Genomic DNA, 72,089 nt, shown 5'->3' on the forward strand with positions numbered 1-72,089 from the left:
TTCCCCCTAAAATTCTGCTTTGGAATTGTTACTGGGGCCTGTCTTGACTGCTACTACTACTGAAATGGAACTAATACTGTGCTCCCCCTATACTGCTGCTAGTGATATGTTACTGGGGCCTGTCTAGACTGCAACTACTACTGAAATGGAACTAATACTGTGCTCCCCCTATACTGCTGCTAGTGATATGTTACTGGGGCCTGTCCCGACTGCTACTACTACTCAAATGGAACTAATACTCTGCTCCCCCTATACTGCTGCTAGTTATATGTTACTGGGGCCTGTCTAGACTGCAACTACTACTGAAGTGGAACTAATACTGTGCTCCCCCTATACTGCTGCTAGTGATATGTTACTGGGGCCTGTCTAGACTGCAACTACTACAGAAATGGAACTAATACTGTGCTCCCCCTATACTGCTGCTAGTGATATGTTACTGGGGCCTGTCTAGACTGCTACTACTACTGAAATGGAACTAATACTGTGCTCCCCCTATACTGCTGCTTCAGAATTGTTACCGGGGCCTGTCTTGACTGCTACTATTACTGAAATGGGTGGTTGGGCAGCATGTTACCCAGGAGAAGTGGCAGCGGAGTGTCATGCAGGCAGTGATTGTGCTTTGTTGGAGGTAGTGTGGTGCTTAGCTAAGGTATGCCTTGCTAATGAGGGTTTTTCAGAAGTAAAAATTGTTGGGGGGGGGCCACTCTTGCCACTATTGTGGCTTAATAGTGGGACCTGGGAACTTGAGATGCAGCCCAACATGTAGCCCCTCGCCTGTCCTATCCGTTTCTGTGTCGTTCCCATCACTTTCTTGAATTTCCCAGATTTTCACAAATGAAAACCTTAGCCGAGCATAGGTCCCATACAAAAATGCTCGGGTCGCCCATTGACTTCAATGGGGTTCGTTACTCGAAATGAACCCTCGAGCATCACGGGAAGTTCGACTCGAGTAACGAGCACCCGAGCATTTTGGTGCTCGCTCATCTCTAGTAACAACTTCTTTTTGCACTCTCTCCCCATCCTGCTGTAATAATCTTCCTTTATGCCCCATACATTAATAAATCCCAATGTGACCCCTATTTGATAATAAATCTCACTTTCTGCTCTCAAAAGTAACAATCTCCCTCTGTGCCTCCACAAAGTAATAATGTCCCTCAACAAAATAACTGTATAAAAGCATGAATACCATCATTGTTAACGTATGTGGAGGGGAGAACCAACACCATGGACTTCTCTTATAGGTTACAAAACCCAGCACCATGATAAAGGACCTATTTAATCATTTCTGTGGGGCCACATCACAAAATGCAGTTGTCCTATACCTGAGATCACACTGTCACAAGTCTTGGGTTGGGACTGCATTGCAATTTTGAGAGATCACAGTGTCACGCTAGCTACATTGTAACTAATGACAGTCAGTGAATGTGGTCATAGAGAAATCCTGCAGGTTTGGACTTCTACCAACTGTTGTGTGGCAGGTCCCAATGTGACCACATTCACTTTTATTACTTGCGATATAGCATAGCCAATGTTGTCTTATAGCCCTAGTCTTACTGCATAGTAAAGCTTTCCACAAGAATATGGTATATTTCATATACAGTGAAGCATGAAGACTTGTGTGCTGTCAGTGACACATCTAGGACAGGGACATCAGGCATCATACTGTTGTATGCTAATGCTAATAATTTAATCCTGCATATTTATCAAGGCCACAGACAATAGAAGATTAGGAGAAAGTAATCAACTCACATGATGCTCTTGGCAGGACGGCACATTACTGGATGCCATTAGTATTACTAATATACCCTTGTTACTGTTCACTTCCATTTAATCTGTGGAGCAGAAGGATGGCAGCATTAGAGTTACAAGTATTATGAACTGCTGATAGTAAATTTATGTCGCTGCTTGCCGGACTCTGTGCAGCAGTGATGCAAATGTATGCTCTGCATTGTGCCGGCGATTGTCTTTCCCTGAACGGCTGAAATACCCAAAACAGACTTGTGGTTCAGGTGCCAACACTGGGACTTGATTAGTTCTTGTCTGGAAGGCGCAATAAGACTGACAGACCCTCAGCGAATCTGCAAGGAAAGTTTGTTGCAGTAATAAACTTTCCCGGTATTTAAGTGCTGTAAAAGCCTCTCTTTCCCCCTACTTTCCTGTCAGGGTGAGAATGGTGAAAACAAAAGCTGAGAGTATTGAAGCAGAACATAAACCCCACATTAAATCCTTACCTGTCTTCCATTAATATATTTGTATTTTGTTTAGTATATGTGGTTTTATAGTGTAGGGTTAGTTTTCTCAATGTATCTAGGAAAAAATTACATTTACAAGGGTATATTCACATGTATCCCCCTCATCACAGCCCCTATATATGTATTCTCCCTTCCGCATCACAGCTCCAATTTACTGTCCTCTCCCCTCTCATCATATCCCCCATATACTGTCCTTTTATTCACATTGTAGACTCATATACTGCCTTCTCCCCTCCTCCTCAGTCTCCATATACTGTCCTCTCCCCCTCATCACATACCCAGCATACTGTCCTCTCCCTCCTCATCACAGCCTCCATATACTTTCCTCTCTCCTCTAATCACATGTCCCATATACTGTCCTATCCCAGTCACATAGCCCCCATATATTGTCCTCTGTTCCTAATTGCATCCTCATATGCTGTCCTCTCTCTTCCTCATCCCATCCCTCATATGTTGTCCACTCTTTTCTCATCACCATCCTCATATACTGCTGTCTCTCTATAATTACATCTGTTATATATATATATATACATACAACATGGCAGGGTTAAAGAGGATTAATACATGTTTTTGGAGCTTGTGCCCCTAATTTTTGAAGGCTCTAGCAACGTATCTCACTGCTACTGCAGCATTGAATTGCCAATACCCAGTGATGCACCTTAAAGTTCCAGGTGGATCAAGATTGGCAGCTACTATTTGGGGGACCCAAGGAAAACTCCCCTTACAAGCAGCACAAGCCTCTGGGAGTTTTATAAATTGTTTGCAAATTTGTGAAGGTTTGGGGTGTCAAGCAGTAGGCCTACACTTGACTAGTGATCCTGAATATTTAATTCCCAGACAGGTCTAGATTTTACCTGTATTGCATTCTTCTGTGAAGCTTGTACTGAATAAAGTTAAGTGAAGATAGTTTAAAATTAAATTCTCTTCAAGATTCTTCATGTGCTAACCACCTATCCCAGGAGATGGCGATCCCATGAGTGAAATTAACCCCAAAGGTCACAATGTGATTTGTAATTCTGAAACCAATTAGCAACATCTTAGCATTGTGGAATAGGAGTGTCATAAAATCATAATTATAAGATCATACACCAAGACTGATAGCGCATTTCGTGACAAATGTGGCTGATACTGAAACTTATTGCAACTCACTGTCATTCAAGTGAATGACACCGAGCTGCAGTACCAGGCACAACCACTAAAGAATGTACCAAGCTGGTAAAAATCGAAGAGGCTGTAGCACCCAAGTGATGATCAGTGGGGGTGCCGGGAATCGGACAATCAATATTAAAGTCCCAGAACACCTTAAAGAGTGTTAGTTAGCCTCGTTCACACGTGCTACAAAATCTCGCTACAAAATCATCGCTATGTTTTGTAGCCTGAAAGAACCCATTGGAAACTGTGGGCTTCACATACGTGCGTTTTGTAGCGGTGGTTTTGTAGCGAGATTTTGTAGCCCGTGTGAACAAGGCCTTAACCCTTTCCAATCCAATTTGTATCCCGGTTGTCCTATGGGGCTTACCCTTTTTCTGCCATTATACAACGGCGCTATCAGCTGGCTAAAGCCAGTACTGCATGAGGTGACACGCTGGATAGGCTCTGACAGCAGAGAGGCTGGCAATATGGCAGTATGCTGACGGAAGGTGGTTGCCCACCTTCCGTCAGCATACTGTGTTTTATGGCGTTGGTGGTATAGTGGGGAGCATAGCTGCCTTCCAAGCAGTTGACCCGGGTTTGATTCCCAGCCAACGCATTGTTTCTCTTACAGGATATAAATCCTAGTTTAATTGTTAATCCGGGTATACAGGCAGGTAGGAACTATTAGGGGTTGATCCAGGGAACAGTCTGATTGCCATTAGGGAGTCAAGAAGGAATTTTTTCCCCAAAAGGGCTAATCGGCTTCTGCTCTTGGGGTTTTTTGCTTTCCTCTGGATCAACAAAACAGGAGGCTAGACAGGCTGGACTAGATGGACATTGTCTTCATTCAGCCTTACGAACTATGTTACTATGTTACTATGTAATATACAGTAAGAGAACCCCGCTGGACGTCTTCCAACATCGGAGCTGTACAGCCTTAAATCATAATGTCTTCATAGGTCAGACAGTGGATTGGAAAGGGTTAATTGTACATAACTATCACCATTGAATGCAGATTTGTTGAGAGAAGGCGTTCCTTGGCAGCTGTTGCTGTTCTGTCCACATTCAGGAATTAGATTTTATTAGAATTTAGATTTATTGCATAAATTCAAGGAATGGAAAAGTGTGTAAGGAAGTAACACTCTCCCATTGTACATGCAGAAGTACTGTATGCCCTGTTGGAGATGAAAGTGCCAGACAGTACCATATTTGGGTGGTCTCACAGGGGTCTGTGGGAAGGGGTTCCGCCTCCAAGAAGGACTGCTAGGAAATTCTAGCTTGGCCCTGGTGTCATTGTAGCACGGGAGAGGACGTTTTTCTGGCGTGGAACAGCAGAGAGAGGAGCTGCAACACAGTTCTGTGAGAGAAGCAGTAATTTAGTCACCTTGTGAAGCCTGATACCGCGTGTTTCTGAGGACAGTTTCTTCAGAACTGGGTGCCTGCTGGAGCAGCAGTAATATGCTGGGTCGGCAACACCCTGAGACTATTGCTTTTTTCCCAATTACTATGTCTATGCAATGCTAACTGAAGAGAGACAGTCACAGATGTACCACGGATCCTTCAGTGATGTAGCCACAGGGAGATATGTGGTATTACAACTCATAGAGTTGGACACTGCTTTTGGCGATCGAGAGGCTGCTACTCTTCCTTGGAGTAACGCAGACACCCGGAGACATGTAAGTGTGGATGGGCCTCATTAAAACCCAAATGTGTGTGCACCACCAGGAAGACTTTGAAAACAAGGCAGGCCGGCATGTCACAATATTCATTCTCGAGAAAAAATTAAAAATACTGAAGTGTGACTGGAGACGAACCACGAACTTATAGACTTATTCTGGTAGCATCCACTCGCCAGTTGTGGACCACTCCTTGGTTAATATGTAAGTGACATTCGGATAGTGTGCAGTGAACCGTCATTTATAACTGGGATAATATCACCTGTTCTATGGTTAAACTGTATCATGGAACTTTGTGATTGACGAAAACAGTTAGATTAGTCCAGTAACGTTATAGCTATTCTTGCTGTTAGTTAGAGTCAACTAGGTTGTCTAATGTTTCCCTAGTAACGTTTTGCAAGTGACAAGACCTTCCAATGCTACTTCATTCTCCAAGTTCATTTGTTATATTAAAAATAAATATTTTTGTAAGCCTGGTGGCCACATCATACCCTGGTTCTGGAGTTGCTTGCCCCTACCATGACAAGTGCAACGATGATTTCTCATTCTTTGAGTATTACATGGCTCTTTCCTATCAGCAAAATCACTTTTGTCTTACCATTGACTTACTGATGGTTTCGTTAGCAACTTCATAGCAGAGTCTTGCAGTTTATTCAGTGGTACAGAAGAGGACAACTGAAGAAGAGAGAGAATTAAAACAGAACCGGCCACATCTCCACAGCGCTATAAACTAAGTTATGGTGCTGTTTATGGAGGTGACAGTAAGCCGGATTAAGTATTTTTTATACTCACCTGCTCCCTGGTTCCTGCGGTGCCCTCCGCTGAAGATCATGCTTGGCACTGAAAATCTGACTCTTTTCACAGTGCCATGCGTTGGCTCTCCTATGGACATGTATAGGAGAGATTGCACATGGGACAGTGAGTATGATTTTCCATTCCATGTGCAATCTTCAGCGGGTGGATCGCTGGAGCAGATGCATCACCGGCTCCCTGTCATTTCCTTTAACAGCTTCATAACTTAGTTTATGGTGCTGTGGAGGCATGACAGGTTCCCTTTAAAATCCCTGTTAGGACATTTTCATAGTTTAACTTTTCCAATATAATATGACTCAGTAGCAACAGAACTGGAGATTCCAGACATGATTGTTCTTAAGTTGTTCCAACTCGTCTTGTAGAATATATTTCCACTCCATGTGATCCTTGCAGGGTTTGTCTAATGTTCAGCAGCTACCGTCATTTCACTCCTATTAATGCTCGTTATGGTGTGACTGCTCCGAAGCCAAACATTTGCTAATACTAACTCATAAATGAAAGAGTAGAGGTTAAAGGGGTTGTCCCGCGCCGAAACGGGTTTTTTTTTTTTTCAACCCCCCCCCCGTTCGGCGCGAGACAACCCCGATGCAGGGACGTACAGACAGCTTACCGGAGCGCTTACCTTGATCCCCGCGCTCCGGTGACTTCTATACTTACCTGTGAAGATGGCCGCCGGGAACCTCTTGCTCCGTGGACCGCAGCTCTTCTGTGCGGTCCACTGCCGATTCCAGCCTCCTGATTGGCTGGAATCGGCACGTGACGGGGCGGAGCTACACGGAGCCGCTCTCTGGCACGAGCGGCTCCATAGAAGACAGCAAGAAGACCCGGACTGCGCAAGCGCGGCTAATTTGGCCATCGGAGGCCAAAAATTAGTCGGCACCATGGAGACGAGGACGCTAACAACGGAGCAGGTAAGTAAAAAACTTTTTATAACTTCTGTATGGCTCATAATTAATGCACAATGTATATTACAAAGTGCATTATTATGGCCATACAGAAGTGTATAACCCCACTTGCTGCCTCGGGACAACCCCTTTAAGGGATACCTAAAGGGCATAGATTCCACTCGCTGCAGCTGTAGAATATGAAGGACATCTTCAGAGATATTCTGCTATGATGGAGGGTCAGACTGACGTACCAGGTTCCCTGGGCTGGGATACATGATATCATTCATCTTAATGCATAGATGTTTGGGTGTGTTCACAACCATGTGTTTTGCTATCTCATGTTTCCATCTGGCTCACTGAAAAGGGCATCCAGATGGAAACCTGGACAGTAACATAAGCTTCCAACCAACGAGATCTCTGTCTGAGCAAGGTTCTCTTATCTTTCAACATTTGTGCCCGCAAGAATGACCTTGGTCAACTATGCTAATCTCTTCAGCACAAAAGACAGAAAAGAATGGAGCCTTTCTCAAACAGAGGCCTTATTGGTCATTGTTTGAGCAACAGAAGTACAGACTCAAATTCTATTGCAAAATATGTCATAGTATAGGGTGTTGTCAGTAAGACTGACCCAGCTCTATATCTCCATACTGGTGTCCTATATTGGAATAACAGTAGCGTACTTGAATAGGAAGGCATTAATGCACTTTACAATAGTATGGTGGACGGACCTCTGGTGGCCCTGAAACATGGCGTTCAATATTGTGCTCGGACCCCTGTAAGAGAGTAAAACCCAATTGCAAAATTGAAGAGTAGAAGAAATCCACTTTCCGCATCTCTATAAAGGCCCATTTACATGGAGCAATGATAGCTAAAGAAATCGATTAAAGGCGATCATTTTAGCAATAATCGTTGCGTCTAAATGTGCGCCCATCGTGCGCTTTTCGGGCACTGCTAGCTGATCATCAAATTCAGTCCAACCTAAAAATCGTTGTTTAGCCTTATCAGCAGTTCTCCACGGGGAGTGCTGATAGCATTGTTTCCCATTGAAGAATAAAGGATCTGAACACAGATAATAGCCCTCCGGCTATTAACTGCATTCAGGGAAGGCTTCATTTGCACACTTAATTGCTCTTAAGTAGCTGAGTAGCTGCTTAATAGTTTCTGCAAAATGATCGCTCAAAGTTGTCACTCAAACTGTCCTTTGAGCAATCTTTTACCGATCATCTTTTACCGTGTAAATGGGCCTTATGACTGAAGTAAAGAAAGTGTACTCAAAGTGCCAGTGTGAAATGCACTCATGTAGCACATCCATGCCTTCCTATTCAAGTACGCTATTGTTATTCCAATATAGGACACCAGTATTGAGATATAGCGCTGGATCGGTCTACAGTTCCCTACAGTTTTTTATGTGTTTGGATGAACAGTGTTATAAGATATCATAATTTGCACTGAATTAGTTGGTGACAGCGAGGTGCGGTTTTTAACTGTTCATTCAGGTTCCATTTGGATGACGCTTTTGCCAATCCAAACAGAAACCTCTAATGCCCCTTTTACGTGGACTAAGAATCTCAACGATTTTTGTTTGCCCAAGCGAACCAGCTAGTGGCTTTAAAACCAGCTTGTTGGCGTTCGGGCAGCCGGTTTGTTAACTCGGGGAGCCCGTTCGGCTTATGCACTAATGCTTCAGTGCTTGGCATTCCTATGTGAAACACAGAACGATCAGTGTTTAAGCTGCACGATAAGTGCACGAGCCGGCACCGATTCTCATTCATTGTTCAGTCGTTGCCTCGCATATCAACTGAATGATTATCCTGCAGTTTTGCTCGTTTGAATGATACTTATTCAGTGTAAATGCAGCAATAGTAAAAAAAATGAGGTGTAAAGACACTGCTAACTCTTTCAAAGTGAACAGACACAATAATGTGCAAGAGAATAAAAGATTAAATGGGATGTAATGTCTGGAAATGTTCAATTGAACTTTTTTTTCCCCTCGTCATCCTGACAGCATACACATGGAGGTTGTCTGCTGAACACCTGTTGGGACAGGAAATACAAAAAGGCAACTTCCACCACCGGCTCACCAGTGTCTTCCTGTCCCTACAGGACAGACCAAGCGGGCCTCCAGGTGTATGCTGGAGGTGAATGAAGAAAGAAGACTCCCATGCAGCCTGTCCGCCCGTGGGGGGACGACCCTCTGTTCGGGCTGGCAGGGCTTGCGCGGGTGAGACCCTACGAGGGGACCCTCACCCGCAGGATCTACCCAGCACTGTTCCCCCAGTGGGAAAATCCTCCCCCGGTACGCTGCCCAGTGGGGTTGTCGTACCGGTAGGAAGCAGCCCCGGTACCTGCAGGCTCGGACGCCGGTGTCTCCAGGGATCCACGTCTAGAGAGGTATGCCAGCAGCGCTCGGGGCGGTACGTTCGGTGCGAGCGCGGCGCCATGTGTGTCTCCTAGGCGGCGGGTCCGGTCGGCGGTGTGCTGGTCGGCGTGCGTCCCCACGGGTGTGCTGGTCGGCGGCGTCCCAGTGTATGCGGCGTATCCCCCGGGTCCGGCGCGGCGGCGTGATGTCAGCGCCGCCGCGTCACGGGGGGCGGGGCCTCACTTAAAGGGGACGTGTCGGCGCCAAATTTGAAAATTTAAAAGGACTGGATTCCTCTGCATCTCTCCTGTCTGCACCTTACTGAAGATGTCAGCCAGCCAGAGAGGACACTGAAAGCAGCCTGCTGGTGAGTAGACTGCTTTGGGAGTACCGGGGAGGGAGGATTGAGACATCAGGATCTGGTGCTGGAAGTCCTTTTTGCTGTCTCCGTCTCTTAGGACAGAGATGCACAAAAGGTTAGAGAGGCCAAAAAGCAAGTGCGTAAATGTCCAGTTTGCTTGTGGCGGCTAGAAGAGGGCCACACCAAGCCACTATGCGCGGACTGTACGGAGAAGGTGATCCGCGAAGAGGGCTCCTCGGGCATGTCGGACATCCGATCCATGATCCGCGAGGAGATTGAAGCCTCGCTCTCATCTCTTTCTCTGCCGCCCCCCACGAAAAGGGTAAGGCGGGCACGAATGGAAGAGTCAGACTCTGAGGAGGTCCTAGAAGATTCTCCTTCAGAATCCATGCCGCCCATGGAGGATGCAAGGAAGTATTTCTTTTCATCGGCGGACTTGGGTCAGCTGTTAACTGCAGTCCGGCGCACCATGCAGGTGGAGGAAGAGGTGCCGCAGGAGCCATCCTTTCAGGATAGCCTGTTCCGGGGACTCCTACCACAGCCAAAACCGTCATTCCCAGTTAATGACATTTTAAAACAGCTGATCCTGACAGAGTGGAAACAGGCAGATCAGAAATTCTTCCTGTCCAAGGAATTCAAGGATCGGATGGTCTTCACACCAGAAGATATCGAGTTCCTAGAAACCGTCCCTAAGGTGGATCTGGCGGTCGCCAGGGTCTCAAAAAAAAGCAGCCCTCCCCTTTGAGGACATTTCCCAACTGCGGGATCCACTAGATACCAGAGTGGATTCTGCGATGGAAAAGGCCTGGGAGACCGCGGCCCTGACCGTCAAAACCAACATCACGGCCACATCTGTGGCGAGATCTATGTCAGTCTGGTTAGACCAACTCCAGACGCTGATTTCTCAGAGGGGCTCTAGGGAGGACATCTCCAGCTGCCTTCCCCTCCTCCAGCAGGCAACCGGCTTCCTGGCAGACGCCTCTATGGAGTCAGTGAGGTTCGGGGCCCGTTCAGCAGCCCTCTCGAACACAGCCAGGAGGGCTGTCTGGGTTAAGGCCTGGACAGGAGATAACGCCTCCAAGAATAGACTCTGTTCCCTGCCCTTCCAAGGACACAGAATCTTCGGGCCTTCTTTGGATACTCTCCTAGAGAAGGCATCGGATAAGAGCCAGGGACTACCATCGGAGAAATCGTTTAAGCGGCCTTCCTCCTCCTACCCTCCTCCCTTTGTTCCCTCTAGAGCATACAAGGGGAAAGGAAAAACCGGATGCTGGTCCTATCCCAAAGGCGGAAAGGGTGAGAATCCGCCTTCCCGGATCCTACAAGTAGGGGGTAGACTGAAGGAGTTCGCCCTTAGAGGGAACGAGGTGACCTCCAATCCCTGGGCCTTACGCCTAGTCTCGGATGGCTACAAAATTGAATTTTCCTCCCCTCCTTCCCGGAGGTTCGTGGTCACCCCCTGCCAGTCACCTGCGTCTGCTCAGGCCCTCCAGTTGGGGGTGCAAGAGCTGTTGTCCCTAGGGACCATCACTCGGGTTCCCGCAGAAGAACTATTCAAGGGTTGCTAATCCCCCTTGTTCCTAATCAAAAAACCCAACGGATCCTATAGAACTATAATTAATCTGAAATTCCTGAATAAATCTATCGCGTATCAAAGATTTAAAATGGAATCGGTGCGGTCAGCAATCCCCTTAATTGCGCCGGATAGTGTCATGGCCACCGTGGACTTAAAGGACCCATATTGCCATGTCCCTATACACATAGATTCCCAGCGGTTTCTGTGGTTTGCCCTGGTTATAGATGGCTCTGTCTCTCACTTTCAATTTACGTGCCTGCCGTTCGAGATTTCCTCCGCACCCCGGGTGTTCTCCAAACTGGTGTTAGAGATGGTGGTGGCACTAAGGACTGACAAGGTGTTGATTGTCCCATACCTCGACGATTTCCTGATTATAGCAGGATCGGCTTCAGAACTCCAGTTCCAGGTCAACCTCACACTCTGTCTGTTCGAGTCGTTAGGCTGGATCATCAACTCCTATAAATCCAGTCTTCTGCCCGAGCAGAGAGAAAAAAAAAATAAAATAAAATAAAATAAAAATTTCTGGGAGTGATTCTGGACTCACACCATCAGTGCTCATCCCTTCCCCTAGAAAGGCAAAAAACGATCCAGGATGAGTGTTGGGCACTTTCTCTAACCACTGAAGTCTCCCTTAGGAGAGGCATGAGGGTCCTCGGCCTCATGACATCTTGCATCGGGGTAGTCCCTTGGGCCCAGTTACATTGTAGAACCCTCCAAGACTTTATCCTAAACAACTGGGATAAATCCCCCGCCTCCCTGGATCGGAAAGTCGTCCTTACCTACAAGATAAAATCCTCCTTGGAATGGTGGATGTCTATCTCCAACCTCGCTAGAGCCACGGCTTGGTACCCCGCATCCCCAGTATCCATCGTTACTGACGCAAGTGCAACTGGTTGGGGGGCCCACTTAGGCCGTCATTACGTCCAAAGGGGCTGGAACCGGGAGGAAGCTGCTCAATCCTCCAACTACAAAGAACTTTGCGCTGTCTTGAAGGCCATTCGGGGCCTCGAGACAGAGATCAGGGGTAGACACATTAAGATCTTTTCAGATAACATAACAACTGTGTCCCTCATCCGCCACCAGGGATCCACGCGGAACCCCCGACTCCAAGACCTGGTGGCGAAAGTTCTCGGGTGGATAGAGCAGCGGACACCTTCCGTCACAGCGTACCACGTAAGGGGCCCAGAGAACTCCATGGCGGACCATCTCTGCCGCAGGAAGATAGACCCCGGGGAGTGGACTCTACATCCACATGCGTTCCAGCTAATTTTAGAGAGATGGGGGACACCCAAGGTGGACTTGTTCGCCTCTCAGGAGAACACCAAGTGTCCCCGGTTTTTCTCCAGGGGAGCAGACGGGGGCTCCCTGGGAATAGATGCACTATCCCAGGCCTGGGATTGGGACCTTGCATACGCCTTCCCACCTATCCCCCTGATTCCTCGGGTCCTAAGGAAAATTCAGGAGTCCCCAGGCTCCGTTATCCTGGTGGCCCCATTCTGGCCCAAGAGACCCTGGTTCCCACTCCTGGCCGCTCTCTCGACACAGGAGCCTCTACATCTGCCGCAGAGAGACGACCTCCTTCAGCAGGGTCCCCTGATAGGCCCAAAGGTCCGACAGTTCAGACTGGCGGCCTGGAAGTTGAGCGGGTAAAATACCTGAGCCAGGGCCTATCAGGGAGGGTGACCACTACGTTATGTGAGAGCCTCAAAAAATCCACCAGAAAAATATACTCCAGGGTGTGGGATACCTTCTCTAGGTGGTTGGGGCATAGTATACATGACCTCCAACAGCCCGACATTAACAAAATATTGGAGTTCCTACAGGATGGTTAGGACATGGGGCTAAGACCTGGTACCCTTAAGGTCCAGGTGGCCGCCCTTGGGGCCTTCTTCGACTTCCCCTTAGGCGATCATAGGCTAATTAAGAAATATCTGAAAGGGAAAGTCAGACTCCATCCCTTTATAAGAGAAACCATGCCCCCATGGGCCCTGAACCTTGTTTTGCAGGCCCTCTGCGCACACCCCTTTGAGCCCCTGGAAGATCTATCAGTAAAGATCCTCTCCTACAAAGTTGCCTTTTTAGTGGCCATCACATCCGCCAGACGGATCAGGGAGATCCAATCCCTCTCGATTAGGACCCCATACATGACCACCTTCCCAGATAAAATCGAGTTCAGGCCTGACCCCTTCTTTCAACCAAAAGTTCTCACAGACTTTCACAAAGAACAGCGTATAGTACTTCCCTCCTTCTGCCAGGAACCCCGTAATACCACGGAACAGAGGTTCCATAATTTAGATGTTAGACGAGCAGTCCTGAAGTATTTGGAGGTCACACATTCCTTCAGGAAGTCTAACAACCTCTTCATTCAAATTCAGGGTCCACGCAGAGGAGGGGCCGCTACTAAGGACTCCTTAGCGCGTTGGGTCAGGAGGGCCATAGAAGAGGCGTACAGATCCCAGAGGATCCCACTCCCGGGCGACGTTAGAGCCCATTCCACTAGGGCGGTCGCCTGTTCCTGGGCGGAGAGAGCCCAGGCGACAACCGACCAGATCGGCAGAGCCGCCACGTGGTCGAGCACACATACTTTCGTTAAACACTATCGCCTGGATTTGGGGGCCAACCGTGATATGGCCTTTGGGCGGAAGGTGCTACAGGCAGTGGTCCCTCCCTAAAGCCCTTGGTCGTTGGCATTCCTCCATGTGTATGCTGTCAGGATGACGAGGGGAAGATAGGAATTAGGTCCTACCTGTTAATTCCTTTTCTTGAAGTCATCCTGACAGCATAGGGGCTTTTCCCTCCCCTTCGGTTATTTTTTACGTGAAGTAACGTATTGTACTATGATTTCTATATTAAAAATGATTGGTTAAGCAAAGCCGGGTCACTGTAGTTATTTGGTACACACTGGTGAGCCGGTGGTGGGAGTTGCCTTTTTGTATTTCCGCTTCCTGTCCCAACAGGTGTTCAGCAGACAACCTCCATGTGTATGCTGTCAGGATGACTTCAAGAAAAGGAATTAACAGGTAGGACCTAATTCCTATCTTTTAATATAACTCCTTCCCATTCTGGCAGAGGAGTATGTAGCGCAACAGGACGTACAGTTACGCCCTGGGGATAGCGCGAGAACAGAAGAGATCCAGCGCTATCTGGCAGTGAGAGCCGGCTTTCACCTATAGCTGGCCTCCCACTGCAGCAGCGGGGGTGCATCATGGCAGAGACACCCACTGTTAACCCCTTACACACCGCGATATATGTAGATCGTGGCATGTAAAAGGTTCACAGAGAGATAGTGCTTCCTTTGTGACGTCATCGGACTCTCGCAATGTAATCACAGAGAGCCTGATGAGTTACCAAGACAACAGGACGCCAGCCACAGGTGTCCTGCATTGCCATTGCCTATGATCGCTAATACAAGCGATAAGCCATTGCAGGACAGAAGTCCTGCAATGCCTTATCATAGGGATCATAGATGCCATAGTACAAGTCCCCCACAGGGACATAAAAATTGTAAAAAAAAAAACGTAAAAATAATATTAAAAAAAAGAAAAATTTAAAAAAACTTAAAAAAAACTTTTTTTCAGCTTTTTCCCTTATTAGCATAACATTTTTTTTTACCTAAAATCCCACATATTTGGTATCGTCATGTCCATAATGATACGTACAATAAACTGAGCGTGCTTTTCACCACGCAGAAAAACAAGCCCTTATGCGGCCGTGTCGTCAAAAAAATAAAAAAGTTCTGGCTTTTGAAAAATAGAGATGAAAATCCGCCAAAAATCCTTGCATAATTAAGCCGAAAATAGGCCATGTCCTTAAGGGGTTAAAGATATATTTAAAAAACCTTAGTGTTTTTTTTGTCATTTCAGTTTTGGATGTCATTTTATTAACAAGCTCCTGACTGCGCATGGGCAATAAATGTCCTGTTGACCCATATCTGGTAGTAAAGGGAAGTAAAACATCTTGTCAACTGTGGTTAAACAATCTTGAAATATTGCAGTTTTTATATTGCTTAGTGAGAATCATAAAAATGTGACATTTCCTGTCCTTCTCATTCATCTTCTCATTATCTTATCTCATGAGCCTTTATCTTGTACGCAGTTAACAATGGTTGAGCTGCAGTTATACACATAGCCACATAAACTGCCCCTAAGTGCATTGGCCAAGTGCATATATCTGACGCTCGCTGGTACAGCAGATGCGGTTTGATATTGGATTGGGTCTTTTGTAATAATTGGAAAGCAAGTACAATTGAAGGGCTTGACTTTTCATTAATTCACAAAGTAACCCGAGATTACTAAAGAATGATTAAAGGTTTTTTATAAGTCTAATACAGAGAACAATGGACGCTTTCATGTTGCTTATCAGAGCTGCATCCCGGCACTACTTCTATCAGTGCATCATATCATTTACCTATTGATAGAGCACATGGATGGTATCACACTAAAGGTCCTGACAACCAAACATGTCTCAAAGTTTGTCATGTAGAATGGAACTAAAGTTTTTTTCCCCACATGTCAAGTTACTGATTTGGTTAAATAAGTATACCCTGTTTCCCTGAAAATAAGACATACCCTGAAAATAAGACATAGCATGATTTTCCAGAATTTGTGAGGATGCAAAAAGATTTTTCAGGCTTTTTGAGGATGCTTGAAATATAAGCCCTACTCCAAAATTAAGCCCTGCTAACAGTTAATTAAAATAGTCAATTTAAATAGTGTCCAGGCAGCTATACATGTAAAAAAGTTAAACCTTTTTGAACAAAAATTAATATGACACTGTCTTATTTTCAGGAAACACGGTAGTTGGAAGGTAAGAATACTTTACCCGATATATTGACCAATGCGATTTCACAGAAAATAGTCCTTGTGATTAAATATCAATGCATTAACTGCTTGATGGAGTAAAGTCATAATACTCATTTGGGGCACGTGCCTAATGCTTCTTCTGGTCTATTAGTAGCAGTAATGGCTTCTGTCGTACCTGACCATTAAGATGCTTTGGCTATTTAAAGGAGACAGTGATTTCTGTAAGCGGATTTCAGTGGCTTTCTATGCAGCCTTCGTCCTGGATGAAGGTGACAACCACCCAGTGTCTGTATAATCCACAGTGGTTTATTATAAACCGTTCCATACAACGTGCGAAACAAAATGCAGTATATATATATATCATGAGAGATGTTCACTGAGGATACAAGAACACAGTTCAATACATTGCTTTCAACATAAAATAACAACACAGAGGCAAACGCCTGTATCAATATCCACTCTGACACTGTACAATCTGCAGGCAAGCGTGTTAACTGCACTGCAATCATGCTGCATGAGTGCTGAGATATGACAGGTACAAGATGGCTGATCAGGCAATCAGAAAGGTTCACCTACAAGATGCTGTCCATACCCTGCAGGTGATGGGATCACCTCTGATAGTTAGATGAACAGGGATGTTTCTGTCATCCCAATGCTAAAATATTCTTCAAAAATACATTTGCTTTGCTGTTGGATAGTGTTGAGCGAACCGAATCAGTAGAACCCTGTTTTGGGTGGAATTTGCCAAAAGGTTAGTTCAGCACAAACCTAAATCGAGAAGTTCTACCCAAAACAGGGTTCTACTGGTTCAGTTCGTTGAACACTAGTCCGGAACACTGGAGTATAACACTGTCTATGAGCCCTAAAACCTCTCTATAACACTATTAGAGATGAGCGAGCGTACTCGGTAAGGACAAATACTCGAGCGAGTATTGTCCTTACTAAGTAGCTGCCTGCTCGCCCGCAAAGATTCGGGTGCCGGCGGGGGGCAGGGAGCGGCGGGGAGGGGGGAGTGGGAGGAGGATCTCTCTCTCCCTCCCCCCTGCTCCCTCCTGCTCCCTCCCGCAACACAGTGCTAACCCCGCCGGAACCTGAATCTTTGCGGGCGAGCAGGCAGGTACTCGCTCGAGTATCTGTTCTTACCGTGTACGCTCGCTCATCTCTAAACACTATATACAGACTGTTATGGCTCTTAGATAGTGTTGTACATCAGTTATAGAAGTTTTGGTGAACTTTTGGTTTGGTTAGAATTAATTCAGGCCAAACCAAACTTTTCAAAGTCTGCTCATCACTACTGTTAGAACAACAGATCTTATGCCGGTGTGATGTTGGCAGTGTTGAGCTCATATTCTGGATACATACTGTATATGAATTATGCAACATGTTATAAGCCTATATAGATACTGCATAGATAAGCAGCATGCTACCTGCACTACTTGTGTAATTCATATCTATACCGACTTTGGGACAAATGTATTAAAAGTAGCAATGGCAAGCGTTACTTGTATATACTGTAGCAGTAAAGTACCCTGTAAGCAACTTTTTTTGTAGACGAACTGCATGGCTCAGAATTAACAGTAAACATTAGTGTTGCTTTTTTTGTTTCCTTTTATTTACAAAGCTTTAAGCCTTTTATTGGAATGCATTAATAAAGCTGGTACTTTTTTAATTAAATTTTCTGCTAATTTAATGACATACCTCCAGACTTTCACTTTGATGTCAAATCTGTTTTTTCATATTGGTACATTAAAAAATAATATGAGATTGTTTTCAGTAAGAGAAACAAAGAAATATTGTAGATATGCTACCTTTCAATGGCTAAGAAAAAGAAATGATGTTGCAGCAAGCTTTCAAGACCACTTAGGTTTTTTTTCATCAGGCTTCTGAAGCCTGATGAAGAAATCTAAGTGGTTTTGAAAGCTTACTGTAACATTGTGTATTTTTGTTAGCCATTAAAAGGTATCCTATCCACAAAATTTCTTTGCTTCTCTTACTGAGAACAGACACAGTTTGTTCTACTCGCTAAAGTGGTATCAAACTTTTTTCTTTTTATTAAAAACAATTAGGCAGGAATTTGCAGCCAGGGGCAGAATGGAGTAACCTAAAGAAACCACTTGTAAATATCAATCTCATAGAAACGGAGAATTAGGATATGAACCAGTATGTCCTTTATATTTATTATTAATGGTGATCAAAAATATATTTTTTATGAGAGATTTAAAACACCATAACCTAAAGTAATTTCCTGCTTTACTCTTACCCTATTAATGTGTACTATTAGCCTACGTTGAGCTAATAGAAGGGTATTCCCTAATTGGGGCCTTGAGCTATTAGCGAGAGCCAAGTAATACAGACCCCTCTACTCTGGATGATTACATATAGCCACAGAAAATATTGGATAACCACTGAGTACTGGAGGAGTGCTGCAATACTTATAGAAAAGCTCCTCTAGAGAAAAAACTAATGACTGAAACTCCTAGAGGCATATGAACGTCAGCTATCGGCTGGTGTGACTGGATGACTCTAAAAAAGCGGTAGTCGTTCCATTTCTAAAAGGTGCATTGAATCAAACCAAATATATGAGACGAATATTTGTTTGGCTGTGTATTCACCTTAAATAAAGTCAAAGATGTTAAGATAAGACATATGTACAAATACAAATAATCTGTTGGCATCCTGCAGTCGGTTTCTTAAGCTTCCGATACACTTGGTACCCCCCGGTTTTTTTTTACCATTTACCTATACAAAGTCAATTAGGAAGATCAACTGTTGACAACCAAGAGATAAGTGGAGCATTAGAGCATTGTAGTCAACATACTTGACAATAAGTATGTCTAAGTGTGGCCTTATACAGCCTCATCAATCTTGGGTGGATTTCTTGACAAGCTCCTGGTCTCTTGTAAATATAAAACTTTTGTTTTTTGCCAAATATTCCCTAATCAGCACAAATGTTTATGATGAATTTATAGGTGGTCAATCGGTCATACTTTTTTTTCCTGGCTTCACTTCTGTGTCCATCAGTTAAATGGTCTTTCCCAGGTACCATTGCAGTCCATCATGTTGCGGAGATTTGATAACAGTCCTTTATTGTTTTTCTCAATGATTGCAACTCATGACAACCAATGAAGGAACGTATATAGTAATGTTAAAGAAACTCAATGTATAATAGTGGCATCGATGTCTACTAATGAACTGATCAATAGATGTTTAGACATTAATGAAATGATCATGCAATAAAAAAGGGACTGAGGTGGTTAAAACAAAAACTAAAAAAAAAACTAAACAAAAAATTAGTGAAGGCAGTTTGTTTTTGACAAGTAGTAAAATAAGTTCGTACAGTATTACTAACATGGTGGTATCCAAGCAAGGCTGACAGACCGCTTCTTTTGTAAAAATATACAGCTGTGATGTGTGACGTGTACACTAATATAGGACACAGCATATATTGGAAGGGGGTCCCATAACATTCCAATGGTACAGGGAATCAGAAGAAAATATATTGGTACAGACAGTGAAGCAGGACATCTGTATTGATTTCATCTATATATATACAGAATGCTGTTCCACTACTTAGCATTCATTTCCACATCATTCAACCACAAAGTATACAAAAAGCATGATGGAGAGGATGAGACTTGGACTAAAGAGCAGATTTAACCCAGAGCCATAGTAGTATTCAGGTCCCCTTTTGTATTCGCTGACACACAACTGCCGGATGACGGTGCTCTTAACTCTGACTTCTGTTTGGTCTATATCAGAGACATTCTTCCCCTCATTTGGTTTAATCACATATTCGGTCATGGACATGTTGTAGCAATCAGTGACAAATCTGTCTTCCGACACATGCGAATTATCTTGGTACATCGGTCGATAAACCCGACTGGGCATTTGGTTTTGGTAGCTGTTGTAATAACGAGAGTCCATATCATTGCCAAAGTTGTACCTCATGTTACTAACTGCATTGCCTAACATGAAACCTCCAACTCCTCCCGCAATGGCGGCACCAGCCACATATTTCATGTTGGTCTTGCTTTTAGGAGGCTTGAACTGCTTATTGTAGTTGCTTCCTCCTGGATTATAATTATTTCCCCAGCCGCCGCCATGATTCCAGTTGCTTCCAGGGTTGGCTGGGTAATGGGGTTGCCAATTGCCTCCGGTGTTGCCTGTGTGGCTGGGGTTCCAACCGCCTCCAGTATTGCCTGGATAACTTGGATTTCGGTTACCTCCAGAATTCCAGCCACCACCTTTACTTTTCCCTCCTTTCTTAGAGGCTACCGACAATGCGAGAAAGAAGGAGATTAACGCTACTTGAATCCAGAAAGCTTTTGCCATCTTGGTCAACCTGCAATAAGAGGAATAAATGTTAGGAAATATTTTCTTATTTCAATGTAATTCTTATTTCATATAATGTTAAATATGAAACTCAGTCTTAGCTATAGCACACAAGTTATTACATTGTGATATAACTGCTGCAACCTGACTGACATAATAAAGTAATATGTAGTAAATCTCAAAGCAGTTTTACAAATTGGAAGGTAGAGAAGCCAGTGGCAAGTAAGACTGTAAGGGGGATATTTGTTAATATCCACCTTTTGAAGCCACAATACTCATACTCTAAGAGATAGTCCGACTATCTGATTTGCATGATAGCCTTCAAACTCTCCTCTGGCAGATGATATTGAGGGAGTGAAGGATTGGGCATGTTGAATTTTACATGCCCAATCCTTTTGGTCTCACAAAATAAGTCTCTGCCAGATGAGTCTGGTTGCGACTTACTTTCCTTTCCCGACTGAAAATATACCCAGTCTCAATTCATTTGTCTCCTTTTCCCGCTGAAAATACATGCATACTCAATGTATAGGGGACTTGGGAGGAATAGCTGTCAGCCAAAAGAGCATTTGGCTGACAGCAACTGAAGGTCAATAGACACTTTAAAAGGGTATTCTGTAGAGATGAGCGAGCATACTCGTCCGAGCTTGATGCTCGTTCGAGTATTAGGGTGTTTGAGATGCTCGTTACTCGAGATGAGCACCACGCGGTACTCGAGTCAATTCCATTTCCTTCCCTGCATGTTTAGCGCCATTTTCTGGCCAATAGACATGCAGGGAAGGCATTACAACTTCCTCCTGTGACGTTCCAGCCCTATCCCACGCCCCTGCAGTGAGTGGCTGGCGAGATCAAGTGACCGCCGAGTATATAAAGCAGTCCCGCCCACTGCTCGCCTCAGACACACGCTGGCAGAGATTAAGGAAGGTGCTGTTGTTCATTCAGGCGTAGTGTTAGCATCTTCAAGAACCCCAACGGTCCTTTTTAGGGTCACATCTGACCGTGTGCATTACTGTTGTGGCTGCTGGGAGCAGTTTTGCACCCCAAATTTTTTTTTTCATCTCAGGCTCTGCAGGCTATTACAGATATAGCGTTCTCAGTCTGCAGTCAATTATACAGAGTATAGGGGCAGTACTGGTGAGGCAGGGACAGTGCTAGTGTAGAATCCTGTCAACAAAAACCCCAACGGTCCTTCTTAGGGCTACATCTGACCGTGTGAATTACTGTTGTGGCTGCTGGGAGCAGTTTTGCACCAAAAAGTTTTGTTTTCATCTCGGGCTGTGCAGGCTATTACAGCTATAGCGTTCTCAGTCTGCAGTCAATTATACAGAGTATAGGGGCAGTACTGGTGAGGCAGGAACAGTGGTAGTGGTAGTTTTTCAAAAAAATTCCAAAAAAGCTCCTTGGTTGGGCTACCCCTGACTGTCTGAAATTTTCTGTGTATCTGGTGGGAGTTGTAGTGAATCACTATTGCATGGCTAGGCCTGTTTGCAGCCTTCTGTTTTCTTTGTTTCTGCCTGGAGTTAGCGTTAAAATACCGCTGTCAGCCTTCAACTGTACGCAAATAATTCCATAATTATTTACACTGCTCTGTGTCTGCCGTCAACTTGACGCAGAGCGTGCGGCGACAGCCACTGATAGAGGGAAAGTCATATTCACGCTATATAGCCTGTATTCTTTTTCAAAAAAATTACAATAAAAGCTCCTTGGTTGGACTACCCCTGACCGTCTGAAATTTACTGTGTGTCTGGTGGGAGTTGTAGTGAATCACTATTGCGCCACTAGGTCTGTTTGCAGCCTTCTGTATTCTTTGTTTCTGCCTGGAGTTAGCGTTACAATACCGCTGTCAGCCTCCAACTGTACGCCAATAATTCCATAATTATTTACACCGCTCTGTGCCTGCCGTCAACTTCACGCACAGCGTACGGCCACAGCCACTGATAGAGGGAAAGTCATACACAGGCTATTTAGCCTGTATTCTTTTACAAAAAAAAAAAAAGCTCCTTCTTAGGGCTACCGCTGACCGTCTAAATTTTACAGGCTTCTGCTGGGAGTTGTAGTGCATCAATTTTGCACAGCTAGGCCTGTTTGCAGCCTTCCGTATATTTTTTTTCTCCCTGCAGTTTGGTTTAGAATACCGCTCTCAGCGACAAAGTGTACGCAAACAATTCCATAATTATTTACACCGGGGCTGTGTCTGCAGTGAATTTGATGCACAGCGTACGGCCACAGCGACTGATAGAGGGAAAGTGATATACACACTATATAGCCTGTATTATTTTACAAAAAAAACAAAAAAGCTCCTTCTTAGGGCTACCGCCGACCGTCTACATTTTACAGGGCTCTGCTCGGAGTTGTAGTGCATCACAATTGCACAGCTAGGCCTGTTTGCAGCCCTCAGTATAATTTTTTTTCTCCCTGTAGTTTGGTTTACAATACCACTCTCAGTGACAAAGCGTACGCAAACAATTCCATAATTATTTACACCAGTCTGTGTCCGCAGTGAATTATATAGGGAATGTGATATACACACTATACAGCCTGTATTGCTTTTTTTTAAAAAAACAAAAAACAAAAAGCTCCTTGGTTGGGCTACCTTTGACTGTTTAAATTTTACTGGGTGTCTGGTGGGAGTTTTAGTCCATCACTATTGCACAGTTAGGCCTGTTTGCGGCCTTCCTAACTATTTTTTTCTGCCTGGAGTTTGCCTTACTATACCGCTCACAGCGAGAAAGTGTACGCACATAATTCCAAGATTATTTACACCGGCCTGTGTCTGCAGTGAATTTGACGTTCAGCGTACGGCCAACACAGGTACTTATAGAGGGAAAGTGATATACACAGTATATAGCCTGTCTTCTTTTTTTAAAAAAAAACCCAAAAAGTTCCTTCGTTGGGCTACCTCTGACCGTCTGCATTTTACTGGGTGCCTGGTGGAAGTTTTGGTGCATCACTATAGCACTGCTAGGCCTGTTTGCGGCCTTCCTTCCATTTTTTTCTGCCTGGAGTTAGCGTTACAATTCCGCTCTCTGCGTGAAAGTGTACACATATAATTCCGTAATTATTTACAGCGGTCTGTGTCTGCTCTATTCGTAATCCACCATGCTAAGGGGTACGGGTAGGGGTCGAGGACGTGGACGCGGACGCGGGCGAGGACACGGAGTTCCAAGTGAGGGTGTGGGCACAGGCCGAGTTCCGGGTCCATGTGAATCCCAGCCGGCTGCTGCGGGATTAGGAGAGAGGCAAGTTTCTGGGGTACCCAGCTTCATATCACAATTTATGGGTCCACGTGGTAGACCTTTATTGCAAACCGAGCAGTGTGAGCAGGTCCTGTCGTGGATGGCAGAAAATGCATCCAGCAATGTATCGGGCACCCAGTCTTCTACGCAGTCCACTGCTGAAACTCTGAATCCTCTGGCTACTGCTACTCTTTCCTCACAGCCTATACTGCAGCTACAAAAATGGTACTGGGGTCTGCCTATACTGTTGCAACAAAAATGGTACTGGGGTCTGCATATGCTCCTGCTACATAAATGTTACAGGGGTCTGTTGATACTGCTGCTACAGAAATGTTACAGGGGGCTGCCTATACTGCTGCTACAGAAATTTTACAGGGGTCTGCATATACTGCTGCTATAGAAATGTTACTGGGGTCTGCCAATACTTCTGCTACAGAAATGGTACTGGGGTCTGCCTATACTGCAGCTACAAAAATGTTACAGGGGTCTGCCTATACTGCTGCTACAGAAATGTTCCTGGGGTCTGTTTATACCTGTGCTACAGGAATGTTACAGGGGTCTGTCTATACTATGGGTGCACTAAGTCTTCCCATAGCGGTGTTTTACCTATGTGGCACAAATAATACAGTGACTGACTAGGCCAGAATTGCTTGCCGAGGCCAAGTTGCTTGGCAGGTCGAAACTCTCCCATGGTTGGGGACTCCAATTTCTTCCTGTGTAATACCATCTTTGTGCACTTACAGCATAGGCTAGGCCAAGGAACTCAAAGACTGACCCTTCCAGTGTTGAGCTATCTATGTTGCGACACATGGATTTCCCGTTGCTATGTAACTCAGGGCACCTTGGGTCACAAAGGTAGAGGCTTGGAACCGAGCCTGACCCTGGGCCCGCTAACGTGCTTCCCACACAGACTATAGCAGGTCCTGATCATGGTGTGTTGGGCTTGTAATGCCACCTCCTCCTCCTGCTTGGGGTCAGGGGATCCGCACTGGGCATCATGTATTTTCTCCCATGTTACCTCAGTTATCTGAGACACTGGTTTGGGCCAAAGAAGAGGAGCATTACTGCATTGATGAGATCTTCACAGCTGTACTAGCATCGGAGTCCGCTCTATGCCCACAATTGCTGAGGGTGTGTGCAGAGGCCTATGTCCTCGGCACAGTGAAAGTCAGCCATGTTTGGGCACTATCATTACTTCATGTTTATTACTGTCTTTGGGTTCCTTTGGCTCGCCTATGCTGTGGGTGCACAAAGACTTCCCATAGCGGTGATTTACCTGTCCGGCACAAAGTCACTGACTGACTTGGGTAGGGTGCATAGTGCAGATGGCTTTCCCCTTGCGGTGTTGATAGAGCTATCCGACACCTAGATGGAATGAATACTGTGTGGGCACATGGACTTCCCATTGCTATGTCAGTCGCGGCACCTTGGGTCTCACAAGGTTTTGCTGGGACCGAGCCTAGCCAAGGGCCCGCTCACATCCTTCCCACACAGACTACAGCGTGCCCTGGTCATGGGTTCTTGGCCTTGTAAGGCCACCTCCTCCTCCTGCTTGGGGTCAGGGGATCAGCAATGCACATCATGTATTTTCTCTCGTGTTACCACAGTTATCTGAGAAACTTGTTTGGGCCAAAGGAGAGGAGTGTAACTGCATTAATGTTACAGGGGTCTGCCTATACTTCAGCTGCAGAAATGTTACAGGGGTCTGCCTATACTGCTGCTACATAAATGTTACGGGGTCTGCCTATACTGTTACTACAGAAATGTTACTGGGGTCTGTCTATACTGTTACTACTGAAATGTTACTAATACTGGGCTCTGCCTATACTGCTGCTACTGAAATGTTACAGGGGTCTGCCTATACTTCTGCTACAGAAATGTTACATAGGTCTGCCTATACTGCTGCTACAGAAATGTTACAGGGGTCTGCCTATACTGCTGCTACATAAATGTTACTGGGGTCTGCCTATACTGTTACTACAGAAATGTTACTGGGGTCTGCCTATACTGTTACTACTGAAATGTTACTAATACTGGGCTCTGCCTATACTGCTGCTACGGAAATGTTACAGGGGTCAGCCTATACTGCTGCTACACAAATGTTACAGGGGTCTGCCTATACTGCTGCTACACAAATGTACTGGGGTCTGCCTATACTGTTACTACAGAAATGTTACTGGGGTCTGTCTATACTGTTACTACTGAAATGTTACTAATACTGGGCTCTACCTATACTGCTGCTACTGAAATGTTACAGGGGTCTGCCTATACTTCTACTACAGAAATGTTACATAGGTCTGCCTATACTGCTGCTACAGAAATGTTACAGGGGTCTGCCAATACTGCTGCTACATAAATGTTACTGGGGTCTGCGCATACTTCTGCTACTAAAATGTTACTGACTGGGGCATGGAGTGTAGGCCGAGGCCACCATGTATTTTCTCTCACGTTACCACAGCTATCCAGGGCACTGCAATGGAATTTCTTTATGTACCCTCTGTGGGTTCCTGGGAGCCACCCATGCTGTGGGTGCACACAGACTTCTCATAACGGAGTTGTACCTGCCTGGCACTTTAAAAAAAACCCAGACTGACTAGGGCATGGAGTGTGGGCCGAAGCCAACATGTATTTTCTCTCACGTTACCTCAGCTATCCGGGGCACTACAATGGGATTTCTTTATGTACCGTCTGTGGGTTCCTGGGAGCCACCCATGCTGTGGGAGCACACAGACTTCCCATAGCGGAGTTGTACCTGCCTGGCACTATGAATAAAACCCAGACTGACTAGGGCATGGAGTGTGGGCCGAAGCCAACATGTATTTTCTCTTACGTTACCTCAGCTATCTGGGGCACTGCAATGGGATTTCTTTATGTACCGTCTGTGGGTTCCTGGGAGCCACCCATGCTGTGGGAGCACACAGACTTCCCATAGCGGAGTTGTACCTGCCTGGCACTTTTACAAAAACCCATACTGACTAGGGCATGGAGTGTGGGCCGCAGCCAACATGTATTTTCTCTCATGTTACCACAGCTATCCAGGGCAATGCAATGGGATTTCTTTATGTACCGTCTGTGGGTTCCTGGGAGCCACCCATGCTGTGGGTGCACACAGACTTCCCATAGCGGTGTTTTACCTGTCTGTCCCCAAAACACTGACAGACTTGGGTAGGGTGCAGAGTGCAGATGGTTTACCCCTTGCGTTGTCGATGAGGTATCCAACACCCAAACAGAATGAGTAGTGTGTGGACGCATGGATTCCCCATTGCTATGTCACTCGCAGCACCTTGGGCCACACAAGGTGTTTGCTGGGACAGAGGCTGACCCAGGGCCCGCTCACATACTTCCTACACCGAGTATTACTGCATTGTGGATATGTGTAGAAGTGCTGGACTGGCAGCTGAGTCCCCTTTATGCCCACGTTTGCAGCTCCTGACGGAGGTGGCACAGGATTGGAATGAAGATAGAACGTCAATCTATTATCAATTCTCAACAGCATTGTGGGCTATCGCCCACACTTTCAAATATGGTCGCTGCCTGGCCCTGCCAACCCTCTGCAGTGTGTGCCTCCGGTTCCTCCTCATGGCAGACGCACTTATAAAAAGACATAAGGGTGGTGTGGCTATGAAGCCAGCGTGTGGCATGAGGGCAGCTGAAGGCTGCGCAGGGACACTTTTGTGTGCGCTGCGGATGCAGGGTCGTGCGGGGGGGTTGGGCAGCATGTAACCCAGGAGAAGAGGCAGCGGTGTGTTCCGCAGGCAGTGATTGTGCTTGGTTGGAGGTAGTGTGGTGCTTAGCTAAGGTGTGCCTTGCTAATGAGGGTTTGTCCGAAGTAAAAATTGTTAGGGGGGGGGCACTCTTGCCGCTATTGTGCCTTAATAGTGAGACCTGGGAACCTGAGATGCAGCCCTACATCTTGCCCCTCGCCTGCCCTATCCGTTTCTTTGTCATTTCCATCACTTTCGTTGGTTTTCCAGATTTTCACAAATGAAAACCTTAGCGGAGCACGGGTCATATACAAAAATGCTCGAGTCGCCCATTGACTTCAATGGGGTTCGTTACTCGAAATGAACTCTCGAGCATCGCGGAAAGTTCGACTCGAGCAACGAGCATCCAAGCATTTTGGCGCTTGCTCATCTCTAGTATTCTGAGACTTTACTGATGACCTTTTCTAAGAATAGGTTATTAGTAGTTGGTCAACTGGGGCCCGATGCTCAGGGTCCCTCAGGATGTCCGGTCTTGACTGCAATGAGGAGCCAGAAGCATTATAGGAGGCAGCGCTTCCATTGGTTTCAAAGGGATGGTGTCAGGTCCGGCGGCTCTTGGGGTCTCGGTGCCTACACTACCAGGCCTAGTACCCGGGCTGTGGGGGTGCAGCGCAGGGGAGCCCCAGTCCTTGTGATCTCTCCTGGCTGCCATGATTCAGTACGTCGGCTCCAGGCATGCACTCCTGTGTGCAGGGGTGTGCACCTAGTTAGTCGGGTTTCTGGGGATGCGGCAGGTGCCGTCCTACACCGTGCTCCCATTGTCATGACTTCTAGGTGCGCCTGCCTTAGCAGGCGCCGATGACTGTTTTGGCTCCTGCTGCTGACTTTGCCTTTGCCTGACCCCTTGTACCTCGTTCTTCTCTGTTGCCGACCCGGATTGCCTGACCTGCCTATGTGTTTGTTTGTTTCTTGTATTGTCTGTGCATCTGACTCTGCCCCGCATCCCTAGGGAGTCTAGTAACTGTTGCCCAGTTGTCGCCCTAGAGCCTAGCCTGGGGGGAAGGGGGGGGGGGGCAAGTAGGTAGGGACAGAGGCTGCGGGAAGTTCAGGGACTCCCAGTTACCCCACCCTCATAGTTCCTTGACAGATGGAAGCCAGCTATTAAACATGCGGTGCTCACTAGTGATTGCAACATCTGGCCCACTGTAGGATATGCCAGGCCCAGGAACGTCCTCCAGAACAACCCCAGAGGCTCCGGGTGTAGTCCTATTATTGGAGAACCTAGAAAACCATCATTGAAAGTTACTGCTCTCTATGTACAGATGTAGCACTCATTAACATGACAAGTGCATCGTGATATCTTGATTTACAGCATTGTAGTACATTGTAGGCAAGTTTTCATAACACGTTAAATGTCTAGTTAATGCTGTTTGCTACATCTGTACTTGCCCATCATTATCCATGCTCATCCTCCATAAATGCATTGAAACTCAGTCATCTGAGCAGGAAACTTTTGGGCTCAGAGCCTTTCTGCGTTCTATGAGTGGTTATGGATTAGTGCATTCATAGGAAAGAATTGAAAATGCCTCTGTTGTTGAACATTATCTAGTATACCAACTGCATGTGTGTACTGTACGCTAGTTACGTGAAGTCTGGCCATTCCTGGGCTCTGTACTAAAGTCGATGACATCAAGGGACTGTGCTGGAAAGAACTTACAACTAACCTTACCTCATTGTGGAGCGTAACCTGTACCCGGGAAATCAATCCCCAAATTCTAGAGATCTAAAAAAAGGGGAGTAGTTACCTGCTGCAGTGACCCATGGAGCTGGGGTGGTGAAGTTTCATTAGAGGAGCAATGCTCGAGTGAAATAAGCTGCTACAGTATGTGGTAGTGGGTGGCAGCTGCTAGGACCCATAGTTCCATTGGCTGTCTATGACTGGATGCAAACCCGAGCATGACCAGACTGTATGGTTGAGGTTCCCAGCCTTGGAAAATAGGGAAATTCCTGTATTGTTTAACTTGTTGTAAACCTCCAGGGTTATTTCAATAAAGCAAGCTTCAGCCAAAAAAATTAGTCCTGCTTCTGCTATATAAAAACACTTTTTTGCCTAAGGCTGTAAACTGTTCAATGTCAACATCCCTGATGGTCCCTGATGATCCTGGTGTCTAGTGGTTACTCAACTCTCCCAGCTCAGGAAACTGAACATTCATCAAATTCAGGTTTCTCTTCTTTCCTTGAACTTAACTTAGAGCTCCGAGCAGAAGGAGATGGAGGGACTATGTAGGCGATATAGAACAGCTGCAGAGCTCCCTTTATGATTGGGCAAATATTCTGCTGGATCACTAATGGGGGAGCTCAGTGAGTCTGCGCAGGTTTTCTCTGAGCGGGGTTAGGGTGGTTTCACATCTGTATCAGAAATTACACTTTCCTGCACTGTTCGGGAAGAAGAAAAGGTGAATCCTCGTGGCCGAACGGCTCCGTCTATGGATGGTACTGAACAACGCCAGACGGACCCTAATGACTATAATAGGGTCCACCCGATCTCCGCCCAGCTACCTGGCTTTTAGATGGAAGAAAGTGCTGCATGCAGCACTCTTTCTTCCGGTATTTTCAGCCGGATCTGTGATGGAACCTCTGGCCGAAGATTCCGAAGGAAGATGCGAAACCAGCCTTAGGCCGATCGCACATGGCTGGATTTCAATTAAAGAATCTGCGATCGTCACCCGCGAGGACGATCCTCGTTATTCAGCACACATTAAAAAAATAGAACATATGCTTGTCCGTTCAGATGAGCGAATAGCGATTGCGATTTCTGCAAGTGGATTTTAAATCGCAGCATGTTCTATTTCTGTGCGGAATCCGCATAGATGGCTTCCACTGAAGTCAATGTAAGTCGTATGACCCGCAGCCCATTCATCGCTAGGTGATGACGTGGGAAAAACAAGCATTTCAAAAAACAAAAAAAAACTGTACTGCGCTTGACCAACGGTGAGCATCTGCGGTCATCCGCAATACAGAAGAAGCCGGTAGATGGGGTCACCGGTCGGGTTCACAGCCAGAATCCACATGTGGGTTCCCGCAGCGTAATCCAGATCGTTCGTGTGAGCCTGGCTTTAGTCTGATAGCTTTGTGGCTGTGCTGCCAAGTACTGTAGCAGAAGGAAATACTGTAGCAGAAGGAAATAGACATTGTTGCATTTGCTATGTAAATCTTGGATGGAATATAAACAAATATATCCCTTCTATCCTCCGAGGCTGCGAGAGAAGTATGGTCCAAATTGTAACATCTGCAAAAAACTATTTGACAAAGAGAAGCGTCAAATGAAATGATCCCAAGAACATAGAGAACTGTTGGTTTGCAGAGAACATTTTGGAGCTGAGGCATCATTTCATTCCAGCCAGCATCTTGTGATGCAGAAGAAGCAGGGCTATGAATAAAAGGCAGGAAGCCAGATCCCATCCTCACCAACACATTGAATGCAGGGCCGTGGGATGCGAGGAACAAACTGCAATAATAAACTTTCTTAGCCTAGAACAAACAGTCCGATGAGGATACAAAAAATACTTCCTCCTCCCACACATGCTGGGGTATTAAAGGGATTTGCCCCTTATAGTAAGTGATCGCATATCACTAAGATATTTACTGATTGATGGGGGTCCGACTGCCAGGACCCCTACCGATCCTCAGAATAGAGCAGCTCATGGCACAGAGAGTCCTGGCACTGAGCAGAACAAAAGCTGAAGGGACCAAGGATGCATTGTTTTCCTTATCGTCAGGGGTCCCTGAAGTCAAACCCTACTAGTCATAAAGTTACAGCTCATCCTAATGCCATGTTACAACATTATTACATGGGAATACCCAGAGGTGCAGCATTAGGGTCCTGGACCCCAATGCAGAATCAATTTGTGGGCCCCTCACCGCCCATATGTGTTTTATAATAAGGGTATCTTCTTTTGTGGCAGAGATGCCCGCTGCAGCTGCTATCTCTTCACCTTCTATAGCGACACCCCTTAAAATACTCTTTTAAAGTATTTAAATGGGTTAATTCATATGCAAGTATTTTCCTGCGCATTTCAGTTGCGCAAAAAGCCCCAAAATGCAGCATGCTCTATTTATCTGCACGTTGACGCACCAAAAGTCCCGATAGCAGTCAACGGGGATGATCAAATGCATGCAAAACACTGCGTAACTGCGTAGGAAGTAGTACACATCTGCAACTCATTAGACTAATTAACCATATCACTTTTTTTGCTTTGCACATCATATGCCGATGTGCAAGCAAAGAAAGCATAGTTCGTTCCGCAAAAGCACTGCGCTCATGTGCATGTAAATTCACATACGCCCGCGAGACGGTGGCCTAAGGATCTTATTTTCCTGTCTTTTTATGGCCACCTGCAGACGACCGGGTTGGATCACGCTGCGAGAATTCACGCAGTGGGATGCGGACCCGGGCCCCTACAGAAGCTTGCGGCTCACCTGCTACCGGCGTTTTTCATCTCCTGCTATGCGCCGGCGCATGCGCAGAGTGGAGCCGGCCCGTCACTCTGTGAGACCCGCACAGAAATAGAGCATGCCGCCATTTGTTTTCTGTGTGCTTTCACGTGGACAAATCATGGCTGTGTGCATAGGATTGCGTTTTGTAATGCAATCCTATGCAGGCGGGCACGGGCGGAAATTCTGCGGGAAATCCCGCTGCAGAATTTCCACCTGTGTGCAGAAGGCCTAAATCATATAAAATCCCATCAGTTGGAAAAAAGTAAACACTACTCAGGAGCACGAGGCAGCCAGACGTATTATTAGAATGTGTCCTGGCTAACTTTAGCTGTAAAGTCACACATCCCATGACACGTCCCACTCCCTGCCCAGTTCCTCGGTCACAGCACTTCTCTGTTTTTCTCATTTCTAAGTAGAAACATCTTACACTTTGCCCAGACTGCCATAAAACGTCACCGCAGAAGACAGAGGAACTCGTGGGGGTTTCTGGCTAATCAGTTCTGGGACACATTGTCTTTATTTGTCTAGCTAAGAGTCAGGGAATATCCCGTCATCCCTCCTAGGGGGAAAGCACTCGTACTTGTTGCACTCGATCACCCCTTCCAGACGGCCCCTTGTAAGGAGGGGGGGGGCAGTGGACTTCATATTCCTGGTCCTATGTAAAATTCTTTTTACAATATCTTGTTTTAAGAGACATTTATTTCTGCTATATGTTAATGTTTTGTATACGTCATTTTCTATTGCGCTCCCCCACACTGTATTTGCAGCCAGGGGCGTAACTATAGAGGATGCAGGCAGAGGCGTAACTTGAAGCTCCCGGGCCCCGATGCAAAACTTGTAACAGGGCCCCGAACTATAATGCTTTACTCATAGTACTGGGTTCCCTATATGGAGAAGAGAGGCCTTATGGGCCCCCTAAGGCTCCTGGGCCCGGGTGCAACCTCATCTCCTGCATCCTCTATAGTTACGCCCCTGGATGCAGGGGATGCGGTTGTACCCGAGCCCAGGAGCCTTAGGGGGCCCATAAGGCCTCTCTTCTCCATATAGGGAACCCAGTACTATAAGTAAAGCATTATAGTTGGGGGGCCCTGTTACAGGTTTTGCATTGGGGCCCAGGAGCTTCAAGTTAAGCCTCTGTTTGCAGCTATTGGCGCTGCGATGTTGGCGGTTGGTTGGCCGCTGTGTGGCACATTTACTATACCCTGTGAGAGTTGCTGGCTATTTATAAAACCTTTTATGACAATTTCTGGCATGTGGGGATTTACGCAAAAATTTGCAACATTTCAGCCTTTTGGGCCAGCCTCGCCACTTTTGTTAAAAATGGGTAGGGCTTGTCAGAAGGGGGCATGGCCTTCTAGGACCGACAGTTGTATAATTTATGCCAGATCTGATGTATATTTCTAGATAGGAGCACAGATGTGCCTAATACATGAATACATGAAGAGTAGAGATGAGTGAGCCTACTCGGCCACGCCCCTTTTTCGCCCGAGCGCCGCGATTTTCGAGTACTTCCGTACTCTGATGCAAAGATTCGGGGGGCGCCGTGGGTGAGTGCGGGGTTGCAGCGGGGAGTGGGGGGCAGAGGGAGAGAGGGCTCCCCCCTGTTCCCCGCTGCTACCCCCCGCTCCGCCACGCCTCCCCCACCCTCCGGCGCCCCCGAATCTTTTCACCCAAGTACAGAAGTACTCGAAAATCGCGGTGCTCGATCGAGTAATTACTCAAAACGAGTAGGTTCGCTCATCTGTAATGAAGAGGCAGGCGCTGGGGAAAACATATTAACTAGAGATGAGCGAACCTACTCGTTTCTAGTAATTACTCGATCGAGCAACGCGATTTTCGAGTACTTCCGTACTCGAGTGAAAAGATTCGGGGGGCGCCATGGGGCGGGGGGAGGCGTGGCGGAGCGGGGGGTAGCAGCGGGAAACAGGGGGGAGCCCTCTCTCTCTCCCTCTCCCCCCCACTCCCCGCTGCAACCCCCCACTCACCCACGGCGCCCCCCCGAATCTTTTCGCCCGAGTACGGAAGTACTCGAAAATTGCGGCGCTCGGGCGAAAAAGGGGCGTGGCCGAGTAGGTTCACTCATCTCTAATATTAACCCTTTAGTGACGGCCAATACGCCTTTTTACAGAGGTCACTAACTGGCTTTTAACCTGCACATACATCTTTTTAAGGCGATGGCTTAGCTGACTAGTGACAGCCAGGGTCCTGCTCTAACTGTGGAGAAACCTCAGATTCTGGCAGTTTAACCCCTTACATGCCATAATCAATAGCAACTACAACATTTAAGCAGATGACAGAAAGATATATATATGACTGGTGGAGGTGTCTTCCGTGCCAATGTGAACGGTCCCGGTAGCTCAAAAATGTAGATTAAAATGCAAGGGCATGCACATGAAAGCAAGTGATCGCCTTCCCATTCTAGACTCCTCTTAACCCCTTAACGACTGCCCATATGTTTTTCAACGGTGGCCGTTAACAGGCTTTATTATGCAGTGCCAACGTTTGAAAGCAGCTGCAGAGGAAACCTGGTGCAGGTCTCCCGTGCCAGGGGGAGCAGGTGTTTGTCGGATGACAGCCTGGCACTTGCTCTAACAATTGGGGACTGAAGAAACCTTCGATCTCTGGTATTTAATCCTTTACACGTTATGGTCAGTACAACTGCGGCATGTAAAAGGCTGAGGGAGGGGGTTCTCTCTGTCACCCATCGGACAATATGATCACGGGGTCCCAATGGATTGCTATGGCACCCGAAGGTTTGAATGAAGCTTCCTAGTCTGTCATCTACGGTGGCCTATGAGGCTCATAGGCTTTTTAATGCACTACTATACTGAAGGCTTTCTAATGCAGTACTATGCTATAAAAAGTAGTGAAAAAAAGTAATAAAATAAGAATAAAAATGCTAAACCCCCACATTTTCCCCTTTAGGCCTCATTCACAGGAACGTGTGTTTTGCGTGCGTATAATACATGCTTCTAAAAGAACCAATGGGGTCCTATAGAAGCGTTTCTATGCGCGAAATTAGCAGTGCAAAATAGCGCGCACCTGAAAAAGATAGGACATCAGCTATCTTAGGTGCGCGCCTGAAGAAGTTTCCATTGACTTCTATGGGGGCAGGAGTTAATGGCAACTCCTGCGCTGGGAATAGATACCCGCTGCTTACAGCAGGACATTTAAAGGTGCTTCTGGGCAGCACTTTTTAAATGTCTTCCTGTAAGCAGGGGGTATTCCTAATGCTACAGCTGTCACAGCAAGGTTCTTCTCCCATTGCTTTCAATGGGGTCTGCGCTGCTGCCGCCCCATTGAAAGCAATGGGATGAAGGCAATCCCCACGCGGAAAATAACCCATTGCTGGAGAGAAAAAAAAAATCACCTAGCAGCGCTGCCCAGCTCCGGCGCATGTTGTCTCCGGCTCCCCGACATTGTTCTTTATCATTTTCTTATGGCTGGGGATTTAAAAATCCCTGCCTCCTGAAAGCGCTGTCTCTGATTGGCTGAGCGCTGGGACCAATCACAGCCATTCAAATATTAAAAGCAATGGGATAGCATTGCGGTCCTCTGCCACATCTGTGACAGCTGTGGCAGTGGATTCCTTTAACCCCGCGGGGAGTCCCCTTTAATTCTGAACACTGTGACAATGCTGCCACAGTATTCAGTGATGAAGCGACCTTCGTGGAGCAGCTGCTCCAGTGAACCAGCAAAGTTTCATGCTCTCTGCATATGAAACTCTGCCAGTTCACACTTTTTTCGACTAATGCGAGCGGCACATTTTTTTTACGCAAATAGTCACGGAAAAAAACGCACTGGTCTGATCTCGGCCTCACTATGTAAAAAAAAAAAATCACATATGGTATCGCTGCATTCATAATGACCCATAGAAAAAAGTTTGTACATTTTTTAACCCCCACAGTACATGTCATGAAACAAAATAGCAAACCATAGAGGGAGCTGGGGTTAGAGGGAGCAGGGCTAGAGGGTCAGAGCCCTCTAACCCCACCCCTCCTCCCACGCTCTCAGGGGAATCCCTTGGGGCTATAGGGAAATCCTTTGGGGAGAAAGGGGGAGGGAGTCCCCTACTGCCCCCGCTGCTGGGGAATTGCCCAGCAGGGGGGAAGGAGTAATACCCCGCAACTCACAGCAGGGCATTTAAAAGGTGCTGCCCAGATGCACATTTTAAATTTCCTGTTATAAATTCCTGTTTGTCCCTGCGAGGATTACCGGAACCCTCGGGGCGTCCCCTTATCACCGCAGGGACTAATAGGAGTTTACAGTGGGACATTTAAAATGTGCTTTCTAGGCAGCACCTTTTAAATGCCCTGCTGTAAAAAGAGGGGAATCTATTGCCAGCACAGGGGTTTCCATTAACTTCTGCACATCCCGCACCAAAGATAGCCAATGTTCTATCCTTGTGAGGTGTACACCGTTTTGTGCTACTAAATTCTCCCATCTGAGCGCTTCTATAGGAACTCATTGGCTTTTTTTAGAAGAGCTCCTTTTGCGCACCCCAAAACAACGCTCGTCTGACCACGCCCTGAGCGTCATAAAAATGAAATCCAAAAAAAACAAAAGGCAAAATGTATTTTTCCCTAATCCCACCAAAAAATAAAAGTTGTACAATACATTATATGTACCCAAAAATGATGCCAGTTAAAAATACAACTTGTCCCGCAAAAAACCAAACCCTCTTATGGGCATGTCCACGGAAAAATTTAAAAGTTATAGCTACTAAAATGTGATCCCAGCAAGAGAAACCAAGTAATCTTGTAGATATGATACCTTTTAATGGCTAACAAAAATACATCATGTTATTGCGAGCTTTCGAACCTCTCAGGGTTCCTGCGACAATGGAAAAAACTAAAAAAGGTGCAAACAGGCTTGGTCACTCAGGAGTTAAACCATCACTAATGTATGTCAAATTATTGTCCATTCTTTATTTGTTACTCTAGTCATCATTAACTGCAACAATGGGAAAGGTTAATGACACAAACAATGCTTCTTCTCTCTCACTGGAAGTATTCCGAGCTGTAAGAGGCAGTCTCATAGTCCCGGTGAAGTATCTCTATAGCAACCAAAGACCGAGCCATCTGCTGCCTCGTCTTCACTGAACGTCATCACAGCCCCAGCCCGAATCCAATACAACTAATTGCATCCAATGCAACCACCCCAGAGAAAAACAATCTCATCCATCGGTAATCTTTACAGAACGGCACTAGTTTGGTCTAATGTGACCCATTTAAAAATCTACTTTTATGCATTATGTTAAATTGTTTCACCAGATTGTAATTTTATTAAATTATGGTTTAGTCAGTCCATAAAACACAATTGGAGAATCAGTTCACATGGTATTTTCTTTTGAAATTGGACCTAAAACAAGATCACTGCATTAGAATTGCAAATTGATATTGAGATGCCAGTTCTTCATATTTCCCTACAAACATATAACTTCAAACTCTTTTACAGATTGGATGCCATGTTTCTTGGCATATTGGGAGATGTTGCCAAGTGCCGAATCAGGTACTACTAATACAATAACTAGATTGACCCGATGTTCGCTACATGAACATAAAATGTTTCAAAAGTGGTTGTTGTGAACTTCTAAATCTGCTTGGTTAGGTGATTATTTAGAGGGTCACTTTGTATTTGGAGCAGATATCTAATATAAAAAAGTCTACAGGTCTCTCTCTGTTTGTCTTTCTCTCTGTTTGTCTGTCTTTCTCTTTCTCTGTGTCTGTCTCTCACTCTGTCTCTTTCTGTTTGTCTGTCTCTCTCATTGTCTGCCTCTCTCTGTCTCTTTTGTTGTCTGTCTCTCTCTCTCTCTCTCTGTTATTGTCTGTCTCTCTCTCTGTGTCTCTCTTTCTGTCTTGGTATTGCTCTGTCTCTCTGTCTCTTTCGTTTTCTGTCTGTCTCTCTCCGTCTTTCTGTCTTTCTCTCTCTGTCATTCTTTTTCTGTCTCTATTGCTCTTTCTCCCTATCTCTCTAATGCGCTCTCTTTGTCTATCGCTCTCTCTCTGTCTGTCTATTGCTCTCTGTCTGTCTATCACTCTCTCTGTGTCTATTGCTCTCTCTCTGTCTATCACTCTCTGTCTCTCCATTGCTATCTCTCTGTATTTGTCTCTCTATTGCTCTCTGTCTGTCTATCGCTCTTGTCTGTTTCTGACTGTCTCTCAATCACTATCTGTGTCTCTCTATCATTCTCTCTTCCTGTCTGTCTCTCTATTGCTCTTTCACTGTTTATGTATTGCTCTCCCTCTGTATGTTTCTCTATCGATCTCTTTCTGTCTGTCTCTTTATTGCTCACTTTATCTGTCTGTCTCTCTATTGCTCTCTCTCTGTCTGTCTCACTATCTATCTCTCTCTTTTTGTCTATCGCTCTCTCTCTTTGTCTATCTATTGCTTTCTCTGTTTCTATCGCTCTTTGTCTCACTGTCTCTCTATTGCTGTCTCTCTCGCTCTTTCTCTCACTGCCTCTATCTATCGCTGTCTCTCTATCACTCTTTCTCTGTCTCTATCACTATTTCTCTCACTGCCTCTTTCTCTATCACTCTGTCTCTATCACTCTTTCACTCTGTCTCTCTATCGCTGTCTCTCTCTCTTTCTCTCACTGTCTTTCTATCGCTCTCTCTGTCTCTATCGCTCTCTCACTCTGTCTCTCTATTGCTCTTTCTCTCTCTCTCTGTCTCTCTCTCTCTTGGTTGGGGAGTGTATGGTGCAGCTTAGCAGTGTATGCTGTGTTGCTTAGCAACGCTTCACTCTTTCCAGCGCATACCTGAAGAACAGCAGCGCCACCCATAGGCTTAACATTGCCTGACAAGTCCCTGAATGTATTAAACTCACATTTGATTTTATGGCACCGGTGAGCATGTGTGTCATCTAATGACACCAACATCATACACAAAAGTTACAGCAAAAGGGTCAAAGTGTGGTGCAAGAAAAAGCATGTAGGCTTATTTATATTAGAAGTATTGTGCTGGAGCAGGACGTAAAATAATGTATTCAATATCTGACATGATCGGCCCCATTTCATTAATCTTAATACTTATCAAAAATTTGCTGACACTGATTAAGATCATAAGAAATGGACTTCCAGGTGGGGGTTTACCTTTCTAAAAAAAGATCCCCTTACTGGATCTCTTCTAACACGAGTAAACTTCAGTGTGTATACCTTTAAGAGGTCCTTTAGTTGGAACCCAACAGATAACAATATCTGAATAAAATAATCATAAGCATATCCGTGCCAAGACATCAATTACCTGGGTACTGCAGCTGAATAATGGCTTCTACCTAGCCATTAGCATGTGAAAAGCTCATCACAACGCAAAAGAATCTACTACGACAGCAATTTAGTGCGCAACAGGTAAAAGAAGCGAGTTTTAATTAATAGTAGCACTGCTAGTCCAAAACTAAGGAGAATATAATAAACGCCACATTTAATATGCATAAGCATCCATTGCAAATGAGTGGATGGAATGATACCCCAGCTATTGAAAGGCAGCATTCCTGCAAGTCAATGTCAGACTTTTTAGACAAGCCTTGGCTAAAAGGCTTTAAGGCTTGTCTAAAAAGTCTGACATTGACTTGCGGGAATGCTGCCTTCTAATAGGTGGCGCTGCAGAGGTATTGTTACATTTTCCAATTTGCATATTTCCCAGAGGAGCATGCATGGCCTTATAAGTCTCCTCAAACTCCTTTTAAGTGCTCTCCTTAAGGAGAAACGATACCCTTCCTGATAAGCATCTATTATAATGGTGCCACAGTAGTATAAAACATAAAAGACTGGTAAAATAATAGTAAAAGCAATTATTATTCATATGCGCAAGGGGGCCTAGCACTAGGTAAAACTCTCCCGTTACAAGGATAAGTAGAAAGGCTACCTGAACTGCTTAAAGGGGTTGTCCCGCGGCAGCAAGTGGGTCTATACACTTCTGTATGGCCATAACAATGCACTTTGTAATGTACATTGTGCATTAATTATGAGCCATACAGAAGTTATAAAAAGTTTTTCACTTACCTGCTCCGTTGCTAGCGTCCTCGTCTCCATGGTAGCCGTCTAATTTTCGCCGTCTAATGGCCAAATTAGACGCGCTTGCGCAGTCCGGGTCTTCTTCTCTTCTCAATGGGGCTCCGTGTAGCTCCGTGTAGCTCCGCCCCGTCACGTGCCGATTCCAGCCAATCAGGAGGCTGGAATCGGCAATGGACCGCACAGAAGAGCTGCGGTCCACAGAGGAAGAAGATCCCGGCGGCCATCTTCAACCGGTAAGTATGAAGTCACCGGAGCGCGGGGATTCAGGTAAGCGCTGTGCTGTTTTTTTTTTAAGTCCCTGCATCGGGGTTGTCTCGCGCCGAACGGGGGGGGGGGGGGGGGGGGTTGGAAAAAAAAAAAACCCGTTTTGGCGCGGGACAACCCCTTTAATAGAAGTCAGCAGGGACAATATTGTGAGAGACTCTACGGCTGGTAGCGTCTAACTCACATGTCCATGATACAGAGGCTGGTGACGTCACACAGCAGCTACAGGAGCCCAAAATCTAACATGTTTCAAAGCAAATGTGTTTCTTCCTCAGGGATAAGATTGGTTCAATCACAGCCATTCATCGAGCGCTGGCTGTGATTGGCTAAGCGTCAGCCAATCACAGCCAGCCCTTCCAGAAGGCGGGGATTTTTCATTTCCAGGCCAGAAGATGATGAAGAGAAACAGTGTCGGGGATCCGGGGAGAAGATGCGGGCTGAGAGCACGGAAGAGGTGATGTATGTGTATTTTCTTTTTGCCTGCAACTAGGGCTTAGTTTAGGGCTTTGACAGTAGGATTTCCTACTGTCAAAGTTGCATAACAGCACACGAAAACCGCGTTTTCGTGCGATGTGATGCAACAGAGAGGAAGGCTCCATAGGGAAACATGGGCTACAAAACCTCACGAGTTGCGTGCATATTGCCGGACCCTCAAGGTTTTTGTGTTGGGTTTTCGCATGCTATAAAGTATCGCATGTGTGAAGTAACCCATAGGAAAGCATGGGCTTCACATACATGCGATTTGTAGCAATGCTTCAAAATCACCCGAGTTTGTCGCCAGTGTGAACGAGGCCTTAAGAACATACTAGTATTACAAATGAAGTCTGGTAGGTGCATGGCATAGATTATGTATTAGGGAGCTTCACGTTATACCTATACCTTCTTAGGCATTAATCTGACAACCATCCTGGCTTCTTGGATGGTACTAGAGCTACAATAAAATTAAAATCCCGCTATTGGTAGGTTAAAAGCCCCCTACGGCAGACAAGAGGAAGGAGCCTGTTCACAATCCTACCCCTCTTAAACTCTTTTAATAATAATAATAAACTTTATTTGTACAATGCCAACTTATTCCGCAGCAGGGGAGCACAAACAATACAACAGTTACAAGTGGTAGACAATTATTTGGAAACAAACAGGGTGGGGGTGGTACAGGAGGTATAAGGCAAAAGATGAAGCACAGGGGAACACAAAGAATATGACGATTATGTATGGTATTCAGTTATTGGGAAGCAATCGGGGAGGGGGTAATAGGGAGGTACAGGGGCAGGAGATGTGTACGGTGGGTAAAATGGAAAATGTGGGGAGTCATGGGACATTGTCCAGATGTAATGGGGTAGTGTGTTGCAGAGGACCGGGCCGGCTCTAGAGATGTCCAGGAGGCAAGCATGTGGGGTTCGTATTAGAGGGGCATTTAGACTGAGTGTGTTAGCGGATCAGGGTGTGCGGGCTAGGTGATGTGTGGACAGGAGGGAAGCGATGTATGGTGGCGCAGCACCATGGAGAGCTTTGTGGATGAGGCTGATGAGTATGAATTTTAGTGAGTTTGCTGTCACCACGTCCTCAGGGTGCATTCACACAAGTGTGTATGTGTTCCGTACATGGGTGCGCACAAAACCACGCACCCACGTACATGCACAAACACACGTAAATGCAGGTCCGTGCAGCATTGCTTTCAATGGGATGCTGCCAACCCCTGCAGTGATTTTCAGGGTAGGGTTTGAAATATAAGCCCTTCCCTGAAAATAACCCGTGGTTTGTGTAAAAAAAAAAAATTATATATATATATATTCTCACCTCCCCGCCGCTGCCGCGTAAATGTTCCCCGCGGGAAGTCCCCTTGTCACTGAACACTGCGACAGCACTGTAAAGAATACCCTGCCACAGAGTCAGAGCAGTGCAGGGAGAAGACAGGCTGGATGCGCCTGACCTCCGGCAGCTGAGGAGAGGTGAGTATATATTTTTTTATTTTTAACATATTCTAGGGATAATTTTCAGGGAAGGGCTTATATTTAAAGCCCTTACCCGAAAATCCCTGCAGGGCTTGCTGGCAGCCCATTGCTTTCAATAGGACTGCAGAAGCGCCCGTCCCATTTAAAGCAATGGGAGAACATCCCGATCCTCTGCCACAGCTGTGACAGCCGTGGCAGGGGATTCTTTTCTTCTCGCGGGGAGTCCCCTTGTCGCTAAACACTGTGACAGTGCTGTCACAGTGTTCAGTGACAAGGGGACTCCCTGCTGGGGAATATTGACGCGCACCACAGACCTATGGTACATGCATGTCCTATGTATGCAAACGCCTGTAAAACACGGACATGTGAACACCCTATAGGGAACCAATGATTCTAATAGGCACGTGTTTTTGTGCACACAATTGTATGTACATAAACATGCTCATGTGAATCCACCCGCAGGCAGAGCGTTCCATAGTCTCACTGTTCTTCTATGTCGCTGTAGAAACCTTCTTTCCTCTAGACGTAAAGGATGCCCCCTTGTTACAGTCACAGTCCTGGGTATAAATAGATGATGGCAGAGATCTCTGTATTGTTCCCTGATATATGTATGCATAGTTATTAGGTCGCCCCTCAGCCATCTTTCTTCTAAACTACATAACTCAATTTTGATAACCTCTCTGGATTTTGTAGTCCGCCCATGACATTTATTACTTTAATTGTCCGCCATTGAACCTTCTCAAGCTGTGATATTTTCTTCTCGAGTAGTGATACCCAAAACTTTACACAATATTCCATGTGTGGTCTGACCAGTGACTTGTAAAGAGGAAGAACAATGTTCTCATCATCTGCCCCTAGACCTCTTTTGATGCATCCCATGATTCTATTTGCCTTGGCAGCAACTGCCTGACACTGGTTACTCCAGTTAAACCTACAGTTAACTAAAATCCCTAAGCCTTTTTTCCGTGTCAATGTTCCCCAGTGGTTTCCCATTTATTGTGTAATGGTGACATGTATTTCCTCTACCCATGTGCATAACCTTACATTTACCATTGTTAAACTTCTTTTTTCCACTTTTCTGATGAAATCTTATCCAAAGCCAGTTGTTCTGTCCTTTCTTGTGTTAATAACTTTACATAGTTTTGTATAATCTGCAAATATTGCTATTCTACTGTGCAATCCTTCTACCAGGTCATTAATAAATATATTAAAAAGCCTTGGGCCCAACATTGCCCCCTGTGGTACTAGTTCTGATGACCCAATTGTAATATGTACCATTAATAACCACCCTCTTTTTGAGTATTGGCACCATATTTGCTATGCGCCGATCCACTAGCACAGAACCCGTCACTATAGAGTTCTTAAATACAAGAAACAAGGGTCTGTCTATTACATTACCAAATGTATATTTTAATTTGTTTAAGGTGATTCTGCACTTCCTCCTGGGTTAGACTGGTGATATTTAATGGAGAGTTTACTTTATAACTCTGCATTTCACTGGACATTCCATTTTCCTGAGTGAATACACTGGTGAAAAAAACTATTTAATAGATTTGCTTTCTCTTTATCACCCTCTTTAATTTTTCAAACTTTTTTTTAAAGACCAAAACTTTCAGTATTAATCTTTTTACTAGTTATATAGTTAAAGAACAGTTTAGGATTAGTTTTACGCTCTCTGGCAATGAGTTTCCCTGTTTCTATCTGCTTTCTACATATTTATTTATTTCCTTATAGGTTTTCAGTTCTTCCTCATTACCTTCTTGTTTTAGTAGCTTAAATTATTTCTTTTTGTTGTTTATTGCATCTTTATTGAGCCCCATTGGTTTTCTCCTACTCCTAACCCCTTTATTCCTGTAAGTTATAAACCGTTTACAGTAAGGCCATTCTCACACAGCAGCGCTGGAAAGCGCCATGACTGAGAGCATGTCTGCTAGGCTCCATTGAAAGTGGGAGCGTTATACCGTGATTACCACAGCGCTCAGAACACCGTGCTAATCATGGTAAAAAGTGCCCGTGTGAGAGCAGCCGAAGTATTTAAGATGTTTTTAAAAATTTTCCATTTATTGTCCGTATTCTTATTTTTGAGGTTATTATAAAGTCAAAAAGGTTAAGGGCATCTGTAAGCTGCTTGAACTTTGCCTTCCTAAAGTTTAGTACCTCTGTAGTTCCCGATAAAACCCGCTACTGAAAGACAAGTTGAAATTTATTATATTATGGTCACTATTTCCCAGGTGCCCCCCAACCTGCACCTTTGTTATTCTGTCAGGTCTGTAAAGTCCAACATGTCCATCCCTCTAGTTGGGTCTTGTACAAGTTGTGAAAGGCAATTGTCTTTAGTTATTGACAGAAACCTGTTACCTTTTTAAGATCTGCAGGTTTCAGCTTCCCAGTTTATATCAGGAAAGTTAGACCTTTCTCACACGGGCTACAAAATAGAGTGATTTTGCAGCGATGCGACATGACTACAAAACTCATGTGTGTGAAGCTCATGGTTCCCAATGGGTACAAAACCTCTCATGTGAAAGAACCCATTGGGAACCATGGGCTTCACATACATGCGTTTTGTAGTGATGCTGCATCGCTACAAAATCTCGTGATTTTGTATCCTGTGTGAAAGAGGCCTTAAAGTCTCTCATAATAACATATTTTAAAGGTTTCCCTAAGTAGTTTTCCAGGACCCTAATACTGATCACCTATCTTCGGAATAGGTCATCATAATAATAATAATAATAATATTAATAATCTTTATTTGTATAGCGCCAACTTATTCCGCAGCGCTTTCAGGCATGGATAAATGCAAAACAATACAACAATTGCAACAATTACAATGTGAGATACATTGGGTTAGACACAAATGGGTTGAGGGTGGTACAGGAGGTGCAGGGGTTGGGGAACACAGGCAATAGGAAATTTTATGTACAGATCATTTATCAGAAGGCAAAACAGGGTGGAGCACCATAGGGAGGGGCGAGGGACTAGGTCAGGAGATTTGGTATGCTTCCCTGAAGAGGTGCGTTTTTAAGGCACGTCTGAAATTTCGTGCATCGGGAATTGTCTGGATGCCTTGGGGTAGAGCATTCCAGAGGATGGGTGCTGCTCTGGTGAAGTCCTGTAGGCGAGCATGAGAGGTTCGTATTACAGGGGTGTTTAGTCTGAGGGTGTTAGCCGATCGGAGTGAGCGCGCTGGGTGGTATACTGACAGTAGGGAGGTGATGTATGGTGGCGCAGCGCCATGCAGAGCTTTGTGAGTGAGGTAGAGGAGTTTAAATTTAGTTCTGGAGTGGATGGGCAGCCAATGCAGCGACTGGCATAATGCAGAGGCATCTGAATAACGACTGGATAGAAAAATGAGTCTAGCTGCTGCATTTAGTATGGATTGGAGTGGAGCGAGTCTAGTGCGGGGGAGGCCAATGAGTAGCGAGTTGCAGTAGTCAAGCCGGGAGTGGATGAGCGCAACCACGAGCGTCTTTAGCGTGTCCGTGGTTAGGAACGGACATATTTTAGCAATATTTCTGAGGTGCATGTGGCATGTTTGGGCCAGAGATTGGATATGGGGGGCAAAGGAGAGGTCAGAGTCCAGTGTGACCCCAAGGCATCGGGCATGCCGTCTGGGGGTTATGATGGTGCCAGACACTGGAATGGAGATGTTGAGGGGAGGTTGGTTAGAAGGTGGAAAGACAAGGAGGTCAGTTTTAGAGAGGTTTAGTTTGAGAAAAAGGGAGGACATAGTGTTAGAGACAGCGGACAGACAGTCGGTGATATTTTGAGGAATGGTCCAGAGATCTCACGAGAGGAGGTGTATAGTTGGGTGTCATCGGCGTAGAGATGGTATTGGAGGCCAAATCTGTGGATGGTTTGTCCAATTGGGGCAGTATAGATAGAGAAAAGAAGGGGACCAAGGACCGAGCCCTGGGGTACCCCGACAGCGAGAGGAAGTGGAGCAGAGATAGAACCAGCAAAGGAAACACTGAAAGAGCGGTCAGAGAGGTAGGAAGAGAACCAGGAGAGAGCAGTATCCTTTAGACCAATAGAGCGGAGCATAGTGAGAAGGAGATTATGGTCGACAGTGTCAAATGCAGCAGACAGGTCAAGGAGGATTAGTAGGGAGTAATCACCTCTCGACTTTGCAGTCATCAGGTCATTTGTTACTTTTGTAAGGGCAGTTTCGGTCGAGTGTAGAGAGCGGAAACCAGACTGGAGGGGGTCATATCTGAATGGTGGGGATTTCCAGGACTTTAATATTAATGACCTATCCTCAGAATAGGCCATCATATCTGATTGATGGGGCCTGCCACTTGGGACACCAGCTGACCAGGCCACATACCAGGGGCACAGCACCGTACATTGCATAGTGGTGGTGCCTGGTATAGCAGCTCAATCCCATTCATTTGAATGGAACTGAGCTTCTTTCAGGTCATGTGACAAATAAGCTTGACGTCATTGGCATGAGAAAAGGCTGAATTTCTCACCCAAGCACTACAGCTTCTTCAAACAGCTGATTGCTGGGGGTCTCGAGCGGAAAACTCCACCAGTTGGATATTGATGACCTATCCTGACAATAGATCATCAGTATTTTAGCCCCGTAAAACCCCTTTAACATTGCTGATAAGTAACCAGTAACTATCACAGGTGTTTCCTTTATTAAGAACCATCAAGTTATGATTTGTAAGGGGTACAAGGAATAGAACTGAGAAACCCTAATCTAATGCCACGGGCATGGGAAATTGATGCAAATCATGATTCATTTGACATCTGGAATGCATAAAAAGCCTGTTGTATTTATGATAACCGAATCTGTGTCAATCGGCTTACTCGATGATGTCATATAGGCACATACCAGGATCAACAGGCTTTCATCTCTGAAATCATAATGATGGACGCTACGGTAATATTAGAGACTATTTAATAATTCCTGAAAAATGCCCTTAACACAACACACAGTGATTCTGGGCCATTTAACTGTTTTCTTGTTACATCATTAATGCATCAAGGCTAAATTAGGTTACACAGGAAATATTAAGCTTTTCATAACGATGCATAATGATGTCTCGATGCATTACCACTGCAGCAGTGTGTTCAGATAAAAGGATCTCATGTGTCGGCAATTTTACTCCTTATATAGTTTGGCATCCGAGCGATTAGGACGCCATGTTATGTTATCTGCAATTGCTGGATGGATACTCACCGGGGTTCACAGTATAAATAGATTGAACGTACTGAGATATATGGATGTACTTCTATATACGCACACCCTAGAATAGCAGCCATGATTATAATCACCGTACGTCAGCCAATATTAATCAAAACAGATTAAAGGTCATATATGATTAAGGCTATAATCTCTACCAATGCACTCAAGGAGGCATATTAATAGGGGATGCAGCCATTGCAGAACAAAGCTACAGTCCGCTCTCCTTCACCTGATGTCCCTAAACACCTTGGCCAAGACGGAGCGTCTTGTTGACACCTACTGTGGCATCCACCACCCATAGCACATGTCTCAGCAGCATCCTCTGCCCAGCTACACCTCTGATATGCTGCAATACTAAACAGCAATACCGGATTGCAAGGTTTTCTAGCAACGACTGAGGATTGTGAACAAAGCAATGTCGTAATCCCCATCCTACCATTCTAATCAGGCTATTGATATCGATTTGCACACACAATAGACACTTCAAAATACATCCTATGCAAACGCCAATCTCAGCTTTAGTACATATAAAAGTCCCAGATCTACTGCACATATATAGCATCTACAAGAACCGGAGACATTTTCTTACCCGCCTGTAAAAATAGGCCTAACGATGCTCCTTTTAATAGTCGTCTCCTTCCAAAGCCAGCAGCAGCAGCGGAGACGGATGGATCCCTTCTTCGACGCCGTTATACAATATGATCAACGGTACAGAAATAAAGCGATGAAAGAAGCCTTCATTGCAATGACACATGCGCTTCTATGTGTGACAAAGACATTACTGCAGCCACCTATTCCTTTAGTCAGAAGCTTGAATCATGCTGTTCAATTATTGAGCATGACGGGCTGCCTATAATAACACGGCATTCGGTATGTGGAACAGATGCAGAACATTTCGCCATGTGCTGTGTTTACGGAGGGCGATGCAATATTCTCTTGGTCTCGCTTGCTTATTACAACAGTCTGCATTCAGGTGCTGAAAGGGTTAATCGAACTAGGTATTTTTTTTTTTAAGGAAATGCGTAGAGATATCTTACCTTAATTCCGAGCAGCTTGGAGAAGCAAAGTTCTTCAGTACGTATGACTGTCCCCAAGGCTGGTACTGAGGACTCAGTGTTCGCAGCGAGGGGGTTGGGAGGAGTGGGACGAACGCTCTTCCATACGGGGAGGGAAGGCTTGTGTTGTGTGTGTTCTAGCTTGCCTCGAATGCAAGGGAGAGGGATTAAAGGCGATGCATTATTCATCTTGTGGGGAAGGGAGAGTTGACAGGTTCATTTGAAAGGTACCCAGTCGTTCTGTATCTGCATTACTTTCCACCTTATTTTTTCCACTGGTAATACTATTTCTTAGTGATGATCAAAAGTGGCAAAAAAAATGTTACATTTTGTAACAAAAGGAGCAGAATTGTATCAGTGAGGACAAGTTGTGCTATTTACTATGTGTTCATGTTCTTTTAAAAGTTTTTAAAAGTCTTTGGAAGTCGGGTGTGAAGACATAGAGGGAGATGTATTAAGGCCAGCTTCACGTGGGGGTATTTGCGTTCGTTTTCGTGCACGCAAAATTTGCGTAGGCAATACGCAGTGAATATAGGGCGTTGATTTTGGGTTTCTTCGCATGTGTGTATTTTCCTGTGCATTTTCGTTGCGCAAAACAACAGCATGCAGTATTTTCTGCGCACACGCACACCAAAAGTACCCATAGACGTCAATGGGGATGTGCAAATACACGCAAAATGCTCTAGGAGATTAGTGAAACACTGCATAATTGGAAAAACAACACTTCTTGGGGTTCCTGGGGGTGCAGATACGCTTGCAATGGTGTGACTTTTTGCACTGTGAAGGTTATCGTGCGCTTATCTGTGCTGCTTACTTTGTTTTGTGCGCTGCTGGGAACTGTACACATTGGCGTGGGACACACTCACATCATGATTTAAAAGGCTGGGCAGTCCCCATTGTTTTCAATTTCCCCATGAAATTGCGCTGTTTCATTTGCCCACCCCCATAGACTCCCATGGTGCCTTAGGTGCGCAAAAAACTAGAGCATGTTGTGTATTTTTTCTGTGCATGTATTTCGCAGTGCTATAGTGAAGGGAGACTGAGCCCGCTGAAAACAATGGGTTCCATTCTGTGCGCTATGCATACGCAAACGCGCTCATGTGATTGAGCCCTTAAACTCATTAGACTAATTAGCCATTTCAATGGCTGGGAGCATTGGTGCTTTTTTTTTGGTGCGCGCAAAAGCATGTGATTTGTGTGTGCAAAAGCATAGTAAAGTACGCTGATGCACGTACAAAAAAGCAGCATTTGTAATGCAAAAATGTGGCGCTCATGCGTGCGGAAATACGCATACACTCTGGTGAATCTGGCCCAAGGCTGGCTTCACACAGACGCATGCATAATTACACATGCCTTAGGGCTAATTTGTGAGCTATAAACGAGGCTTTATGCGCGCATGCTGGCATATTTTACTTAACTTTTTCTGCTTGCAGGGCACTTTTGATTTGTCTAATGAGTTCCAGGTGTATTCTTTTTCCCACAGAATTACGCAGTGTTTCACGCATCTTCTTGCGTATTGCACATGCATTTGCACACCCCATTGACTGCTATGGGGACTTTTGGTGCATATATACGCACCGAAAATAGGGCGCGTGCAAAATACGAAAATGTTTATCAACATTGAAATCAATGAGCTCTAGTCATTGCATATTGCGTGCGCAAATACGCCTATGTCAAGCCAGCCTCAGGGCTTAAACAGATGACCGTGTTTTTGTCACGCTTTGCGAGTTTCAAGATCACACCCGCAAAACGTAACAAGACAAAACCATCACTTTTAATGGTTTTGCTTTCATTAGCGAGATTCTTGTGTGATATTACTACGCACGAGAAAGGATAGGTCTTACCTTATCTTTCTTCCACACGTCTTTTAGTTTAGTTTTTTTTCCGCGCTCAAAAGAACGAAGTTTGAACATAAAAAAAAAATAAAAATTGACAGGTTGATGCACAAATACGCTCCGTAGCGGCAAACATATTAGCGCATGTACCCATCTGAAGAAGACTATCGATCCGATATTAAAAAATACGAAATTAAGGTTTTTTTACACGCAATTTCTGTTCATATTACAATTGGACAAAACCCGTACGTGAAAATCTCCAGTGTGAATGCACCCTGAGGCCTTAGTCAGACGGGCGTTTTTTCGCGCGATTTGCGGATCGCATGACGGATGCGCATCCGCAAATCGCGTGACCGGTGCCCGAAAATCGCCCGAAAATCTGCTCCTAGCTGAGTTTCATTAGAAACGGGCCGGAGCTGTCCAGCGCATTGCATTCAATGGAGCCGGCAATACAGCCGACTCCATTGAAAGCAATGCGCTGCGGGCGAGTGTGGGATGAATTGTCGGGAAGGGCTGAGCCAATCAGGGGGCAGGTCTGACTCACACCCCCTTCACACCCACTGCAGGCCGGCTGCGCGGAACTCCGGCTGCCGGGAGCAGGTGAGTATGTATATATTTTTTATTTTAACACTTTTCTGGATGAATTGCAGGGAAGGGCTTATATATTTAAGCGCTTCCCGACAATTCATCCCGCGCACACCGGCAGCCCATTGCTTTCAATGGAACCTGCTGTATTGCCGGCTCCATTGAATTCAATGGGCAAACATCGTTCTTCTCTGCCACAGCTGTTACAGCTGTGGCAGAGAAGAATGATTTGTCTTCTATATGTTCTCAATGGGGTCGGCGCTGCTGCCGCCGGCCCCATTGAGCGCATGTAGAAAAGAGAACAGGAATCGCAGATCACAGATAGGTGCGATCTGCGATTTCTGTTCTATAATTTATCGGACGAGCGCATAAAAAGCGCTCATGTGTCCGATACCATTGCAAAGCAATGGTTTAAAAAAAATCGCCGGACGCATGCGCATGCGCAAATCGCGGCAAAAAACGCCCGTCTGACTAAGGCCTGAAGGTGTAGTTATACAAACGATTTCCCGTACAAGTTCCATCTGATTGCAATATGGACGGAACTCGCGTGGGAAAATAAACCATTGATTTCAACGGGTTAATTTGCATGATTAATTTTTTGCCTGCACCAATAGTGTTCACAGGATGTACTGTTTTTGGGCTAATTTGTTCCCAAATTGCGCATAATTTCCTATCAGAGGGAAAGACAAAAATAAAATAATCGCATCACACTCGTATATTCATGCGATTTTCATGCACGTGTGATGCGATTTTCTATTTTTATTATTAGAACAACATGCTATTTACACGTGCATGAAAATACCACCTGCAGCGATGCGATGCAATGTGTTTTTCTTGCATTGCAATCACAAGAAAAAAAAGTTGCGCTTTACATGTGCGATATTGGTCCACGTTTCTCAGCGCTCACACTGATATCTACACCAGACAGGAAGCGGTTAAAATTGCTGGTATAATTTAGACTAGTTTCTGCGGTAAATTATACATAAGAAGGGGGTGTGGCCACATTCATATATAATTTACATCAGAAACTGGCGTAAATTATACCAGAAATGTATGCCTGGTCGGACCTGGCGTACATCCCTGTCTAGGGGCCAGAGATGCAGCTAATATATCAGGAGGTGTGCGCCTTTTTGTATAATAGGCGCATCGTGCTCCTGGGGAAATATTACGGCCGGGGTTAGAAATGGCAGTCTAATAGAGGCGAATGTGTTATGACTATAAAAACATATTTTATAGGCCGCCTGCAGACGGGCGGAAATTCCACGGCGGGATTTCCCGTGGGATTTCCGCCGCTGGAAGCCGGCATAGGATTGCGTTAACAAACGCAATCCTATGCAGACGGACGCGGTTTGGCCGTGCAAAATCTCGCGTGGCAAACAACCCGCGGGATGTCCTATTTCTGTGCCGGGCTTGCAGAGCCCGGCACAGAAACGTCACTCGCCCGCCGCCGGCTCTGGTCTGCGCATGCGCCGGCTGCCCGGCAGCCGACACATTAAAGATCCGGAGCTGCGGGGCACGGGTGAGTACACGCTGCTCTCTGCAGGTGCTCGGGTCGGGTCCCGCAGCAAGAATTCTCGCTGTCGGATCCGACCCGGCCGTCTGCAGGCGGCCATATATGATCTATAAAGTTCAGGGATACCTGACCCCTGGCATTCAGCATTACCCCCCCATCCCCCCCCCCCCCCAAAAAAAAAGACAGAAACTGAAAGAAAGGAGAAGTCAAATGATACAATAAAGACAACTTATAGACTTAGATACACGGTTGTAGCTGTAAACCGCCCCTAGGTACTACTTCAGAAAAAGAGAAGTAATACCTAGGGACAGTTTACAGCTACTTTAACCCCTTAAGGACTGTTGCCTTTTTTTTTCCATTTTCATTTTTTCCTTTCCCCTTTTTAAAAAATCACAACTCCTTTATTTATCCATCGACGTCGCTGTATGAGGCCTTAGGCCTCATGTCCACGGGGAAAATCAGATCCGCTGCAGATTCTCCATGTAGAATCTGCAGCGGGTCCCTCCTGCCCCGCGGACATGAGCGCTGAAAATAGAAATTTAAAAGCATTTACCTATCCGTAGCGTGCGGGGAAGGTCAGCTGTTCCTCACGGCCGGATCTTCATTTTCGGCCGGCGGATGAATTCCTGATGCCGGCGGCACGTCGCCGTGCCGCGCGCATGCGCCGGGCACATCCGCCGAGCCGAAGCAAGGGAGATGCGGCTGTGAGGAAGAGCAGAGCTTTGCGGCCCGCTACGGGTGAGTAAATGCTTTTAATTCCTATTTTAGGTCTCCCGCGGATCCGGACGGCTTCCATAGGCTTCAATAGAAGCCCGCGGGAGCCGACCCCGCGGGAGACCCGCATGAAAATGGAGCATGGTCCAGATTTTTTCATGCTCCATTTTTTTTAAAATCTCTTTTATTGACGATCCGCGGGTATTTATCTACCCGCGGGTGGTCAATGCATCCCTATGGGGTGCGGATCCGCGCGCGGGAGATCCGCTGCGGATTTTAAATCACATTTTGCCCGTGGACATGAGCCCTTAGTCACACGGGTGCATCCGCACCCGTATACCGGCACCGATGCGCCCGTCTGACTGTCAGTGAGAAGACGGACGTACCTGCAGACGGCCGTCTCTCTGCAGCGCTGGAGGAAAGAACATGTGACCGGCTCCATTGCCGGTCACGTGTTCTTTCCTCCAGCGCTTCAGAGAGACGGCCGTCTGCAGGTACGTCCGTCTTCTCACTGACAGTCAGACGGGCGCATCGGCGCCGGTGTACGGGTGCCGATGCGCCCGTGTGACTAAGGCCTGAGGGCTTGCTTTTTGGGGGACAAGTTGTATTTTTCAATGGTGCTATATAATGTACAATATAATAAACTGAAAAAATTCTTAGTGGAGTGAGATGGAAAACCCCCCTAAATTCCATCATCTTTGGGAGCCTCTTGTTTCTACGGCGCACAAACTGCAACAAAAATGACCTGTTAACTTTATTCTATGGGTCAGTACGATTACTAAGATACCATATTTATATAGTTTTTTTTCGCTGTATTACTTTTATTTTTTATCAAAGATATTTAATTTGTTACAATAATGTCTGCCGCCATCTTCTGACTGTTATAACTTTTTTATTTTTGCGTTGACATAGTTATGTAATGTATCATTTTGGGCGGGACGTCCTGTAGTTTCTGTTGGCAGATATGACTTTTTGACAGTTCTTTATTACATTTTTTCTTGGGGTGACCAATAAAGCGCAATTCTTGCGTTCTTTATTTTCTTTTTCTGACGATGTTCATCGTGTGGGGTAAATAATGTGTTAACTTAATAGATCGGACACAGTGATACAAAATATGTATTTTTGTTTTATTGTTTTGATTCTTTTATTATAAATATGGCAAAAGGGTTTTTTTTTTTACTTTTATTTCCTTTTTTTTTTAATCAGTAAAATGTTTAAACTTAATTTTTACTTGTTTCTTAGTCCCCAGAGGGAACAAGAACAGGAAATACTATGATCGCTCCTGCAGTATGATGTAATGCCATAGCATTACATCATGATGCAATCAGATAGGCATTATGCCAAGATAGCCGCCTGCTACCATGATACATGTACGGCTCTCTGGGATCTCATCGTATGGGACCCTGGAACATCGGCCGGGGGATTTAAATGTCGCTATCAGAATTGACGCCGGCATTTAAAGTGTTAATCGCTCAGATGAGCCATATGGCTTATCATCAGAACTGTTGCTGCCGGGTATCGGCTGTAAGAAACAGCCGGCGACTGAGTTGTTTGGAGGGAGAGCGCCCAGCAATTTCCCTCCATACACACCCCGAACGTGCTGGACGTAACCTTACATCCATGGTCATTAACGGGTTAAAGAGAACACACCAATGCTGGCTGTGTGTCCCCAGCTGAAATACTGAGGAAGGGGTGCAACGGACCCAAAACGCATATGTTATTGTATGCTGGATTAATTTTTAATAAAAACAGAGGAGTTGATCTTAAAATACATCTCATGCCTCTTTTAAAAAAGGGATTGCGCCCACAACCATTTTTCCCCCTTACATTTATTCCATGTATTTGCTAGGTCGGCAGCACCTCTGCACCTCTGTACATACTTTTGAATAGGGGGGAAGCCAGAGATGACCTAGAAGAATGTTATCACTGCAAAAACATACTAATATAGATTTTGACTTATGCTGACTATGACCCTCCTTTGAAGGAGCTGGGAACAGTTCTAGGTCAGGTCCAGGATGAAAAACAATGAGTGGTTGCTTATGCCAGTTAACAGCTGAGGGTTGGAGAGAAGAACCCTGAGAGTTACATAGTGTTCAAGCTAGAACTATTGGCAGCAGTATGGGCCATTACATAGAATCATAGAATAGTAGAGTTGAAGACCTCCAGGGTCATCGAATCCAACCCCTGCTCAGTGCAGGATTTACTAAATCATCCCAGACAGATGTTTGCCCAGCCTTTGTTTAAACACTTCTATTGAAGGAGAACTCGCCACCTCCTGTGGTAACCTGTTCCACTCATTGATCCCCCTCACTGTCTAATATCTAATCTGTGTCTCCTCCATTTCAGTTTCATCCCATTGCTTCTAGTCTTTCCTTGTGCAAATAAAAATAGTGCTCTCTCTCTGCACTGTGACAGCCCTTCAGATATTTGTAGACAGCTATTAAGTCTCCTCTCAGTCTTCTTTTTTGCAAGCTAAACATTCCCAGATCGTTTAACTGTTCTTCACAGGACATGATTTGCAGAACGCTCACCATCTTGGTAACTCTTCTGTGATCTTGCTCCAGTTTGTCTGTGTCTTTTTTAAAGTGGGGTGCCCAGAACTGGACACAGTATTCCAGATGAGGTCTGAGGGGGATAATGACCTCACGTGATCTAGACTCTATGCTTCTCTTAGTACATCCCAGAATTGTGTTTGGCTTTTTGGCTGCTGAATCACATTGTTGACTCATGTTCAGTCTATGATCTATTAGTATAGCTTTAGCTTTTCTGACACTTGCCCTACAGTTTTCTGCAGACCGCATTATATTCTTCTTTAGATATTCCCTGCTCTTTCCATTTGATAAACATATTTTTCTTTGTGTTTAACCTGTTTGCAAGTTCTGTGTTCATCCATCCTGGTCTCTTTAAATGCTTTCCATTCTTCCTTCTTTTAGGGATTGTTAACGATTGTGCTTTGAGAATCTCATTTTGCAATATTTCCCATCCTTCTTGGACATTTCTGTCCTTAGGAACATCCAGCCATTGGATTCTTCCTACCCTCTTTCTCAGTTCATTAAAATCTGCCTTTCTGAAATCCAACCTTGAGGTCTGAGTCTTCTCAGGTCTTCCTCCCCTTTTTATCCAAACTTCAAGGATAGCATACTCGCTGCCTCCTAAGGTCCCAGCCACTCTTAGGCCTCCTGTCCATGGGCGATATGTCACTGCGTTATCCGCACCGATAATCCGGCCGTGAGTAATGCATTGAACGCTTTCCATACACTTTACTATGGAAAGCGCAGTCCGACGTCCACGAGCGGAGAAATAAAGCGATTCTCCACTTGCGGGATTCAAATCACGGCATGCTGCAATTTGCTGCGATTCTCCGCAATGAGCTTATCTATCAGATAGGCTCACCATGGAGTACTGTCATCTCTCCCCCCTGCTCCCCCACGGCAGAATATCACTAGCGATATTCCCCCTCGCCCATGGACAGGCAGCCTTACTTCCTCAACCATTCCCTCCCTGTTGGTAAGAATTAGGTTCAAGATAGCAGATCCCCTACATAGGACTTTACTGATATTCTCGTAGGGGCAGATTTTGAACTATAGACTGAGAACAATCTCTTAGTTCACCCGCCCAGCGACGTGCTGTAGAGCAACAGTGGTTGGCGAGATTGAGCAGACTCAAGTACAATACCAACCAGGCAACAGTAATAGGAATGCAGACAACTTGTGCCATTACCAGGAGAAGCCGGAAAGTGGCCCCGCTGATAAATGAATAGATGAGATGGAGACTCCTGATTTCTTGCTAGGTTAACCTCTTAGGAACCAGGCTGTTTTTGTCCTAAAGAACCTAGACACTTTTTAGGGATTTTACCCATGTGGTAGTTTTACTGCCCTGTTTTTTTCCATCAGCTACCAAAATCATTTTTGCTGCATTTTTCCCACATGATATATAGGGCTATATTTATATAGCTTTTTTCCCTGACTTTTTCCCCTGTTTTTTTTAGGGTAAAAAAGATTATAAAAACGTTTTTTTTTTTTTAATTTGTAATTTTTTTAAAATCAGTATATTTACACTAAAATAAACTACTGGAATGGATTCCTCATTTTGTTGCAGACGTTTTGATATATAATTTGTACATTTGGATTACAGGGCGCATATGGCCATGCTGGAAAACATTGTTTATGTGTATCACCTCATTCAAAAGAATGGAGTTCATATTCGTGCGTCTCACAACACACCAATCTTGCGTGATTTTCTCGCCCATGTATACCCAGCCTAAGGGATTAAACTTGCTATAACAATTTTGTACTCACTCTTGCATCATACACTGTTCTCCAGAAATGAAAACTCCAATTATTCTCTAACACTCATCTATTCTCGTTAGTGCAAGTGTGGGTGGTTAGAGGAATTGGCTTTGTTTGAACTTTACTCTTTGGCAACCAACATTTATGACGTCTTCAGGCAACTTCTGGGGAATAATTAAAATCAAATAACCTTTATGCAATACCTCAAATAAACTTAGATCTCAGCTTGTGTTCTCCTGAAAAATGTTGACCTAAGGGCTTAACCCCTTAGTGACGAAGCCAGTTTGCACCTTAGTGACAGAGCCAAATTTTGAAAATCTGACATGTGTCACTTAACATAGCATAACTCTGTAAAGGCTTTACATATCTAAGTGATTCTGACATTGTTTTTTCGCCACATATTGTGCTTCATATAGGTGGAAAAAATAGACTGCTAGAGTTTATGAATATTTATGAAAAGTGCCAATATTGGGAAAATTTTGAAAAAATGTGTCATTTTTTCACATTTTCAACTGTAATTACGCAAATATGTGCAAACATACCGTACAAATTTTTGCTAATGTATATATTTCCATCAGTTTACTTTATTCTGAATGCACATTTGAAAAACGTTCGTGTTTTTTTTAACCATTTAGGAGACGTACAAATTTAACATTACTTTTCAGCATTTTGAGGAACACTTTGTTTTCCTGCACCAAGCCAAGATTGCAAAGGCTCATAGGTGTCAGAATGATAGATACCACCACAAATGACCCCATTTTAAAAACTACACCCCTAATGAATTCACTAAGGGGGGTCAGGAGTATTTTGACTGCATAGTTTTTTTTCAGGAGTTAATGCAATTTTTTTTCTATAGTGCACATGAGAATAAGGAGTGACACCCCAAAATGGATACCCCTGTTTGTCCTGTTTTCAGAAACATACCCATTGTGGCCCTAATATTATGTTTGTATGCACAACGGGGCCCAAAATGAAGGGAGCAGTTGGTGGTTTTTAGAGCAGAAATTTTCCTTGAAGGCCTTTTAGGCCCCATAGCACACTTGTAGAGTTCTTGAGCGGCCAAAACCATTGAGGACCCCCACAAAAGACCCCATTTTGAAAACTAGATCCCTTACTGAATTTATCTAGGGGTGTCCTGACCATTTTGACCCCACAGTTTTTGAATGAATTCAAGCAAAGCAGAAGGAAAAAATTGTGATTTTCGTTTTCTCGTCAATTCTGTCATTTTAAAAACAGCTTTTTTTTCTTCAGCACACATATGAATGAAGACTTTCACCCCAAAATGGATACCCCTGTTTGTCCCATGTTCATAAACATACCCATTGTGGTCCTAATCTTATGTCTCGATGCACAACGTGGCCCAAAATGAAAGTAGTAGTCTGCGGCTTTCAGAGCAGAAATTTCACTTGTAGAGCTCTTGAGCGGGCAAAACCATAAAGAAACACCACAAATGACCCCATTTTGAAAACTAGACCCCTTAATGAATTTGTCTAGGGGTGCACTGACCATTTTTACCCCACAGTTTTTGAATGAATTCAAGCAAAGCAGAAGGAAAAAATTATGAGTTTCATTTTTTTGGCAATTCTGTCATTTTAAAAACAGCTTTTTTTGTACAGCACACACATGAATGAAGACTTGTACCCCAAAATGGATACCCCTGTTTCTCCCGTGTTCAGAGACATACCCATTGTGGCCCTAATCTTATGTCTGGATGCACAATGGGGCCCAAAATGAAAAGGGAGTAATCGGTGGCTTTCAGAACAGACATTTTGCATGAAGGTGATTTACGCCCCATTACCGACTTCTAGAGCCCTTGAGCGGCCCAAACCGTAGAGATCCCCCACAAATGACCTCATTTTAAAAACTAGATCCCTTAACAAATTCATCTAGGGGTCTACTGACAATTTTCACCCTACAATTTTTGAATAAATCTAAGCAAAGCAGTAGGAAAAAATTACGATTTTCATTTTTTTGGCAATTGTGTCAATTTAAAAACTGTTTTTTTTTGTACAACACACATATGAATGAAGACTTTTACCCCAAAATGGATACCCCTGTTTGTGCCGTATTCAGAAACATACCGATAGTGGCCCTAATCTACTTACAGGACACATGGCAAGGCCTATAATGGTAGAAACACCCATTGGATTTCAGGGTACAACTGAATTAATTTCAGGCCCCATTGCCCACTTGTAGAGCCATTGAGCGGCCAAAACGATTAAGAATCCCCACAAATGACCCCACTTTGAAAAGTAGACCCCTAAACGAGTTCATCTAGGGGTGTACTGCATATTTTGACGCCACAGTATTTGAATGAATCTAAGCAAAGCAGAAGGAAAAAATTAAGATTTTCATTTTTTTGGCAATTCTGACAATTTAAAAACAGTCTATTTTGTACAGTGTACATAGGAATGAAGACGTTCACCCCAAAATGGACCCCCTCGTTTGTCCAGTGTTCAGAAACATACCCATTGTGGCCCTAATCTATTTACAGGACACATGGCTAGACCTATAATGAAGGGAACACCGTTGGATTTCAGGGCGCAACTGAATAAATTCCAAGCCCCATTGCTCACTTGTGGGGAAAAAAAAATTGACTCCCTAAAAATACCCCCCCCCCACACACACACTCTGCGCCCTTTTTGGTGTTCCCCCAAATCTTAGATAAAAGTAATAATGTGAACTGTGTGTTTTTTTTTTCGAAGACACAGGTAATTAAGGGGGCCTGGTTGGGATGGGTATATCGGACAATAAAACCAGGTATCCCCCCTCCTCTCATGCTTTTTGTGGGGTACTGCTGACCTCAGTGCTAAGGATGGGGTGTAAGGCTGGATTCACAATGGGCGGATTTTCTGCGGAAATTCTGTCTGTAATTTCGCTGCGGCAAATTTGCCTCCGGCAGCTAATCCTGGGCTTAGCCAGCCATGTGGATGAGATTTCTCAGAAATCTCGTCCACACGGGACGGCAAACCCGTCCCGCTTCTTCCACTGCGGCCGCGATCTCCTCTATGTCAGCGCCGGCCACAGCAGAGAAGCCAGAGGCCAGGCTGCTTCAAAACCCGCGGTTAAGTGAGGCAGGTTTTGAAGCAGCGGATTCCCAGCAGAAATCTTGCGGTTCTTGACTTAGGCCCAACCGTGAGATTCCTGCCCGTAATCTGCCCAGTGTGAACCCAGCCTAAAAAGTGGCACTGAGTCTCTGTAATCTTGCTGCGGTGCGGCGGTCTCACACAGAAGGCGCTTAACAAGCTGCTCTTGGAACTGCAAGAAGGCGAGCGTTCCCGGGGTTCTTGTAAATTATGGACTACAAGTAGCAATCTGAATAACGCCAGGTTCACACAGCCGTAAGTGGAATTTGCTTGTGGAGGCCCGCAGCGGATCCTAGCTGTGAGCCCGGCCATGGCGCTGCATACGGACACGTAATGTACTGCGCATAACTGCCTACTCACAGCAGGCGGTACACGATGTAGATGCGTATGAGCTGCAGGTATATCCGTGACCATGGAGCACAATAGGCTCTATGTTGCAGATATCTGCGGTAAAATAGAACCTGCTGCGCTCTCTTTTCTGCAATTGGATTACACAATTACAACCCGCTAATGTAAGCGGAATTATGTAATCCAATGCGATTGATCTGCGTATTACCGTGGATCAGACGCATGCGGAATCCGTAATTTCTATCCGGGCATGTGAGACCGACGTAAGTTAGATCGCTATCTTTTTATCATGTGACTGGGGACCGCTCACTGCACCAAGCTCTCGGCGATCGTTGGTGGCAAGGAGAATTTCAGGTTTCCTGGGCTCCCTGCCTCCTGCACGTGTCCAGCATTTTACCGGCGATCGCATGCGCAGAATGTCGGGAAGGTCCACGGAGGAGGAACCCTTCGGGGTTCAAATACGAAGGCCTCCGGTAAAAAGTTTCATCTCCTCTCACCGATCGCATTGGTGAGGGGAAATGAAACCAATTTTTTTTTACTCTTACGTGATCGCCATTATCCATTGGATAACGGCAAACACGTGATCAGGAACCGCTCACGGCGGCCCCTGTGAAATCTCCAGGCTCTTGGCTTTTGTTTTGTAGCCAAGAACAGGGAGATTTTAAATTATCCTGGCAATCCACGGCTTTTGCGCATGCGTCTGCCGCTTTGGCGACGGGCGTGTGCGGAGAAGATGGGGTAAGGTCCGCGGATAAATCTGGGGGCCATAGGTACGTAATTTCATCCTCCCTCACGGATCATATCCGTGAGGGGAAATGAAACGTAAGCTTTTTAAACTGTTTTCCTTTTTCAAACTTTTTTACACTTTTGTTTTAAAACTTTTTTACACTTTTGTTTTACTTTAAAGGATCACTGTTATCCATTGGATAACAGTGATCATGTCCCCAGCGACATCCCTCTGCTCCTGGCTACACATGGCAGCCAGGAGCAGAGGGATTTTATATATATATATATATATATATATATATATATATATATATATATATATATATATATACTAGCTGATATACCCGGCTTCGCCCGAGTTAATTTGGTACTGGTGTTTATCTGGTGTTCACATGGAAAATCCTATGAAGTCGTGGTTACTTTAGAGATACTGAGGAAAAACATATGTTCACCATTTTGCATAGTTCTCTGCGTTACCCAGGAAACACCACGTGAAGGTAACCATGCAACGTTTCCTTCATATAAAATGACATCAGGAAGTGAGAGAATTAGATTACGTACATAAAATTTGGACACTAATTCTTTTGCGCATAGAATTGAATAATCGAGTTGGGACCTATTAACTTTTCCTATTTATGACACTATCAATGCTTGTGCCAAATTTCATGTTTCTATGACATTGGGAAGTGAGAGATTTGGATTATGTACGTAAAATTTGGAAGCTAATTCTTTTGCGCATAGAATTGAATAATGGAGTTGGGACCCATTAGCTTTTCCTATTTATGACATAATCAATGCTCGTGCCAAATTTCCCGTTTCTATGACACCGGAAAGTGAGAAAATTACATTCCGCACGTAAAATTTGGACGCTAATTCTTTTGCACATAGAATTGAATAATCGAGTTGGCACCCATTAGCTTTTACTATTAATGACATAATCAATGCTCGTGCCAAATTTCCCGTTTCTATGACACCGGAAAGTGAGAAAATTAGATTCCATACGTAAAATTTGGACGCTAATTCTTTTGCGCATAGAATTGAATAATGGAGTTGGGACCCATTAGCTTTTACTATTTATGACATAATCAATGCTCGTGCCAAATTTCCTGTTTCTATGACACCGGAAAGTGAAAAAATTACATTCCGCACGTAAAATTTTGACGCCAATTCTTTTGCACTAGAATTGAATAATGGAATTGGGACCTATTAACTTTTCCTATTTATGACATAATCAATGCTCGTGCCAAATTTCCCGTTTCTATGACACCGGAAAGTGAGAAAATTACATTCCGCACGTAAAATTTGGACGCTAATTCTTTTGCGCATAGAATTGAATAATCGAGTTGGGACCCATTAGCTTTTCCTATTTATGACATAATCAATGCTCATGCCAAATTTCCTGTTTCTATGACACTGGAAAGTAAAGAAATTAGATTCCGCATGTAAAATTTTGACGCCAATTCTTTTGCACTAGAATTGAATAATGGAGTTGGGACCTATTACATTTTTCTATTCATGACATAATCAATGCTCGTGCCAAATTTCATGTTTCTATGACACCAGAAAGTGAGAAAATTAGATTCTGTACGTAAAATTTGGACGCTAATTCTTTTGCGCATAGAATTGAATAATCGAGTTGGGACCCATTAGTTTTTCCTATTTATGACATAATAAATGCTTGTGCCAAATTTCCTGTTTCTATGACACTGGAAAGTAAAGAAATTAGATTCCGCACGTAAAATTTCAACGCCAATTCTTTTGCGCTAGAATTGAATAAGGGAGTTGGGACCTATTAACTTTTCCTATTTATGACATAATCAATGCTCGTGCCAAATTTCATGTTTCTATGACACCAGAAAGTGAGAAAATAAGATTCCGTACGTAAAATTTGGACGCTAATTCTTTTGCGCATAGAATTGAATAATCGAGTTGGGACCCATTAGCTTTTCCTACTTATGACATAACCAATGCTCGTGCCAAATTTCCCGTTTCTATGACACCGGAAAGTGAGAAAATTACATTCCGCACGTAAAATTTCGATGCCAATTCTTTTGCGCTAGAATTGAATAATCGAGTTGGGACCCATTAGCGTTTCCTATTTATGACATAATCAATGCTCGTGCCAAATTTCACGTTTCTATGACACCGGATAGTGAGAAAATTACATTCCGCACGTAAAATTTGGACGCTAATTCTTTTGCGCATAGAATTGAATAATCGAGTTGGGACCCATTAGCTATTCCTTTTTATGACATAATCAATGCTCCTGCCAAATTTCACGTTTCTATGACATTGGGAAGTGAGAGATTTAGATTATGTACGTAAAATTTTGACGCCAATTCTTTTGCGCATAGAATTGAACAATCGAGTTGGGACCCATTAACTTTTCCTATTTATGACATAATCAATGCTCGTGCCAAATTTCCCGTTTCTATGACATTGGGAAGTGAGTGATTTAGATTATGTACGTTAAATTTCGACGCCAATTCTTTTGCGCTAGAATTGAATAACCGAGTTGGGACCCAATTTCTTTTCCTATTTTGGAGATAATCTATGCTTGCGCCAAATTTCATGTTTCCATGACATTGGGAAGTTGGAGAACTTTTGGCGAGTCCGTCAGTCAGTCAGTCAGTGAGTCAGTGAGTGAGTCAGCGAGTGAGTCAGTGAGTCAGTGAGGGCTTTCAGCTTTATATATATATACTAGCTGATATACCCGGCTTCGCCCGAGTTAATTTGGTACTGGTGTTTATCTGGTGTTCACACGGAAAAGCTTATGAAGTCGTGGTTACTTTAGAGATACCGAGGAAAAACATATGTTCACCATTTTGCATAGTTCTCTGCGTTACCCAGGAAATACCACGGGGAGGCAACCATGCGAAGTTTCCTTTATATAAAATGACATCAGGAAGTGAGAGAATTAGATTACGTACGTAAAATTTGGACACTAATTCTTTTGCGCTTAGAATTGAATAATCGAGTTGGGACCCATTAGCTTTTCCTATTTATGACATAATCAATGCTCGTGCCAAATTTCCTGTTTCTATGACACCGGAAAGTGAAAAAATTACCTTCCGCACGTAAAATTTTGACGCCAATTCTTTTGCGCTAGAATTAAATAATCGAGTTGGGACCCATTAGCGTTTCCTATTTATGACATAATCAATGCTCGTGCCAAATTTCACGTTTCTATGACACCGGAAAGTGAGAAAATTACATTCCGTACGTAAAATTTTGACGCCAATTCTTTTGCGCTAGAATTGAATAATCGAGTTGGGACCTATGAACTTTTCCTATTTATGACATAATCAATGCTCGTGCCAAATTTCCCGTTTCTATGACACCGGAAAGTGAAAAAATTACATTCCGTACGTAAAATTTCGACGCCACTTCTTTTGCGCTAGAATTAAATAATCGAGTTGGGACCCATTAGCTTTTCCTATGTATGACATAATCAATGCTCGTGCCAAATTTCCCGTTTCTATGGCACCGGAAAGTGAAAAAATTACATTCCGTACGTAAAATTTGGACGCTAATTCTTTTGCGCATAGAATTGAATAATGGAGTTGGGACCCATTAGCTTTTCCTATTTATGACATAATCAATGCTCGTGCCAAATTTCCTGTTTCTATGACACCGGAAAGGGAAGAAATTACATTCCGCACGTAAAAATTTGACGCCAATTCTTTTGCGCATAGAATTGAATAATCGAGTTGAGACCCATTAGCTTTTCCTATTTATGACATAATCAATGCTTGTGCCAAATTTCCCGTTTCTATGACACCGGAAAATGAAAAAATTACATTCCGCACGTAAAATTTTGACGCCAATTCTTTTGCGCTAGAATTGAATAATCGAGTTGGGACCCATTAGCATTTCTTATTTATGACATAATCAATGCTCGCGCCAAATTTCCCGTTTCTACGATATCGGGAAGTTGGAGAACTTTTGGCAAGTCAATCAGTGAGTCAGTCAGTCAGTCAGTCAGTCAGTCAGTCAGTCAGTGAGTCAGTGAGGGCTTGCAGCTTTATATATATAGATATCAATATCAATGTTCCTGTATTCATAGAGGTAAGCAATAAATGATCAAACCCACCGCACTGAGGTGAACTGAAGCAACTCAATCGCTTCTATGGTGATCAAATAAAGGAGTTAAAGGGGAGGTTTTCATTACAGCCTGCTGGACTGACTGAATTTATCCTGTAAATCCAGCTCACTTCCTTCTGGAGTAGCAGTCTATTGATATTGCCTCGCCGTCCGTCCGACTGGATAGTTTCGATCCCCTGGAAATACAACTGGCCTTCATCTCCAAGGTCTAAAATGCTATGTGGAACATAAAATAGTCCCGAGAGGGTTACGTAATCCCATTCTACCTCCCCTCCGCATGAGGAATACAGACTTTATGATGAAATGGGAGAAAGAGTCAACTGAATAATCATTAAAGGGGTTGTCCCGCGCCGAAACGGGTTTTTTTTTTTTTTCAACCCCCCCCCCCCCCGTTCGGCGCGAGACAACCCCGATGCAGGGGTTAAACAAGAACACCGGAGAGCGCTTACCTGAATCCCCGCGCTCCGGTGACTTCTTACTTACCTGCGGAAGATGGCCGCCGGGATCTTCTCCCTCCGTGGACCGCAGGGCTTTTGTGCAGTCCATTGCCGATTCCAGCCTCCTGATTGGCTGGAATCGGCACGTGACGGGGCGGAGCTACACGGAGCCCCATTGAGAAGATAAGAAGACCCGGACTGCGCAAGCGCGGCTAATTTGGCCATTAGCCGCCGAAAATTAGTCGGCTCCATGGGAACGAGGACGCTTGCAACGGAGCAGGTAAGTGAAAAACTTTTTATAACTTCTGTATGGCTCATATTTAATGCACGATGTATATTACAAAGTGCATTAATATGGCCATACAGAAGTGTATAGACCCACTTGCTGCCGCGGGACAACCCCTTTAAGATTCATCCAACTCCTGATAGAGGAAGAACAAAAGATGTTGGCCAAAAATCAGCAAACTTTAGATGAACTATTGGAACAGGTCCAAAAGTTCCCAAGTGACCCTGAGTTTCCTCTGAAGGAGAAGACCCTGCAGAACAATGTGGAGAAATACACTCTCCAAAGAAAAGAAAGAAAACACACTCAATTTAATAGAGACATGTTAGACTTCAGATAGTATAGAGCATATATTTCTAATAAATCAAGATCTGATACTGAGATTAGCTCATCTGACATTGAACACTCAGAGGGTGAAGGCCAACAAAGGGAAAGAAATGACTCTTACCCACGCTGTAGTAGACGTAGATTCCAAAATAGAGGTCGTGGCGGAAACAGATATCCGACAGGAACTAGTGACACTAGTTTTTTAGGATTACCAATAAACCGCTACCCTCTACGCGATCGGAGAGGTCAATAGTGGGATCATTTGAGACCACAACATCAACAACTACACAGAATACTGAAGACAGACTACGGGTTATCAACCTCTCGGATAGGTTCTTATCCCACGACGAGGTTTGCGTTTTGGAGAGGGGGTTGTCCTTTGTCCAGGCGACCAAATTCAACCTGTTCGTCTAGACGAAGGACATCTCCCTCTTCATGCGCAAACTAAGGTGGAGGAAGTTTTTCATCCAACAAGATAAAAAACAAGCCTTAGAATATGGACTCACCCCTGCGGACATGTCTACTTTGTGAGACCTACAGGAGCTAGAAAGGGAAATGTCCGAAATTCCCGCTAAGGGTCCTTTTACCCAACTCAAACTTAAAAATACATCTAATCCTCCATCTATGCATTGGCCCCTCTTAGATGCCTTTGAAAAAATAGTGTTAAAGGAGATAAAAAATATAAACCCCAGGAACTATAGAGGCTCTACAAATATGTCTCAAGGAGAACTAATTACCCTAAAAAAACTGGAATCTGATGAAAAAATTGTGATAAAACCCTCAGATAAGGGGGGCAACATTGTAATCATGAACCGCACACAGTATATCGAGGTCTGTATGGTATTATTAAACGACAGAGACACTTATGGTAAATTAACATCTGATCCAACATTGCAATACTCTAAGGAACTATTTACAATTGCCAATAAGGCCTTTACATCAAAGCTGATAGGACCTGCGGAATTGGAATTTTTAGTTCCTAAACATCCTAGGATTGCAACCTTTTACATACTCCCTAAAGTTCACAAAGGCTTGAAACAGCTACGTGGACGCCCAATTGTATCTGGCATAGAGAACCTCAGCCAGAACGCTAGCATCTATATTGATCAGATACTGAGACCATTAGTCTCTGCCTTACCATCTTACGTTGAGGATACTTTAGACATGCTTCATCAGATTGAGGGCATCCATGTTACCATGGATGTAATACTGGCTACAATGGATGTTAAAAGCCTGTACAGTTCCATTCCTCATGATTATGGAGTGTAGGCTGTTGATCACTTTCTAAAGCAAAGAGGGCCACAATATCACGATCATAACAACTTCATGAAGGAACTATGACTCACAACTATTTCTTATATCAATACTTCCACCAGCTCAGGGGCACCGCGATGGGGACTCCATGCGCCCCATCGTATGTGAATCTGTTCTTGGGCTGGTGGGAGGAACGCCATGTCTTCACTGAAGCAAATCAGGCCCTCACAAAAAATATCCTCTTATAGGCCCGGTTCATAGATTAAATTTTCACCCTATGGACCGGGAACCAAGAGACATTCGGTGCCTTTGTAAACGGACTGAATGAAAATAATCTAAACTTAAGACTGACTTTCGAGTGTAATCATTCTTTTATCACATTCCTCGATCTGAAAATCACTAAGGGATGTGATGGAACACTCTCAACCACAATTTTCCGGAAAACAACTGCTACGAATTCTTTCTTGTCCTGGAATAGTCATCATCCCTACCCCCTGTGGAAGGGAATCCCTAAGGGTCAGTTTTTAAGAGTCCGCATAAATTGTTTCTTTCACAAAGAATTTATCTCTGAAGGTGCTAAATTATCAATAAAATTTCGAGCTTAGCACACTAGCTCCCGCCCCGTTCTGCCCCCTCCCGTTGCAGACAGCCGGCAAGGGGTGGAGAGGAGGACACGCTGCTAAACTTCCTACCACCTCCCTTTTCCTGGCAGCTCCCATAGGAGTCTATGGAATAAGAGTCTATGGGACGGCTGGTGTATTCCAGTCGGGATAGGTAGTTCCAGAACTATCTTTCCCGGTCAGCATAAAAACGGCCAGTGGGAATGCACACTGTATGCGAAATCTTTGCTGCCGTCCGTTTCTACGCATCAGGAATACGCCCATCTGAACTGATGCATTGGTTTCCAATGCATCAGATGGGGAGCATATATCAGCCGGCCATGAAAACGCGGCCAATATACGCTCCTGTGAAAGAGCCCTAACATTGTATTAATTCATTAGGGAGTCCTTCAGTGTTCTTAATAGCTCCATGCCCAGCTACCATAAGGGAGCATGCTGAATTATAATGCTATTGTGGAGTCCGGCATAGTCAACTTCTGTGATACAAAAATGTCTATATCGAGTATTACCAAATTGCTTCCAGAATTTCCACTTGCATTTTCCAAAAGATGCCGGACCTACTACTGGAGAAGTGCACTTTATATATTTTTATGTATAAAGCATTTGCTGGTAAACAGGCGATGGGCAGATGAGATATTGTCTCCTTGGGGGAGATTTTCTATAATGGATTGCAATCAGCTATCTCTGCTTAAGCAAAAACATCAGCCATCCTGGCAACATAGGAGGGCTCTGGAGAAAATGTATTCTCCAAACACATAGCTGACTTTCCTTTGTGTTGTTCAGTCCATTAGGCATTGTACAGTAAAGCATATCATTAACATCAAAGTAAATAGAAATGCATCATGTGAATAGTTTTTAACCCCTTAAGGACGCAGCCCTTTTTTTCATTGCCGGTTTTTCCTCCCACGTAGCTGTCTGTGGACTTGTTTTTTTAATGATACTATTTAATTTGCTACATAATGTACTGAAAAACTTAAAAAAATGTATAAATAGAGTGAAATGAAAAAAAAAGTGCAATTCCGACATGTTTGGGAGGGTCTTGTTTCTATAGCGTGCACACTGCAGCAAAAATGGCAAGATAACTTCATTCTATGATACAATGATTCTGACTGCCATAACTTTTTTATTTTTTTGTCAAAATAGTTGTGTGAGGCTTCATTTTTTGCGAGACATTCTATAGTTTCTATTGGAACCATTTTGGAGTATGTCTTGTTAATTGCTTTTCATTAATTTTTTTTTTTGGAGACAGGGTAACCAACAAAACCCGCAATTCTAATGTTGTGTATTTTATTTTTACAATGTTCCATGCGGGAGAAACAGAAAGAGTTAATACTTACCAAAGAGACTGATGCCTCGCAGAAGTAGCTCCAAGGGGCGGCAGCTGAACATGAAGCATGGGTGGCTTCAGGCCACCATGGGATGACCGCTGTGGACTCTGGTGCGGCGGTGAGGAGTGAGAGGAGGCCGCGCAGAGCGTGCTCTGGTAAGACTGAACCTCTACCTCTCAAGGAGGAAGCCAAAGTGGACAGTCAGCGAGCAATAGAATTGGTTTGTGTTGGCAATTCAACAAGGGCCAATGCAAATTTGGGGCGGGCTGCAGATTCGAGCATATCTACTCCCATTGTAGTGCAGGGTCGCATGGAGCATCTAAATGCTTCAAGAAGAGAAAAGGAAAAGCTCCCGGGGGGGTTGGAAAAAGGGACAACGCCAGTGAGACTGGCAGAGATGGTACCCTTCCTAAATAGGTACCATGATCAGGAAAAGGCCAAGTTATTATTGGAGGGTTTTCGGGACGGTTTTCACATTCTGGCCCCATTGCATAGGGTTCCATTTTCGACAAAAAACTTGCTGTCGGCTCTAAGGAGTCTGAAGGTGGTATCAGAAAAGCAGGCCAAGGAAGTTAGTTTGAGCCACATGGCAGGTCCTTTTCAGGAGCCTCCTTTGCCGGAATTTGTGATATCCCCACTGGGGGTAGTCCCGAAGAAGGAACTGAACAAGTTTCGGTTAATTCACCATCTATCATATCCAAAAGGGGCATCAATAAACGATGGTATAGACCCTGAGCTATGTTCGGTGGTTTACACTTCTTTTGATGCAGCGCTACGTTGGGTTAGAAAGTACGGAAAGGGGGCTTTACTAGCGAAGGCTGATATTGAATCAGCATTTCGCCTATTGCCAGTGGCTCCGGATAGCATTCGATTATTGGGTTGTTTTTGGGATGGGAAGTATTTTGCTGACAGGTGCCTGCCTATGGGATGTTCTATCTCCTGCGCATATTTTAAAGCCTTCAGCACATTTTTCGAATGGATAGTGAGGGACACTGCAGATGTGCAGTCAGTCATTCACTACCCTGATGATTTCTTGTGTGTTGGACCTAGGGAGTCGCCAATATGTGCGACTTTGTTGGGAACGCTGCAGTGGGATCATTTCATGGTGCCATTGGCTCCTGATAAAACTGAGGGACCCACGACTTGTTTACAATTTTGAGGAATCACTATTGACACTAAGGCAATGGTGTGTTGGTTACCAGAGGATAAGTTGCAGGATTTAAAAAATGAGGTGGAGAGAGCCCATGGTTTGCAGAAAATCACGTTGAGGGGGCTCCAGTCATTATTGGGCAAGTTAAACTTTGCTTGCAGGATAATGCCTATTGGGCAAGTTTTTTGTCCACGAATGGCGTCAGCAACAGCGGGGGTTTGGGCCCTGCATCATTTATACGACTTGGAAAAGGCCATAAGGGAGACTTGGCGGTATGGTCGGCCTTTTTGAAAAAGTATAATGGGAGGTCGGTTATTATAGCAGAGGTGAGTGAGAACGTCGACTGGGAGGTTTTTATGGGTGCGTCTGGGTGCTCAGGTTTTGGCGCATATTGCCAAGGGCAATGGTGCGCTGGGGAATGGCCTGAGAATTGGAAGACAGAGGGTTTAACAAAAAATCTGGTGCTATTGGAGTTTTTTCCAATACTAGTGGTTATTGCGCTATGGGGAACTCGTTTTCAGAACAAGAAGGTGAGGTTTCACTTTGACAATATGGGGGTGGTGCAGGTCATTAATTCCTTGATGGCATCTTCCCCCCAGTGGTGAATCTGTTACGACACTTGGTATTGGAGGGATTGGCTTTAAATATATGGTTGGTGGCGGTGTACCTTCCAGAGGTCGAAAACTCAATTGCGGATACACTCACTCGGTTTCAGTGGGAGTGGTTCAGGACATTGGCCCCAGAGGCGGAAGAACAAGGGATGAGGTGCCCATCTCGGCTTTGGAGTGTGCTAAGCAAGCAGTGGGGCACCTGATTGAAAGGTCACTGGCTCAGGGAACTAGGGCTGCGTATGTTGCCGCATGGCAGGAGAGGAAGAATTGGTTGGAACAATTTGGGATAGGTGATTCAGAAGAGGATAAAGGTGGGGGCACTGTTGAGTTGGTTGGGAGAAGTAGAGCAGGAGCAGACTTCAGTAGCACAGGTTAACCGTTTCATGGCAGGGGTGGCATTTGGCTGCAAATTAAGAGGGTTGGGAGATATAACCAAGAATTTTTTAGTTAAGCAAGTGTTAAAAGGCTTTGTGGAGGATGTTAGAAAGGTTGGGGGGAAGCTGGAGTTGTTAATCCGCCGATCAAAAACTGATCAGGTGGGTCGTGGACAAATAGTTAGTTTGGGTGGGGTGCAAGGGGCAGTAATGTGCCCTGTGACTACGTGGGAAAATTATAAAAGGGTAACTATGGGAAGAACATGGCCTTTGCTCCAGCATGAGAACGGGCGTTTTTTATCCCGATTTCAGTTTTCAGCCATCGTTAAAAAGGCGCTGACAAAGTTGGTTTGGATTGTTCCCAGTTTGGTACGCATTCTTTTAGAGTTGGGGTTGCTAC

General features: G+C 44.7%; 1 protein-coding gene across 2 annotated transcripts; it reads right to left on the reverse strand.

Moving 5' to 3' along the window:
• Positions 1–17,790: 17,790 nt before the first annotated feature.
• Positions 17,791–48,238, reverse strand: LOC136612606 (major prion protein-like). 2 transcript variants are annotated; one of them, XM_066593069.1, is made up of 2 exons: positions 48,088–48,238; positions 17,791–20,202 (listed from the first exon to the last, which is right to left on the reverse strand). In XM_066593069.1, exon 2 carries the CDS (start codon positions 20,190–20,192, stop codon positions 19,449–19,451), a length of 744 nt encoding a protein of 247 aa, XP_066449166.1. In that variant the 5' UTR covers positions 20,193–20,202; positions 48,088–48,238; the 3' UTR covers positions 17,791–19,448. The 2 variants fall into 2 exon arrangements, with proteins under 2 accessions (XP_066449166.1, XP_066449167.1); XM_066593070.1 differs by lacking the exon at positions 48,088–48,238 and adding an exon at positions 47,640–47,761.
• Between the last annotated feature and the right edge of the window lie 23,851 nt (positions 48,239–72,089).

Source organism: Eleutherodactylus coqui, chromosome 2 (assembly GCF_035609145.1).
Source record: "Eleutherodactylus coqui strain aEleCoq1 chromosome 2, aEleCoq1.hap1, whole genome shotgun sequence".
In the NCBI taxonomy this organism is placed as follows: Eukaryota; Metazoa; Chordata; class Amphibia; order Anura; family Eleutherodactylidae; genus Eleutherodactylus; species Eleutherodactylus coqui.

Excerpts from the sequence above, each read along its gene's own strand:
- LOC136612606 (XM_066593069.1), bottom strand. The coding sequence starts at position 20,192 with ATGGCAAAAGCTTTCTGGATTCAAGTAGCGTTAATCTCCTTCTTTCTC.